The sequence below is a fragment of the Lissotriton helveticus genome, chromosome 7 (genome assembly GCF_964261635.1).
Source record: "Lissotriton helveticus chromosome 7, aLisHel1.1, whole genome shotgun sequence".
NCBI lineage: Eukaryota > Metazoa > Chordata > Amphibia > Caudata > Salamandridae > Lissotriton > Lissotriton helveticus.
Window position 1 is genome coordinate 1,138,147,818 of NC_136068.1, and position 72,089 is coordinate 1,138,219,906.

Consider the following 72,089-nt stretch of genomic DNA (forward strand, 5'->3'; position numbering starts at 1 on the left):
CATGCCAGACCTTAGAAGGCACCAGAAAAGCCCTGGTGTGTTAGCACCAGCAGGTGGGCCCTAGCAGTGGCAAGTGTGGGTTCACCTTGAAGGCTTGCCCACCACAATTCATTCTGAAGTTCACCTCCAGTCTTGCGGGCAGGCCTACTAAGTAGCAGACCGTAGCGCAACAGTGACTCTGTCACTGAGGTCACAGGACCCCTGAGAAGAGCTGGCTCTAGGGCGGTGCGACTGGTGTGACCGCAACGGGTGCTGACTTTGAGTGGGGGCATCGTATATTATGGTTTTAAAAGCACTTGCAGCCTCTTTCCTGGCCGCCAGCTATTTTCGGCAATAATAAAAATGTCATGATAACTCTGATGAATAAACTTCATTCTAGAGCGAGATCGGAGATTTGTCTAGTGTAAGTTTTGACCCATGGAAAGATAGCGCAGAGGGTTAATGTGCCTGCTGCAAAGAAAATGTACCAGGCCCATCACAAAGTGCACATATTGTAAATAGGTCAGTGGGTTACTGCTTTTGTCAGTGAGATCCTTTTGCTACTTGCAGTTTATACGTTAAAATCCTAACAAAGAACAGTGAGCTATTAACTTTCATCTAAGAGCTGCCTACAAACTGCAAGGTATAAACTAGAGTGTTATGTTTTTTTTCCCTAAGCCTTTGATTATCCTAATGTTGAAAAAAGTGTTCTTTTTGATACAAATCAATAATGATTTTTAAAGAGAACCCCCAATCATGGTATTAAGTTTTAAATTCTGAGTTTGTGTTTCTCCAGGCCAATCACTATTAAACTATACTGTCTACTAGTATGGTTATTGTTAGAAAGGGACCCCCGGCCGGCCAAGGCTCACGCCAAAGTCAGTCAGGGATCACCATTTCTAAGGTCAGGGCAAGGGAGTCACACACCAAGGCAACCCCTGCTCAACCTCTAGGTAACGTGGCACGAGCAGCAAGGCTAAACTTGGAGGCGGTATGAGTTAAGTATTCGCGCACGCACCCCAGCAACAACACCCAAGACCCACCACAAAGGAAACTCCACACAAGGTTATATCAAAAATAGCCTTTGTATTATAATAAAAACACATTAGATAAGACACACACTTTACAATGTGCCAACAGGCACGGGCAAGATTTACAAGGGATTATGTACAGGACAGGGCCACCTGGACCACTGTCAGGGGTATGCACTTTTTAGAAATAATACTTGTAGGTATAACACTTTAGCACATCAACATATAATGACTGTAACACAGAAATGGTAAATGTAGCATACAACCAGGACTTCCTGGTAAAGGGTAAATACCTCCTATGCCACCCTAAACACGGTAGGGAAATCACGCAGGGAACTAGGACCTTATCATCAGGACCTATGGAAGGAAAACCATCACCTAAGCAAGTCACATTTAGCAAAGGGAAGGAAACCTAAAATAATCACCTAAGCAGGTCACTTTTAGCAAAGGCAATAACACATCAACATTCCTCTAAGCAGGTCACTTTTAGCGAAGGGGAATAAAAGCATAAACAATCCTCTAAGCAGGTCACTTTTAGCAGAGGGGATAAAAACATAAACAATTACCTAAGCAGGTCACTTTTAGCAAAGGTGATAAAACAAACAATTGCACATGAAACATTAAAACACATTCAGAGGTGCAGGTAGAACATTTGCGCAGGAATCAAATTAGCAGTAAATCATAAATTGCGCAGGGTGCACATGGCACAACACTAGAATTGTCCCCCAGGCCAAATGGCCTCGAAAGGGCTGGAATGCCCTGAGTCTCAATGTCAGGGAAGCTGCGCAGGCAGCACAGCACACAAAGCCTAAATGTAGCAACTGTCCACTAAGTGCTGGACAGTTGTAAATCACAGGTAGGCAAACGTTGGAGCCACATGGGCTCAAGAACACTGGTGGGGAGGAGACACTGTGTGGGAGCCTCGGGGCTACTGACCACACTCGTGTCCCAAGAGCCTCTCTGGCTCGCAAAACAAATGTGGGCTGGGAGTAAGAGCTTCAGCGCTCTAAATAAACAAATTGCCCCCAGGAGCCTCGGGGCTCCTAAATCAATACTGTGGCCACGTTGGGGTCCCTCACGGGGGACTCGGGAATCATGCAATGCCCCACGCTCGTCGGAGCGGCCCGCTGCCAACCGGGGCCGCTCTAAATCAACAGACCCTCTCCCCGCACTCACCGGGTCCTCACTGGTGCTGCGGAGGGGGGGGGGCAGGAACACCGCTGGCTCTCCTCGCGCTGCTGGGCTCTCCTTCACTCGGGGAGCCTCAAGGATGGGGCCGGCTGCTCCTCTCGTGCTCCCGCCTGGACCCGTCTCTGCTGCACGCCGCCTGACTTCCGCTGGGGCCGCCCATGGCAGCGCGGCCCTGAGGGTCAGGAGGTGGGACTTCCGGGTCGCGATAGGCAGCGGCCCGGCAACGGTTTCCAATGCTCCGGGGCTGCGGCGGTGATCACGGGGCAATGCCGGGTGGGCTCCGGCTTTAAATAATAAAATAACAGCGGGGCAATGCCGGGTGGGCACCGGCGTCCAATATTAAATATAAAGCGAGGTGGGCACTCGCTCTGCGCAAAAATCGGCAAATAGGCTCTGATGCCGGGTGGGCACCGGCAATGTCGATAAAGCGCTCCCAAGGCACAGAGAAGCGCGCTCAGCGCTAAGGGGGAAAATAAAGCGCTTCCAGGCGCTCTGGCCACAAGCAAAGTCCTTTTAGGCAGGCAGGGGGGCAAGGCAGGGCCAGAGCCAGCACACTGGGTCTCCAGGCAGGGAGACAAGCCAAGTGGCGGTCCTCCTGGCCCCAGCAGCAGCAACAGCCCCCTCTGGCAGGATCCAAAACAATTTCTGTGGGGACACAGCCCCATTTTTATACAGAGAAATCCTTTGTTTCAGGGTGCAGGGTGGGGGGAAACCAGTTGCAGCTGGCTTGGGAGTACCCTTGATGGCCCAACCACCCCTTTCATTCACTGGGGAGGCTTGGGTCGTTAGACAAACCACAGGGGGGCGGAGCCAGCATTGTGTGGGGGAAAACCCAGCCCATCCAGGACCCAGGTGCACTCCTCCCACACATCACTCATGCTGATCTCACACTCACCACCGGGAAGACCCATCCAGACTTCCTGGAGCCTCGCATGCCAGCCAGCTCCAGCCAATCACGCTCCAGCACCCTCACTGCACACATACATCAATGTCCAGAAGTAGCACTTCCCTTCTAGACACATACAAGCAGCACATACCATTGCGCAGCATTCACTCTCACGAGTTCATACATACCAAACTCGAGCCTGCACTCCCCACACATCAGGAACTACTAGGGACACACACATTCCCCATGCATTCCTATGGGAGGGCAGGCCAGCCATACAACACGCACGCACGTTACTCTGGGACACAGGGAAAAAGTGCGCAGAGACCCAAAAATCACTACCACAGGGTCACAAATAAAAGCAAAAAGATTAGGGGTGAACCTGCCCTAAGGCCCAAGTCCAACAGTTATCATGTGACTCCTACACCTTGTAGTCCTTTGTCTTATGTAACATTTCCTATACAGTCATTTACACACGTAAAATTGATTGTCTCTGTGTATATTGCTGACAACAGAAACTCCATTGCTCAGAAACCAATGGCTCGTGCTTCCACTTTTAATCATTTTTGGGACATTCTGTGATTAAAATAAATTCACAAAGTGGAATATGTTTCTAATGTCAATAGCTCATATTAATCGTTAAATAATCATGTGTATCCATTGGTTGAATTACATAACATAATAAGCTGTAACTGGTCAGTGAAATGCCAAACAAATACTAAAGATTGGGATGTTTTGCGCATCCTGGCCACACCTCTAACTTCGCCCACTGATCCAATCTTCAGGTTATTCCCGCCCTCTGATTCTCCGCCCAAAGTTCCCCTACTTTTTTCCCCACTTCGACCACTGGATTAGATAGACACTTCTTGCTAGACATAGTCCTAAATTTACAATCGCACTCCGAAAGAGAGCCCAAAAACTTGTGAGATCACGTTTTAACAATGAACAAAATTTGAGGGAATATCATAATTTTTCCACGTCACAGAGTTCCACGGTTATGATTTTTTGCGAATTAGACCTTCAGTACCCTCAACTATTCCAATTGGCTGTTTCACTTATTTTCCTGACATACAGGGTTGCAAATGATCTATCTAATGTTTTTTCTGCTGTTGTGCGCACAACCTATTTTTCTGATATTTTCTTGCTCCCTTTTTTAAACTTTTTATTTTAAGATGTTACCACAGTGTGACTTTTTTACCCTTAAGTGATGATAGTGAGGTTGAATCGCGAACTTTTCTAGCAACTTTGTAATCCAGATAAAACAATACTTACAACACCAAGTGAGTGCTTTCATATCGGGGTTAGGAAAGCATAGATAATGTAAATCGGCTGATTTCATCCAAATTGAAATCAGGATCTAAACTAGAATTGTGTAAAAGTACAATTCCTCCAGTAACTTTTTGTAAAAGTGAAACACTTTACAAATGTGTTCTCCTTCACATAATTAGCCTGACAAACCTTTTTGCAGAGGTATCATGTCAAAAATATAGATACTATAAAAATGTTTAGGAACAGAATTCAAAGGGTAAATCTATTGATTTTCAGTGAGTGTGATATAATTTTCAAAAATATACTTTTTAAAAATATTCTTTACTTCACTACATTTGTATTAAACATTGTTTTAATATTAATTTAAAATTGTAGATGTTAATAATATTATAATAATAAATTAATGTAATTGTTTTACATTTTTTAAAGCATAGTTTGTAATCTTTCTTCTACTGTTGCTTAGGTTGAAGTGGGAGTAGTAAAGCTAACCCCTCCAAAGGTGAATATTGACCCTTCTATTGCTTATTTGGCAGTAGGAATAGTAAATCTAAACCTTCCAATGTTCAAAACTTTCAGTACTGTTTTTTAGATTGGAGACATGTTAGAAATGGGGTATCTGGCTGGCAAAGGTATGCACCTAAATCAGGCAGAACCCACCACTCTAGGCAGGGCAAGGGAGTTACACTCCCCTTGGTAGCTTGGCAGAGCAGTCGGGCTTATCCCAGAGGCAATGTGTAAAGCGTTTGTGCAACACACTCACACAGCAGAGAAACACTAGGCACACCTTAAAAGAAACTCCACACACGGTTATATAATAAATAGCCTTTGTATTATCCATAAAAACACATTACATCATAATCACATATATTACACTTTTACACCAGGCACTTGTTATCACTTCACAGGGATTACATAAATCACTTGGCCAATCTGGCTATTGTCATAATCATCACATTTAGGGTGACCAGTAACTACTGGTAGGAACTGTACTTAGGATAACACATTTCACATACACATTATCCACAGTGCACCATAGTAGCCACCTGTGGTGGGCACATATTAGAAATAACCAGCAACATCACTGTGCACTATAGGACACCACATACATGTACACCTCAGGGCCTAAACTGCACAGTATGACACCACATCAAGCAGTAGGTGTAAACATCATCACTGTGTATACTAGGCAGATCCGGCAAAAACACCCTTTAACCTGTCACCACAAGGCATACATGACATCAATCCTAACATCAGGGCATATTATAGGGCGCACTGGACCTTAAGGTTTGTCCTTACGACACAGGAGCCTCTGCGCTCCACCTGGTGGAATTATGGCAGTTCCTTGGCAGACGTTCCACTTATGGCCCCTTGAGACCTGGCAGGCGGCAAGAAATACGGCTGTATGTGCTCACCTGAGGAGGCCACCACTGTGGGAGGGGGGCGCATGCAATGCGGAAAGGGCGGAAGACCTCACTTGGTCTCCTGCATATGCAAGGCTAAACGAAGGGTAGCTGCCCGCGAATTGTGCGGTGCAGCTGCCGGTTCAGGAAATTCCAAAGGGGGGAGCTCTCCTATTGCCCCTCGAGTGTTGGGCCTCAGGAGGAAAGGCGCGCCTCTACTTGGCGTCAGGCCTTTCCTCAGGCCTAGTGGGCACTGCGTCTTCCGGTGGAGCGCTTGCGCTCCGGAGCAATGGGAGGGGCCACCTTCCCCTCCTGCCAGTCACTAGGCAATCGCTTCAAGCCTGGGCTGCCCTGGGAGACACTGTGGCGATTCCGGCTCTCCACATCTTGCGTCCCCACACGCCTCTTGTGGCGAGGAGCACTGTCAATTGCAGCGCTCACCGGGTTGCTTCCCCTTTTCTTCCTTCCTGGCTTCAGGCACCACACTGGGCTCTCCTCTTGCTCAAGCACACAGGGCACAGGGATCCTGCAGCTCTCCAAGCCCAGGTCAGGGCTAAGCGACCCAATCAACAAAGTACTTGAGCATGCCCAGACCCAAGGTACAGCAGCACTCTTGGAAGAGTGCTGGGGGACACGCCAGTAGGGCACAGCCAGGCAGGCTGGCACAAGGAGCCTTAGAACAGAGGGGCAGTCCTTCTCTCAGGCTCCCCCCTTCTGAATAGTCTAGTCCCGAAGACGGCTGTAATGCCAGAAACCGGTCCCCGGAAGCTTGTTTCCTTTCCAGTGAAGAATTGGCTTGGTAGTTTGGTCTGCCCTGTTCCCATGATGCACTGGGCCAGGGACAGACTAATTTGCATATAGCCAGGTTCTGAACTGGGATGGTGCAGTGAGCTAAAAAACGGTGATGGATCAAGCCCTGATCTGTTGACTGGGTAGGAGAGTTCTGATTAACTCAGATACTCTGTCCATCATCACCCCCTTTTTGAAATTATTTTGGCCACCATGAGTGTGGAAGGGTATGCTCAGACATGAGTCCCTTGCTCACTGCACCATCAGGATTCAAGCAAGCCGGGCCGAAGACGGCTGTAATGCCAGAAACCGGTCCCCGGAAGCTTGTTTCCTTTCCAGTGAAGAATTGGCTTGGTAGTTTGGTCTGCCCTGTTCCCATGATGCACTGGGCCAGGGACAGACTAATTTGCATATAGCCAGGTTCTGAACTGGGATGGTGCAGTGAGCTAAAAAACGGTGATGGATCAAGCCCTGATCTGTTGACTGGGTAGGAGAGTTCTGATTAACTCAGATACTCTGTCCATCACCACCCGCTTTTTGAAATTATTTTGGCCACCATGAGTGTGGAAGGGTATGCTCAGACATGAGTCCCTTGCTCACTGCACCATCAGGATTCAAGCAAGCCGGGCCGAAGACGGCTGTAATGCCAGAAACCGGTCCCCGGAAGCTTGTTTCCTTTCCAGTGAAGAATTGGCTTGGTAGTTTGGTCTGCCCTGTTCCCATGATGCACTGGGCCAGGGACAGACTAATTTGCATATAGCCAGGTTCTGAACTGGGATGGTGCAGTGAGCTAAAAAACGGTGATGGATCAAGCCCTGATCTGTTGACTGGGTAGGAGAGTTCTGATTAACTCAGATACTCTGTCCATCACCACCCCCTTTTTGAAATTAGTCTAGTCCCTAGGCAGTTCTTCCCGGCAGTCCAGCAGCCTGCCGGCCACAAGTCCTTAACAGTGTCTTCTTTAGTTCCAGTTCAGTTCAAGAAATTCAACAGACAAGGGATCACAGCCCCAATACTTATATCCCATATGTCTTTGTTCTTCCCCCGGTACAGGGCTCTGAGCCATTCCAAACCAGTTATGGGGGCACTTTACAAGTGCACCACCACCTCCATTGTTAGAGTAATCCTTGGCTCCAAAAACACCAGAGTGGGGCCGAGCCATCTATTAAGCCCAGACCTGAGTCCCCCAGGCAGGGCAGGGATCACCCCCCCCCCCCACCCCCCCCAGTGACTGGCTGGAGTGATTACACATCCCCTCTCCCCTGTCAGTCAGAACCATACGGTCAATACACATCAGGCAGGCACAAAGACACATAGCACACAGAAATGCCCATTTCTAAAAGTGGCATTTCTAAAATTGTAATAATAAATCCGGTAAGCAGGATTTAGCTCTACTATTCCAAACATTCCAAACTTGATCATGCTACCCTTCTCATGTCAGGAATTGCCACTGAAGCACATATCACGGAATCCCAATGCATCCGTATGAGAGGGCGGGCTCACAGCAGTGAGAAACCAAATAGACTGTTTGTCAATACCAGGACATTGCACACAATTAAGGTATTTGTCCTAACTCTTACCTACAATGCACCCTGCCCATAGGGCTAGCTAGGGCCTACCTTAGAGGTAACTGACATGTAGTAAAAGGGGAGTCGGAGATGTGGCAACAACTTTATGGGCCACGTCACAGCGGCAGTAAACTGCATGCGCAGGCCTTGCAGTGGCAGAGGCCTGAGACAAGTTTTGAACTTTGCCACTTTGTTGGGTGGAGCAAGCAGCACTGCAAGCCCACCAGTGTCATTTAATTTACTGGCCCTGGGTATATGGGATATCTCTGTACATTAAATATGCCAAACAGGTGTAGACCAATCTTACCAAGTTTACCATAGAGAGCACATGCACTTTAGCACTATTCAGCAGTGATAAAATGCCCTGAGTCATAAAACCACCAACAACAGGTCAGAAAAAATACAGGAGGAAGGCAAGAAGTTCTGGGATGTCCCTGCAAAAAGGGCCAAGTCCAACATGCCGGAAAAGTAGTTCTAACCATTTCAGTCCAACACGTTCCCTGAATTTGGTTAATTTGGAGTGGCAGTAGAAAATGAAATCCCTCCAAAGTTCAACGTTTTTTCTGCTTTTGCTTACATTGAAGTTGGAATATTCAATCTAACACATCAATAGCACAAGTATTTTTCGATTTTTGCTTGAATTGGAGTTAGATTGGTTAATCTGACTCTTTTCTTGTCTGCATTTTGTTAGTGTTGTTTATTTTTGGTTATTTTTTTCTTTTTAAATTGTACTTTCCTCTCATATTTATATTACATTTTATTACAAAATATTTTTTTCATTTGAATTTTATATTTAAAGGTTAATTTTTGTATTGTGATATATGTTGTTGTAAATATGTATTTGGTAATTTTAATTTTTTTAATTTGTTATTCTCAATGTGATTTTTTTAATAAGCAAGACTTTTTTTGTTCTATTTCCAGAACACTGACAACAGTAAGTACAGTGCACATGGTGAAGTACAGATCTTTAAGGAGTTGCAAACACAGCCACAGTTCAGAATTTAAAAAAATACCACAGAACTCCCATAATTTGCTCCAGATTCTTTGATGTTTATGGGTACAACACCTCATGGCATAGATTGGCTCTTCCATTTTGACACACCATCCCTTTGCCCTACACCAGAGCTTAATCTTCAGAGGAGTAAAACACTTCCAGGTTTGCACAATTTCTTTCTTAGTTAATAGAGTACTTAACCACACCAATACTCACTCTCCCCTGTTTCCCCCAAGTTCCTCGAGTAATCCCAGGAGAGCCACTCACACTGAAACCTCAATTCGGTGTTCCAGCATCTGCATTAAATCTCCAAAGAAGGATTTCCAATACCCTGCAAATACCTGGCAGGCCCATACCCTGTGAAAGAAGTTGGGGTCCCCCTTCCAGCATCACACACAAGCTGCTGTCAGGCGCTTTCGTGCCTCCCATAACTTCATTGTGCTAAAGTAAGTGATATGCAAATAATTCTGCTAAATCAGACAAAGCCTAGAGGAAACAATTAGTCCTCTTGGTGCCATCATCGGACTAAATCACAGGGACTTCCTGATGGAGTACCTGCAGCAAAATAATGCATAGGTCTTGGAATGTTTTCATATGAGAGGCCTGAATACGTCCCCTAGTTGGTAATTGACGATCAGGTTCCATTTAGTGAAAACTTATTGCTGTCAGCTTGGCCCAACCACCTCCCTTTCCATAAAGGGTCATTAGTGAGATCTTTCTATCCACCCTGTTCAATGCAGTACTGTCCTCCATGTTTGGACTATCACTCTCCATGGCTCCGGAAGCGAGACCTGGAGAGGAGCTTAATAGATCCAATTCATGACAATGTTTGCTCTCATGAGTGCCATTACTGTCTTGAAGTCTGGGTCTTCCTCTTTTTTTTTTTTTTTAATATTTTTATTTGAATTTCCGGTGCATTGTAAAAAAGACAAATACAGTTCATTGTTCCAAAACAGAGTAAACAAGGCCAAAGCCCGACAGTTAAAACAGACATATAGCTGCATATTCAGGTAATTACAGTATTAGACAAAGAATAAACACAGAGCTAATAATAAAAGCATAGCATTTTAAAACCATAACCCTAGATCCTTTGTCAAAGTCAGCCTGGCAGAAGGAAGACTTCATGCGAGTAATGCATATTTAGACATGGCATACTGTACCCTAAAATTACAATCTTGCCTCCCTCCATTTCATGAGTGGGGCCCATATGCGTCTTCCCAGCTCCCAAGTTTTATTACCCTTCTGTTCATATAGGCAGGACTCTATATTATGTATGCCCAGCAATCTGGAAAGCCACATTTGGAATGAGGGAGCGATAGTATCTTTCCACCCCAACGAAATTAAGATCCGAAGTACCGCTACTGAGATAAAGACCAAAGCTTCCTAATCTTTTCCCAGTTTCAGTTTATCGTCTATACCCAATAGCATCAGGCTAGTGGATAGATCGATCTTATGACCTAGCAGCCCCTCTCAAAATTTTCTATCTCATCCCTAATTGGAACTAGCAGACCACAATGGAAAAACATATGCAATAGATCTGCTTGTCCAGCATTACATCTAGGGCAGCTATCGTCCTCCCTAACCCCCCCAAAGCAAATAACTTTGCTGGCGTATGGTAAAGATTAAACAACTTTTTATAGTGATGGGCTCTCAGGTTTGAAGACCGAAATGTTTTTTTATTCAAGCTTAGGGCCCGATCCAAATCAAGATCGGGATTGCCCAATTTCGTGGCCAGAGCACATTCGGTCTTCTCCATATCATCTTGGATTCCCATAAAAAAAAATTAAAAACAACTTTTATCTTCTTACACCCTTTAGCTAATGAGTCCATCAAGGGGAAATCCACCGGAGGCGGCGGCTTAGGCCTTAGTGCCTTCAGTGTTCGTACAATTTGACTATACAAAAACCAATGATTTGATGGGATACCGAACTTACACTGCAGAGCATCGAATCCTAATATCCCATCTCCCTCCATAATATCCCCTAGAGTCTTAATTCCAAGCCCCTTCCAAGCCTGAAGGTTCCTATCTGCACCCATTTGGGGGAAAAGGCTAGAGTTACCTAAATGGAGATATGAATTTACCTTCGGAACATTAAAAAACTTTAGGGTAGACTTCCAAACCCTTCCTGCCCCTTCCAAGATCTTAAGTCGGGCCCTCTTATAATATCTGCGATCGACTTCACACATCAATAAACCAATTGCCTTTCTCCCCAGCAGAAGCTCGAAGATAGATGGGGGACTTTGAGTATCGGTATTTTCCACAACAAAATTCACCTCCGAATGAAAAAGGACAGACATTTGTGTCAAAAGGCAAGTCCAGTGGTATAATCTTAAGTTTGGGAGGGCCATCCCACCCCTTTCCCTAGGAAGTGACATGAAGTTAGTGGAGCGCCTGACCTTGCCATACTGCCAGATAAACCTTATAAAGATAGATTCCAGGCTTTTAATTATTTTCTCCTCAATAAATAAAGGTATAGCCCGAAACAAGTATAGCACTTTGGGAAACATTGTCATTTTTACCGCATTTACCCTCCCATTCAATGAGAGGTGTAACACATCTATTCTTTTCAAATCTGCATCTATAGATTTTATGAGTGGGAGATAATTTTCGTCCACAATTTTATCGATTGAGGCATTGATTCTCACCCCTAAATAAATTGCAGAGTCCACAAATCTAGGGTCGGATTTAACAATGTTTTAGTACAAATGATCTGTGTTTTCGATTCGTTCAATAGACCGACCATTCACTGATCCTTTTCACTATGGCTCAACCGGCCCTATTGAAACCAAATAGCTCGGGGACTATTAAATTTAATCGGTCATGGACCCGCCTGTTAAAGGAGACGAAGCGACCTATGTTACTGTCTGGAACTTTTAGGATGAAGGACAGTGTAGATGAGAGCTACACTGCCCTCTGTCAGCAAATCCTGACATCCCTGGACGAGGTAGTACCTTTACGGAAACTGAGGGACAGACCCAGAGGGACTAATGGCTGGTTCACCGAGGAACTCGGCCAGTTGAAGTTACGCTGTAAACAAGCGGAACGCACATGGAGGAGAAGCTATACAGAGCAGGACAGGGCTGCCTATAAAGGTATTTTATCGGAATACAAGCTCCAGTTAAGGAATGCCAAAGCCAGATTTCTGGAAGAGACGTTGGCAAAAGCACCTAACAAATCGCAGACCTTGTTCAAACTGGTAAAAAGCGTATCCAACCCCGCATGCGCTGTACCTTCTACCCCCGTGTCGCAGGAGCTTTGTGACTCTTTAGCCCTTGCTTTTGATGACAAAATTAGGAATATTCTGAAGGGTTTTGAAGTGTCTACACAGCATATGCCATCTGAATCCTATCCCTCTGGGTCCCCTGGCCATCCGGAATTTGAGGAGAGTAAGAACAAGGAGATGGCCTGTCAGTTGCCAAGCTTCCCTATTCCTTCATTGGAGGAGTTCTGTGCTTTGGCTAACGGCGTATCATCAGGCTCACCTTTAGATCCCATGCCGCATAAGATTTGGAAGGCCTTCCATGGCGAGCTGTTTCCCCCGCTACACTTAATCTGTTGCCAATCGTTGGCTACTGCATTTATTCCAGACTGTTGGAAGCTGGCAATTGTAACACCTCTGTTAAAAAAGGCCACCTTGGACCCCCTCTGTTCAGCCAATTATAGGCCTATTTCGCTTTTGCCATTCGCGATAAAAATCTTAGAGAAGTGGATTACGAGAGCCTTGGCCAACTTCCTGGAAACCAACTCCTGTCTGGACGCAGCCCAATTTGGCTTCAGACCAGGCCACGGTACTGAGACTGCTCTGGTCACCGTGTTGAACGATCTGCGAACGCGTGTCGACAGGGGCAAGTCAGCATTTTTAGTGCTGCTTGACATGTCGGCCGCGTTCGACACGGTGAACCATGAGGTCCTACTGGGCCGCCTTTGCAATGCGGGAATAACTGTCTCGGCGTTATCCTGGTTAACATCCTACCTGGCCAATAGACAACAGGCAGTAGCATTACCACCTTTTCGTTCTGACATACGTCCGGTGAATCAGGGTGTCCCCCAGGGGTCTGCGATAAGTCCGATTCATTTTAATCTGTACCTCCAGCCCTTGATACAACTAATAAAGTCTTTCGGCATACAAGTCATCAACTATGCCGATGATACTCAATTGATTTTTTCTTTTGAGGGTTCAGAGGCAGTGTCGAGGGACACTTTCCATCAGTGTATGTCGGCCACAGCTGAGTGGTTGCAAGCCAATTCACTCCAATTTAATGGTGCAAAGACAGAGATACTGCACTGCTCCTTAGACCGACTCCCTCGCCCATTGCCGGAAGATTTTTGGCCTATTTCTAAACCAGGCTCGGTGGAGGCGGCAGAATCGGCCCGCAACCTGGGAGTTATATTCGAATCAAATTTACAACTGGACGTCTCTGTGAACAGGACTGTAGGGACGGAGCAGACTGATGGGTCTGCTCCGTGCTCTTCGGAAGATATTGCCGCTTCTCCCTCGGGAAGCTAGAGCAGAAGTAGTGCGTAGTACCATTCTCAGTAGGCTAGACTACTGTAACGCACTACTTCTGGGAGCCCCAAAGACCCTGATCCTTAAGTTACACAGGATCCAAAATATGGCGGATAAATTAGCTCTGTCCCTTCCACGCTCGGCTTCCTCCTCCGGAGCTTTGGCAGACCTACATTGGCTACCGGTCCAGCAGAGGATCTCCTATAAGGCCTTATGCCTGACTTTTGGAGCTCTGCATGGTCAAGGACCAATACCACTGCAAAATCTTTTCTCGTGGTACCAGGCTGCCAGACCTTTGAGATCCGCCTCGGCGTTCCTAGTGAGAATCCCGAGGATAAATAGAGTGAGAATGGGCGGCCGGGCTTTTAGTTTCACAGCCGCCACAATGTGGAACACTCTACCTCTAACACTGAGGAGCAGACAAGATCTGACCTCGTTTAAAAGGGATCTTAAAACATATCTTTTCCCAAGAGCAGAATAAGCGTACACCAGATGGCTGAACTGATCTCAGCGCCAGGATACCCTCGGGGTGACAGTTGCGCTTAACAAGCATTAAAATACATACATACATACATACATACATACATACATACATACATACATACATACATACATACATACCCTGATCGACTGCCGAAAGCCTTTGCCATTTGAGCCAAAACTGGCATCGCCTGCTGGGGATCAGTGGTGATAACCGCCAGGTCATCAGCATATGCCAAAATTTTGTTTACGTGACCATTAAATACAACGGGGCTAATCCTAATATTTTCAGAATAAGAGGGTCAATGTAGAGTGAGAAGAGGATCGGGGAGCAGGGGCCCCCTTGACGCGTACCTCTCTTAATTGCTATCTTATCTGAGCTCTCACCCATGACCACCACTCGCGCTACTGGGTCTCTATACATAGCTTTGAGGTCTCTGATAATTTTATCCCCAAAGCCTCTCCCTGCCAGGATACCCCAAAGAAACTTCCACACCACCCGGTCAAAGGCCTTCTCTGCGTCGAGCAGGATCAAGGCCACCCCCCCCCTGTGGCACCCTGGGCGTCGAATAGAGCTATTTCTCTCCTTGTTTGATCCGTTGTACCATGCCCAGGGACAAACCCATGCTGCCAGGGGGAGACGAGACCGCCGATGATCCTCCCCAACCTTTTAGCCCAGATTTTAGAGTACAGTTTAGTATCCGCATTAATCAGCGAGATAGGGCGGTAGGACCCCAGATTCTCCCTGGGTTTCCCCTTCTTGTGAAAGATTACTATATTGATTTCCCTCCAAGAATGTGGGATCACTCCTGAGCACAATACACCATTAAATAGGTCCACAAACAGCGGGGTGATCTCGGATTCAATACATTTGTATACCTCCAGGGGAATCCCATCTGGGCCCGCCGCCCTACCCGAGGCCGACTCATGTAATGCGGCTGTGATCTCACTCCCGGTAATATCCCTATCCAGCTCTTCTCTCGCTAGGTCATCTAGTCGGGGACCATTGTCCCAGCACTCCTCCCCCTGTTCTTCATCACGATCTTCCTCCTCATAGAAACATTGATAGAAATTCTTAAAAACCTGTAGTATCTCCTTAGCCTCAGTGTATTCTTTACCATTTTCTTCTATACTGGAGATTAAATTCTTAGCTTTTTCCTGTCTTAGTCGTAACGCTAAAGCTCTACCTGCCTATCGCCCGTTTCGTATCTTCTAGGTTACCACCTTCTGCAGCTCCGCTTTGACAATCAACAGTTCCCTTTGGCTCTCGCTACCATCCCCCCCCATGGGCAATATCCGTAATATGCTGTTCTTCTGCAACAACTAATTTCCCCATTAGTCTCTCCACCTCACTCCTATCCTCTCTTCTCAGCCTGGCTGAGCAGCTTATAGATTCGCCCCTTAAAGCCGCTTTAAATGCCTCCCAAACCCCATTTCATGAAGTACTGTATCTATTAGCTGCAAAAAATTCACCATACCATTTGGTAAGGTGCTCTACAAATCTGTAGTCCACCAGTAACCTCCTTTCAAAGGCCCAACTGGTCCTTTTCCTTACCACATTATCCAATTCGTAGGTTAGTACCAGCGGATTATCATCCGAGATTGTTCTCTGAAGTTTTTTTAATCCTACCCTATTTATTTCAGGAGAAGAGATAAAGAAATAGTCCAGCTTGGTGTACCTCTGGAAGGGGTTTGAGAAGTAGGTGACGCCTGAGCTTTGTGGCTCTTTGACCCCCCAAACATCCTTCATCCCATGTGATCTGATGAGAGCCTTTACTGCACTAAAAACTCTCGGTTTCCGTCCTACATATGTTACTTTATTATCCCAGTCTGCTGAGATGTTTAGATCACCACAGAATATTGTGGGGGTTGACCAACCGGCTAGCTCTACTTTTAGAAGATCATAAATCTCTGGGTCATCTTTATTTGACCCATAGACTACACACTGTAGTGTAGTTCCTATATTCCAAATAGGCTCTGCGCATTGGAATAATATAAACAGCAGTGTAGACGTAGGACTGAGGTCATCTAGGTCTCTACTGACTATATTAGACTTAATTAGTTTTGCCAGCTAGCTCAGAGGTCACTAGAAACTTTCTCGAATGTTCAAGAAGGAGTTAACTTTCCTGATTTAGACAAGAAGGGATTAGTTTCTGACAACCGCATAAACATGACAACTTTGCTCCCTCAGAATAAAGAGTATATCTCTAGAGTTGTGTGAAAACAATAGACAGTTATTTCACTCAGTCAATCATGCATACTTAGTTTCACCAGAGTGCAGAGAAATAGAGAGACGGGCGTTTTCAATAAAAGGTGTTATTTATTGAGCAGTCTTCTTTCTCATGCCAGAGAAATGAGTTGCCACAATTGCAATACTTATCATGAAGTAAAGTGCGTACAGTAAAAGTAGTATTATGAAATAATACTGTAAAAGCATTGATATGGTTTCTTAGCCATATGATACCTTAAAATGGATAAAATATATACATACATAAAAACATTGACTAACGTACTCAACTGGTGCTTCTAAGATACGCCTACCCCGGTGTACCTGACCTAAGCCTAATACGTGGGAATGAGTAAGTAAGTTGCAGTTTAAGTTAAGTTGGTTTTTTGCCAAGAATCTGAGTCAAGAATTCTCTTAAGGATTTAGTCAGCTCCGTACCTTGGTTCTAGAATGTAGGAGGTCTTGTATCTCTCTCTCAGGACTCAATCTCCCAGCAACCTGCAAGGGTGACTGGAAACACCAGAGCTGGAATTTCTCGGCAGGAGAAAAGACAGCGTCTCTCTCAGTGCGACAAATGGGAGGGTCAGCTTCCTTCAGCACCGCATCAGCTGGGCGTCGGGCAAGTATATAGCTGCTCTGCTCCAAACCACCATGTGTTTGCTTAAGGCAACATTGGTATATTTATACCTGAAAGGTGCCGGATTTGACGTAAGGTTGGACATAAGACGTCACTAAGAACTAACAGTTCTTTCTGGACTCCAGGAGTTCTTGTGCAAATCAAAACAAAAGCAGGGGGAATTCCCGGGCTGCTGGAGGCTTGGTTTGTTTAAAGAACGCGTTGTACTTTCAAGGAGTCTATGGGAGTAGCCTTGCCGTACTTGGACTGCATGGGCTATGACTAGATATGGACAGATTCCTATGCCTTTATAAGTATATGTTTTGTTATAACCATATACGGGCATGAATCGGGGATATCTTGATTAGGGTCCTAGATAGATTCACAACACCCACTCCACGTATTAATGCCCATCATTACTAAATATTAAGCAATACTAAACATATAACGATGCATGTGTGTTTTCCAACCCACCCCAAAATACATAAATTGCATTTGAAATGGTGTATGGCATATACACGAAAATGAGTATTGGTACTGTACGTTTTTCAAGCAGTGATATAATTCAGAAAATGCATATAAATATCGGCTGGGTGAATTGCGAAAATTACATTCATGAAATGGCTCTGAATACAGAAAAGAAGGTCAAGACCATTTCATCACATATTTACAAAATACTGTACATGTGCTAGAGGCTGAGGTCAAATATTGTCTCTAGTGTCTCTAAAAATAGAAGCTGTGTTCTCTAAGGATAGTTCTACTTTAAGCAGAGTACCATGTGCCAACAAAAAGGTAAATATTTTGGAAGTGGAAAAAAAATAATTTCGCTTTCAGGGGAAAAAATAGTTCCAATTGTTTTCAGTGCTTTCGTCTATCAAAAAATGAAGGCCGAATTCAGAGTTCAGGGAACGCTGTGTGCTCATTGTTTTAAAAGTTATTCTCGTTGTTAGGAGAGAACATCATATCAGACAGGGTTGCGTAAAATTGGTCTACAACATCAGGTGAAAGTTCGACCAAGTTCGAAAAAGCTGAAATAGTGCATATGTGAGAATCATTGCCATCATCGATGTCAGGATCAGCAATGCTCACAGAAGGTTGTACCTGTGTGGTGCTGCTTTTATCTCGTACTTCACCGCCACCTACTCGTAATGGTGAAGTCTCAGCGAATGCCGTCATCAGAATAGGTAGCCGCTGGGGACAACACATTGCATGAGCCGTTACCGAACCAAGCAAAGTATCGATATCCATAGGTACTGCTGATGGTAGTGTAAGACAGACGTCAAACACGCATTCTTCTCCGCATAGCAGACATCGAACCACAGGTAAGATGCAATCTTGCCAGATTGGTCTGAATGAAAGAAACCAAGTTGTATTCAGATCTCTTAGCCGGGCTAATCCGAGGACTCTAGTGATTCGGTCTCAGTAGCGTATTGCTAGGATTGTCTCTTCCATCGTAGCTGGAGTTTTGTCTGTGGCTTGGCTTGCCATATCGGAGCAGAAGGATCAAAAATAAAATTCCTGCTACGAGTCCCAAAAGAAGAGGCAGGCCGCCGAATAACGAATGCACAAAATTCGGGAAAAAGCCCAGAACTGTTTCAAAGGGTGCTAACAGTCCCGAAAAAATTGTCTTAAATACATGTGCGATGCCACTGGTATCAGACATGTTTAAGATTTGACCTAACATTTCTACGAAATGCACGGGGCAATTTGTTGATAATAGGGAATGTATCTCTGCCGCTGTCCTTGCAACTTGCAGATCATACGTCTCTTTGGACGAGGTTAAAGGCACAGTTGTCTGTAAAATAATTGACTTCATTCTGCTTAAAGTATCAATTCGAATATAAGAGATATTCAAAGAATGCCATATTGCCGCCTCCATGTCTGGATTGCTGCATGGATACAATACTTGCATACAGCAAGTGACCATGGAAGTAACGCTCACGAGATAGGCTTTTCCTTGCACCATGCAACAACAGCTGTGGTTACTTATTAGTACATAACTGCCGTTGGAAAGCTGTCTAAAAAAAGGCTCCATTGTGGAATAAAATAGGGTTCAGGCAGGTCAGGTCGATTACCCCTTTCCCATATTTGCCCGGCATTAGCCGCTTCTCACCCAACTCACAATTACCAAATAAAGAGGCAGGCGCTGGAGACTGGAAGGCAGGAAACAGGAGTTTATTTCCGACGGAACAGAACACGTCAAATCAGACAACAGGGTATCTTCTCGAGGTGCTCTAACAAGTTTCTCTACGGCTCCGTCTTTTATACACAGGTTTATGATGCACAAACATTCCTTATTGCAATAAAGACACTTTGAAGTACGAAAAGGCATGTTTGGAATCCCAGCTTCAGGCCTATTCCCATACCGGTCGCTCTGAGGTTGTTTTCCCCTCCCAAATGTAACATGTGATTGTAATCTGCAGCCGGACATTCCAACAGGACACGAGGGCAAGAGGGGGTGGTCAGATCTAAGGTTGGGCAGGCGATAAGATCACGTTTCGCTATGCGGGGCCGGGGGGGGTACATCCACGAGACCTAGGTTTATGACATGGGACTGGGTCGAGAGGCCAGGTGTAGCCGGGGGGGGTCATCAGAAGAGAGGAAGGGTGTTCCTTGGAGGAATGCAGGGGTGTCGGTCAGATCTAGGGGTGTGAAGGCCTTGATTAATCACCGCTCCTCTGATGTGAGGCGAGGTCCTACTGTAGGGAGCAATAAACTGCATCTGTTGGACTAGGTGATGGCCTGGGATCAGGCCGGGCAATCGGGCAGGGGGGAAGAGTTTACCAAAAGGGCCTGTTCTATGGGTGGGATGAAAGAGCGAGGGGGCAGGGGTTCAGCACGGAGACAGGGTCGTGTTTAGAGGTGCGTTTATGGCCCGAGCAGGAGAGACCCGGGGCTGTTGGGGCACGGGGGAATACTCGCGAGGCTGGGGAGGGGGGAGAGAGAGAGAGACGCAGGTTATTGGCAGTGGGCAGAGAGGTCATGACACACAAAATGGCTACTATCTATGTTCGTGATGGGGCCTAAAAGGGGACAAGATGGCGGGGCCACTGTTTCGTGACTTTCGCTTTACCTTCAACAGTGGCGAGGGTGAACACAAATGAACGCCGCTTATGTACATATACATTGTCGTTTTCCACAGTCGCCGCTTTTTAACATAAGTTAGGTCATTTCCGTGTTTATCATAACTGACGGGGTGTACATATAGTCGTGTGTTGTCAATGAAATAGCGTTTGTCAATACTGGTGGATTTGCATATAACCGTGTGCAGTTGATGCGACATACGAGGTGGAATACATATAAATTTACATTTGTCGTATTTAAAAAGTGACCGATGAAACATTTTACAGGCAAAAAGTGGTTGAGGGAGGAATTTAGTCCAATACAAGCAATTAGTCAAGGGGGTGTAGAACGTTCCGAAAAAGGGGGAGGGTCTTCGTCACAGTGTCTTTTTTTTTCTTCTTTTTTTTGTAGCGAGCCATCACTGGTAGGCTCTGGTAGTTCGTTTTCTACCGTTGGCGCTGTTGAGCACCAGCGGTGGAGCTATAGGTCCAGCTCGGGTCCTTCTTTACACGTCGCAGGGTGTGATCTGTCCTATGCTGTTAGACCACAGTCCTGTTTCCTAACTAATCTTTTTAAGGGTGCCTCATGCTGGGCACCTGCATTTCTTTCTCCTTTCGCGGCAAACCCTATTCTACCTAAATGCTGTTCTTTTTCTCTGAGTCAAAATCCACGTGAAAAGGAAAAGAGGGGGATTTTGTCGGATAATCGAGGGAAGAGAGGGCGGAGTGGGACCAGATCTTTGGGACAAACCAAGGGAGCAAAGGGTGATGCGCAGGCAGGTCCATCAATCGGGCTCAAAGGGGCGGGGACTTCTGGCACGCGTGGGTCAACAAGTAGAGGGCTTCAAGGCAGCCCTCCATTCCTTCATTTTCTGCGTTTGAGAGTGGTGCATCGTCCCGCGTCCCGTTGCTCTGCGGCTCCATCTTAGGTCGAGGTCACAGGTGCCTCATGATCTGTGGCCAGGCTGTGCGTCACGTCCGGCCCCTCTCCTCCGGTGACTGTGTATCTTTGAATGGGTACAAAACAGGTTTTAGAGAACTGGCAAGAGAAGACATTTATACATTTCAATTCCGTCCCAGATCTAAGTAGTTGGGGGTACGTTCATCGGTCACGGTCAGAAGTTATCACTGTGGAGCATGTATACAGGCATGTCTACTGAGTATGTACTAAGCATATTTGGCGTTCATTCATGACGTACAGGGAGAGATCCGACTCCTATTGACTGTGTACTTCATCAATCTCGAAATCGGATCCTTCGGTAGAGACTCGTCTTTTTAACCCAAGCCCTGGCAGTCTTCTATCATCATGAGAGAGAGATAGAGGCAAAAACTTATTTTCTCGGGGAGCAACAGTTAATCGGGGTCATCAGTTATACTTCGGGTTATGGAGCTGGGGTCAATCGGGAGAAACGGGGATGTTTTGGACATCCGTACTTGGGTGCAGAGGGGTGGGGCAATCTGGGCATTGGAGATTGCGTTTCTAACGAGCTGAGAACAGAAAGCCACTGACATATAGTCCTCCTATAAGAAGGCCAGATTAGGGGACTTCAGTTGTCTTACCTGTCCTTTCCTTCATAGCCAATTCAAGTTCCATCATTTTACAGAAAGGAGAGGTAGTAATATGGCAAATTACAATTGGTTTAGTTTCTGTCAATTTGCCGAACACCTTTGTGTTCGAAAATCAATTAGGCTCGTGCCGGCGGGGCACAACGTTACCACACAAAGGAAGAGGGAACAGGGGGACCCTCGGAGGGAGAGTCGTCCGCATTTTAAATGAACTATTCGGTACACGTACAACATGAAGAGAGAGAAAAAGAGAGAGAGAGTGAGAGAGAAACGTGTACAATAATAGGCCATTTAATGCGCACACAACACAAAACAGTAGGGGTCATGTTATATAGAAACACAGACTGAGGGACAACGTAAATCCATATACTACGTACACATGAATTCAGGCGGGGGGTACATGTATTATATACAGAACTCAAGACAAAACATAGAACAGTACTTGGCCAAAGATATTTCCTCCTGCATGCTGAGCATCCTTAGTATCCTATTTAATTCGCCTGGCTGTCTTTTGCTGTTGGCCTCTGTTGTAAATACTTACACTTTCGTCAATTGCTCGGGAACTAACCTGGTCGGGCTAGTACTTACGGTGGGATCTTTGAATCATTTTTAGCGAATGGGTATCCAGGCTGAGGCAACGGAGGGTGTCAGTCAGGGGAACAATGGGCAGCTTCGAGTTTCATGTCTATGAGGGTGCAAGAAGGAGGTGGTAAATCTTAAACATTGACAATATTCTTAGTCTTCCAGGAGGAGGGTACTTGGGTAAACCTCACCCCGGAATAGTCCTGAACCTTCCCCTATTTAGTTATCGTATGAACCTACTCGTAGGTGCACGTCATTCTTGGTTGCATTATTCGGGGGCCGGTTGGAGTCATATTTTTGTCATACTGCAATAACCCGTCAAGTTTCTGCTTCGGGCCACCCTTCCAGTCGTTGGGTTCAGAGAGAGAGAGATGGTCGTTTCTAAGTAAGGGAGTGTTATATCTATGTTTGTTCGTCGTGTATAGGCACCATGTTCAGACCCCCTTTTTCCCCATTCCATCGGCCGTTCGATCATCACTCAAGTCGTACAAAAACATCTCTCTTATCAAGTCAACGCGTGCAACGTATATCCAGTCGAGTTATACACATCCGGTCATACACGCGTGCATTCATATCACCCAAATTCGTCATGTCCTCAGGGGCAGTCCCCATGGATAATGTATCATTTTTCCCCGCGGAACCATGGCGCGTTGCTTAGGTCTTCTCCATACTTTAGTCAATGTTCCGATGTGACCTGCAGAAAGAAGGGGAAAAAGAAGGGGTGGGGGCAGCGTTTTAAAACACATCCGCGCGCATAAACCCAAAAGGCTTTTACTTACCACGTATTCGACCTATCTCCGCGGGGTGCAGTCCCTTCCATCTCGGCGTTTTAAGCCCAGAGGGACTGGTAGTGCGGGAGGCATAATCATTGATGGACTGTATATTGCATAGATCGCCCACGTGTGGTGTTGCGGGTCTTGTGTAGGGGAGGGTCGAAACAAAAGGGCAGTCAGTGTAAAGTGGGGTGAACTCGTGCTCTCCTTCGAGGAGAAGGGGTGGTTTACAGTGGTACCGGGTCTGGCTTAGGGGCATCTGAAACAATTTCCCTGAGATATGTGGCATATAAAGTAAAGGCCAAACACCGGGACCTTTATCGATTGCTTTATGTTGCACAAAAGTAGAAAACATACGCAACGAACTTGGACCATTCACATTTGCAATATTTCTGGGTACTTTGCTTTTTAACCTTTAAGTAATCGAATTGCTTTATTTCGCCTGTATTTTACGTATATCGGAAACAATGGCCATGTATTCGAACTTACTAATACAAGAGCTACGACTATATTTGCTTTTCACAAAACCTTTATTAAAAAATTTTGACGTACAAATGCAGCTTACAACCACGTGGGCCGGCCACGGAGCAGACTGGGACTGTACATGAGGGCATATTTATTTGAGGGAAACGTAACTGAGTCGGTGGTCGTTTTATTTCATAAAGGTACGATAGGTGCAATAAAATCATATCGAAAATTCATTGTGGGCAAGTACCATAAGTGTTGAAAATTCGACCTTTCAATAATACTGTAATCAATGGCGCGTCAGAACTTAATATCAAATCATTGTCCGAATGTTCAATCAATACTCATCCCCTCCCGCCATGTGCTTAAAAAACTGCATACATATCTCATGATATCAAGTCTGAGCATCCGGAACACAACGGGGAGTTGCGAGTTTCGTTTGTACCGGCGCCATTTTGGGTGGGGTCAGGCGGGTCCAAGTATAGTCAAAATGTCTCCACCAACTCGGGGTTGGACCAGAACCTCTTTCGGCAGTCCAGAAGTTTCGTTAAGGGGCAACAGAAGGGACCGGTGACATTTACCATCAATCAAAGAAAAGGGAGGGGGCAACAATCTTTCCTACCGGGTCACACTGGTGTTCCACCGGAACTGATCAAATATGTAGTCTGCAGGATTTTTGGTCATTCAAACTGAGGCTGACGCTAGCATGAGGGCGCCAACGTCTCGTGGCTACGTCTTGGTCGTTCTGCGGGCAATCATGGCAGTCGTTCCCCATCGGGGGGCCTGGGGCCCCTGCAGTTCTCGTAGAATCTTCAAAGCTGAGGAGAACGCTTCTGGACGGGGGGGGGCTCGTTTTCTAGCTGGCCAGCGACCAGGCCATCCTTGCACGCCAGGCCCATTCCTGCAGAGTCGACCGCCATTTTTAGGAGATCTGCAGCTGCCGGCAGTCACTGGGTCGCAAGAGCAGACGGACTCCAGCCTGTCGGGCGAAGCGTCGTTGCACCGCCACAGTGGACGAGACCCTGCTGGGTGAGTGGAGCGTCGCTGCACCGCAAGAGTGGACGAGCCCTTTGCCGGGTGCGTGGAGCGTTGGGGTGCAGCTGAGGGGCCTCCACCTGGGGAGGCGGGAGAGGCTCGTCCGCGCCGCCTCTCCCTCCCAGTGCACCCCACGGCGCCTCGTAGACATTCGTTATGGCCGGACCAGGTGATGAAAAGGGGGGGGTGGTCGGAGGCATATGCAAGACACCCCCCCCCCCGTGGCCTGCAAGGCGTTGAAAGAAGAAGAGAATGGGAAGACAAGTACTTCCCGGGCCGGGTCATTCAACCCACGGCTTCTCCGGCTGATGGCAAGCTGTGTGTTGGAGGCGACCCCCTACCCGGAGGGGGAAGGGGGGGGGTCGTCCGCGCCACCTCCGGACATCCTGGGGACAGGCCTTGGCGCGTGGTGTTGCCTCCGGGCTGTTCGCGCAATGGCCCTCTACCCCAGCCCGCCACCGACGCTACCTCGCCAGCTGATGGCTTTTGTAGACTTTCTAACGCCCAAAAACCTACTAAAAAGTAGCCCAAAGTAGCCCAACATTGCTACTTTTCGCAAGGAGGGACAGGAACGGCGTCAGGCAGGCGGCGAATTGCATTGTGGGTTTGGTGTTGTAGCCGTTTGCCATGTAAATAGTTGTTTAATATATAGTTGTAAAATAAAACGTTTTAACATGTTCCCTTGCTGGAGTGTTGTATATTTCTAATATTTGCCTAGGGTTTGTCGTTATTTGGGCGGGGTGGGCGGTGGAGCCGAGCTGTTTTGAAGTCATAGCGTCGAGTTCGGCTTTTCTCACTAGTTTCATATTTCCTGAGGGGTTGTTCCTAATGTTTCCATTTCAGCGAGGTCGAAAAGAGATCTCATCAGTGGCCTACTGATTTTGCTCGATTCCTTTTGTTATTCCTAACGATTTTTATGTTCTTTTATTTGCTAGCACGATACAGCGGCTAATCCGCATTTTTCTTTATATATGTCCTTTTTATTAGGGGTGTCCTCAGGTGGAGCCAGATGGTCTACCTCTAATAAATGGTCCGGGCTGAACCAACTACTGAACAATGTGGAGAAGATAGGCATGACGGGTTACAACGGGGACAAAAGTCTGCACTACCTATCCTTCACTACTTTGCTGAGACTAGATAGAATATTTCTATTCTACAGTATTCGCAAATAGGGAATACCCAAAGAGAGAACCAATTCCAAACAATCAGTGTTCGGACAAACAATCAATCAATCAAATGAGGAATAAAATAGGCGCGACGGGTTACAACGGGGGCAAAAGCCTGCGCTACCTACCCTTCACTATCTGCAAAGAGAGAGATCTTCCTGTTCCTCCCTGTTTGTAGGCAGAGAAGATCCTTTCAGAGAACCAATTCCGATCGATTAATGTCCGGTCAAACAATCAATCAGTGGGGGATAAAAATAGGCACGACGGATTACAACGGGGGCAAAAGCCTGCGTTACCTAACCTTCACTATCTGCAAAGACTAAACAGAGTATGGCGACTCTGTGCTTGTTTGCAAATAGAGAATGATCCAAAGAGAACCAATTCCAAAACAATAAATGCTTGGATAACAATCAATCAAATGGAGAGGGAAGTAGGCGCGACGGGTTACAACGGGGGCAAAAGCCTGCGCTACCCACCCTTCACTATCTGCAAAGGGAGAATACTCCTATCCTTCCCCGTTTGCAGACAGAGAATTTCTCAGAACAAAACAATCAAATGCGTAATACTAGTATTTTCCAATGACAATCAAACAATCAATTCGCAATTTGTCGTGTTACACGACCTTACCCGGACCGTATGGACAGTTTCTCGTCTTCCGTTTCCAGCGCCCGATCATCCTTTATTCTCCGTAATTGCTGTGGCACTCCTGATGGTTCCCAGTCAGGACCGTAGATCACTCGAGAGAGGTCTGCTCGGAACCAGTGAAGTTCGGATGATCGGCTGCCAGACAAGGGTCTATCTGGCAGGAGCTCTTCCCAATCGTTGCAGTCATTCACTCTGTCGTTGGGACCTCTCTCACTGGATCCACGTGTCGCTGATGGGCCCCACGTTTGGGACGCCAATTGTGGAATCAAGGGTTCAGGCAGGTCAGGTCAATTACCCATTTCCCATATTTGCCCGGCGTTAGCCGCTTCTCACCCAACTCACGATTACCAAATAAAGAGGCAGGCGCTGGAGACTGGAAGGCAGGAAACAGGAGTTTTTTTCCGACGGAACAGAACACGTCAAATCAGACAACAGGGTATCTTCTCGAGGTGCTCTAACAAGTTTCTCTACGGCTCCGTCTTTTATACACAGGTTTATGATGCACAAACATTCCTTATTGCAATAAAGACACTATGAAGTACGAAAAGGCATGTTAGGAATCCCAGATTCAGGCCTATTCCCATACCGGTCGCTCTGAGGTTGTTTTCCCCTCCCAAATGTAACATGTGATTGTAATCTGCAGCCGGACATTCCAACAGGACACGAGGGCAAGAGGGGGTGGTCAGATCTAAGGTTGGGCAGGCGATAAGATCACGTTTCGCTATGCGGGGCCGGGGGGGGTACATCCACGAGACCTAGGTTTATGACATGGGACTGGGTCGAGAGGCCAGGTGTAACCGGGGGGGGTCATCAGAAGAGAGGAAGGGTGTTCCTGGGAGGAATGCAGGGGTGTCGGTCAGATCTAGGGGTGTGAAGGCCTTGATTAATCACCGCTCCTCTGATGTGAGGCGAGGTCCTACTGTAGGGAGCAATAAACTGCATCTGTTGGACTAGGTGATGGCCTGGGATCAGGCCGGGCAATCGGGCAGGGGGGAAGAGTTTACCAAAAGGGCCTGTTCTATGGGTGGGATGAAAGAGCGAGGGGGCAGGGGTTCAGCATGGAGACAGGGTCGTGTTTAGAGGTGCGTTTATGGCCCGAGCAGGAGAGACCGGGGGCTGTCGGGGCACGGGTGAATACTCGCGAGGCTGGGGGGGTGGAGAGAGAGAGAGACGCAGGTTATTGGCAGTGGGCAGAGAGGTCATGACACACAAAATGGCTACTATCTATGTTCGAGATGGGGCCTAAAAGGGGACAAGATGGCGGGGCCACTGTTTCGTTACTTTCGCTTTACCTTCAACAGTGGCGAGGGTGAACACAAATGAACGCCGCTTATGTACATATACATTGTCGTTTTCCACACTATCTGTGTTGCAGGAGTGCCGTGCAGGTGACATGAAAGGTTATTTGAAGAACCTTCGCAGGCTCCATGCAAGTTAATACCTTGACACAGAAGTGTACCGCTTAGTGATTTTTTACAATTGTTACCACTAAGAAATACTTCTTTTTTCCTTTCACTATAACATTTGTGTGCATAAGGTAAATTCCATGTTGACTTTATGTATCCTTTACCCAACCTTTTATACAGGCCTGCTGGTATATATTTTTGGCAATACTTAAACTGGAAAGTTGTTATTGGAATTGTAATCGTTCCGTGTATTATCCATTCAATGACAGGTCTCTCTGACATTGTCAATGGTAATCTCTCAAGTTTTTCAATGCTCAGAATCGTATAGTCTGCTCCTTTTTGTGCCAAACTGAATTGTTTATCAGTAAGGTTAAAGATAGAGAATAATGACGTTGTGTTGATTAAACTCCATGGCACGTAGCCTGAACGCAGATTTTGCAACGTCCAGCCTAGCTAAACAATAGAACGTAATTGGGACTGACCATGTTGTAACATTAGCAAGTCCTGCTCTATTATATCAATAGCAGATGATACAATGCTGTCCAGTGAATATATTCTTGAGGACAGAGTCGTTAACCTATTGTCCACTACAGAAAGGGATTTTTCCAAATTTATACAATCAATTTCTCGTATTTTTTCTGCAGTTTCAATTTGCGTCACTTTCCAAGCTTCATTGTAAGCAGCGTATATACCGGCGTATATGAAATGTTTTTGACGCTGTTTGCGTGTTCCCAGTATGAAATCACGCAAGTCAGCACCTTCTTTAAGTAAAGTCAAGTGTTGCTTAATTTCAGCCAGTGTGGATTTCTGTAGCCATTCGAGGCATAGTTTCCCTACACTGTATGTTGTAACTATCCCTGGATGTTGTCTCTGGGAATATCTTGGGTCTGGCCTGTTCTGTTTTAACCCCTGTGTTTTGTTCAGGAATCTATCATGACAGTTATTTGTGTCTGTGGTCCAGATCAACCATTTTTTCCAATCAGGATGTGTTCTGTTTTGGTGTAAAATATGGGATACGTCTATCTCCAAATCTGTAGTGCTATTACTATCAGGTATGGGCTTCGGAATAGACGATTTGTTTAAGTCTTTTATCTTGCTAAACCAAGACAGGTTGTTTATTGAATGGTGTCATTCAGGAATATTATCTGTTGTGGGATCATGCAGGCTCTAAATAATGCTTCTAGACCTTGTACCTGCCAGTCTTTAGTACCCCAGATGGTTTTTGTTTCAATGTTGTTTTTCCAAAATTCAAAACCAAATGTAGACATTTTTTCATAACATTTTCCAGAATAAATGAATTTAGTATTTGTCAATATTGTTTTCATTCCTGTCTTATTAAACATTTTAAAATAAAACATTTCTGGATCACTGTTATTAAACCCTGAGAAATATGGGAATTTCTCATAAAATGTTTTCGAGCTGCCTTTAGGCGGTGTTGCACAATGTTCCCATTGGTTATAATTAAAAACATTTCTAGGTTGAGCAGATTTATACAAATAGTGATGACCAAAATGATTATAACAGTACATTTCTTCATAGGTTGATGAACCCTGCAAATAATCATGTTCTGTGAATTTAGCTGACATTACTAAATCTGATATCATATTATTAATAATTTCAAAGTCCCAATCATCAGAGAAAGTACTTGGTTTTACAAAGTCACTTAAGGAAACCTTGAACTGGTGTGGATATTTCAAGAGCTCAATCGGGCCATAAATTCATAATCCGTTTTGTCCCATGCTACCCCACTGGGTATTGGATTGGCTGTGATGTTCACTGATGACAGTTCTCTCTTTTTGATGTGTGAGGATCTGTGAGGCTTTAGGACCAAGTTGATGTTCTGACTTGCTGTGTCCATTGTACTATATTTTCCATCAATAAATCTACCCAAACATAAAACCATGATGAGCCAAAGCAGGAGGAAAAGTACACCTAACACAATCCAAAATTCAATCCATGGAGAAATTAGATATGTTTCTTTGAGTAGATGAAAGAGATTATTTACTTTGTCTTTGAAAGTTTTTTGTTCTGGCCTTTCTTCTTGTTCACTTGGATCATCAGAAAAGTCATTGAAATTGATGAAGTAGCCAGATGCAGTTCTGTCAATTGTTGGAATTGCTTCCGGATTTTCTTCAGTCTTTGCATTTTTCTTTGGTACATTAGTATAATCCGATGCTACATCATTGTAGACAGGTGTTTCTTGACGAACTGTTGCAATTTGGGTTTCAAGAGGCAAAAGTTCCATGGCTTTGTTGCATAGTCCTTTTTTGTTCACTGCAGGTTTATCAAAAGTGATTAGTCTCTCAGTTTGAACCTCTTGGATTGTAGCAAGGTTTGGTCTTCTGCTACTTCTTGGGAGTCCACTGGGCCTACTACTTATCATTGGCCACATGATTGTGGTTTTACCAGGTCAATGGATACAACTCTGGTCTCCTTTTTACCAGCAAGGGGCGGTAGTACTACTGATCTTGTTCCGCTGACAGCTAAGACAGGTACTGCTTTCTGTAAGAAGGCCCAAATTCCTTCTTCACCGCGATCTCTTCTCTGACTAGATCCCCAATCTTTGGAATCCAGACAGGTCTTGCTGGGACAGGTGGTTTCTCTTCAGTGGCTGTTGGCTTTCACTTTATCTTACTCAGACTTCTTCTTGTTTCATTTAAGTCATGTAAAACAGCCAAACGATCTTTGATATCAAAGGCTTTTTCTTCTACCACTGAAGTCTAACAATCTAAGTCCTGGTTGTGCATTCTAGTGCCGAACAATAGTTCGTATGGAGTGAAACCTTTTAGAGAATTTCTTGGCAGATTGTTAAGACTACGTTGGACACTTGTTAAATGTTTGACCCACCCATCACCCGAACCTAATACCCTCGCCGTTATAGATTGCTTTATGTCCCGGATTGTTCTTTCCAATACCGCATTACCCTCAGGATGGAAGGGGAAAGAGTACCGCAATGCAATGCCCATGCTGGTCATGGCCTCTTTGTAAGCTTGAGAGCTAAACGCAGGACCCTGGTCAGAATGTAGCATGCCAATTGCGTATGTGCTGCAAATCTTTTATAACAGTTCTGGCATCAGCCGAGCGCTGGGGCCACATTTTAAGTGAATCTAGTCTTAATATTTATGGGAACGCTTTTCTCCGGCTTGATTTCTGCGTATAGATAGCCCGATGCTTTCTAATAATGGAGTCCTGGCAGTAGTCTGGTCCAGTTCACAACTGCGATCTCTGTTGCAGTCAGGACAATCCTTTGCAAATTTGTAATTTTGCAGGCTCATCCCCGACCACCAGTATTCTGATTGTAATTCTTTTAGAGATTTCACGATCTCTTGGTACCTTAGACCATGTCCCATGTGTGCTTCTTGAATCAAGTAAGCCCTCCGGTTTGTGTTTGGAATTACTCTATCCCCCACTCCAGGGACTTGAGCAAAAGGAACGGAGTTTGCATCAATTATGTATGTATTATTGAGTGGATAGTCGAGAGGTAATGCTGCATAGTCGCCTTTTAATGAGGCTTTTACCGCCAGCATGGTTTCTCCGTCTATGTGTTTTTTAGAATGCTTTTTTGTGGCTACAGAAGCCGGTTGAACCGCTTCCGCTGTGGCACTGTTAGCTCTGTTAGCCAATGAATTCCCTGCAACATGAACGCCATCACGTTGATGACTCAGTGTATGTATCACGTGAGTCTTTCGTAGTTCTTTCTGTAAAAGAACTACTTGTTCCCAAAGTTTTTTATGCTTTATTGTGGCACCTGTGTCATCTTTGTAACCGTTTTTGATCCATGTCTGCATGTCATAATTGTAAGACCTGACGCAGTAATGTGAATCGCACACTATTAGTGTGGGGAATTCGCGATCGGCATTTTCAAGCGCCATCTTTAAAGATCTTATTTCAGCTCACTGAGCTGTACAGTTTCTGAGTGATTCAGTTGTGGTGATTATCGGTCTGAATTTTGCCAAAGCGGCAGCGACCTTTAACAATCGCGCACGCTGCATTGTAGGATTTTTTATCCACATCGTATTGTTGTGCAAATCTGTCCATGTAGATTACACAGGTGTATTGTTCGAGAGGCAGAATTTCGATTGACAAAGGATATTCATATTCGTATTCTAGATCTTCTAGTTTTTTCATTTTCGGGTCAAAAGCGTGTTTCACGTCTTCTGCAGCAAGAGAATTTTCCCATTGTATCCATTTTGAATCTAATGCCAGTGCATTTGGAATGCGTGGTCATGTCACTGCCTCAAGGGCTGATACTGCAGTTAAAACAGATATGCTCTTGCCTTGGGCTAGGGCTCTTTCTTTTGCTACAGCAGTTTGAACCGCAGTTAGACTTTTTTCAGTAGAACTGAATTTCATTTCAGCTTGTGTGTACAAGTGTGATTTGTAAGCTATTGGTACCGTTTCTCCCTCATTAGAGGTCAGGTACGTGAATCAGCATCTTCCTGGGATGACTCAGATTACAAGGTTCCGTTCATTTGCGCGTGTTTGCAGTTTTGTTTTAGTTAACATGTCTGTTTGTAATAATCTTAACATTTCTGTGTGTTTCTGAGTCCAATTGATTGGTTTGAAATCAGGTTTTATTAATTCATAGAGAGGCTTAACCCTCTTTGCATAATTTAGAATGTATGTTCTTCCGAAATTCAGGAAACCTAGTATTGATTGTAAGTTCTTCCGCGTTTTTGGAGCTTGGAGTACAGCACACTTCTCTAAGAAGTTGTCTGCTAGGCTTTTGCCTTCACTTGATAATTCATATCCTAAAAACAGGAGAGATAGGTGAGCCATTCGTGACTTTTTAAAGTTGAATTTATACCCTTCTGCTGCGAACCCAAGTATTATGGTGTTCACTCTTTTCAAGTGTGTCTCCAGGTCATCATCTGTGAGATAGATGTCATCGACATAAGATAATGCCTCATCATCATATATTTGTAGTAACTCTGTTACCCTTGCTGAGAATAATCCTGGGCTATTCTTGAATCCCTGTGGGAGTCGACAGAATTGTTTTTGCGACCCCATTATTGAGAAAGCGGTCAAATACCTGCTTTCAGGTGCAATGTTTTGACAAAAGAAGCCATTAGAGATATCTAATGTCGTTTTATATTTTTTGCGCACGATGTTATTCATTAGTGCTGCACTGTGTGAGTTTTGTACTGCAAATGTTTTGCAGCAGGAGTTTAGGTGTCTGTAGTCCAAAACTAGACGATATGAATCGTCTGGCTTGGAGACAGGAAACAAAGGATTGTTCATTTCTGAGGTACATGTTTAAACCACCCCCTGATTTTCAAGTGGATCTAATCTCCCTGACTTGCTTTTTAGCTTCTTGCTTAACAGGATACTGCCTTTGTGCAGTCGGTTGACTTTTTAACTGGATTTTGTGGGGAGGAGAATCCTCATCCCATCCTACATGATTTTTATATAATGCAGGAGCTTGGGCCACTGCCCATTTTCTTGCAAATGTGTATGTTTTATGAATTGGAATCTGATTTGAGAAGGCAGGCATAATCATTTCTTCACAATGAGGGCACTCCCTGACAAACTCTGGTGGCCAGTCTTTCTCAGCTTACAGGATATCATAGCCTTTCGAAAGGTTATCCCAAAAGAGACCCTTTATTTTCCTAGTTTTATCCCCCTCTATACTCAATGTTATTTCGTATAATTAATGGGGTTTGCTAACTCTGGTGTCTGCAGTTTCCACTTGAATGTATTCATTCGTGTCCACTGTCTCCAGAAGATTCATCAGGATCTTGCGAGCTATGGTTACTTCTGCTGCGCTGTCTAGCATTGTCTGGGCCCACTCTCCGTTTTTCAGTTGTGTCCTCAGTATCCTCGGCATGTTTTATTTTAATACTGGCTACCTTCTTTCTTGGAAATTGTAATTTTTTACTTTCATGAGCAGGTTCCTTGTCTTTGGACTTGACGTGCTCTTCTTTGTGTTCTGACCGTCCTCTTCTTTCCGATTTCTGTGAGAAAGTTTGGAAAGATCGAGAAGGACGTGTATCAATATCTTGATATCTGTCAGGTTTTCTCAATTTATCCCTATCTAAGGTTGTATCTTTTCTCAGAGGGCTCCCTCTGGGGAGACTTGCCTCCTCGTTCTGGAGATCTATCTCTTCGTTGAGGAGACCTTCCTCTGGACTGAAAACGTTTTTCTCTGGGAGTGGATTGTTTATTACCCTCCCAACTCTTTTTTGGAGTGTTTAGATTATTAGTAATAAATGTTTTTTCTGGATTTTCAGTTAGTTGGGGTTTTACCGGTTTCCCACCCAAACTATCTCTACCTAGTTCTTCATAGGATTTTTCCATGATTCTGGCAAGTTCAAATGGTTGTTCTGCTATATCTGTTTCTTTCAATTTCTGGCGGATCGCCACAGATACTGCTTCTCCTTTAATGTTGGCTAGTAATATAGCCGAGACTTGCTTAAAGTCTTTCAGTAATTTCATACCTAGAGTTAAAGCAGGTTCTGGACTGTATTCATTTTGAATCTGTCTTAGTACATCTGGTATAACCGCCATGGACGGAACACCATGTGTTTTTGTGTAAATAGAAGCAAAAACTGTGCCCCAAGTGTCACAGTCCTCCACATGTGGTGCGATCCCCATTGGAAGGCGGATAGTCAGAATTTTGTGTTTCTCATGAGGTGTAGTATCAGGAAATAGTGCCTCTATCTGAGTGATTTTTTGTGCTAACCAGAATGTAATTTGTTCCCATTTTGCGGGTATTTTGCTAATGGCTGATTGTATATTCTGTTGTGTGATTTTATTTGTGTTCCCCTGGCGAGGGGTTTGTTGTGAAATCTTTATTGCTGGTTGCACTGTTGAAGTCCGCATGACATATTGGACCAATTGTCTATGTATTTTTATTAGTTGTTTTAGCTCGGCTAAAAGTTCCCGGTCTGACATTTTTTCAATGTCGGGATGTGGTGTGTAGCTGGCTAGAACCGGCCATGTGGCTCTTGGTCTACCTAGTGGACCAAGCCTGGTGATGTGATTTTGATGTTTTAGGGCGCCATTAAACCAGAGCAGGTGCTCTTGGTAAGTTATTGGGATTTCAACATCCTCAAAAGGAGCGTATTCATCCGGAGGTTCCTCTCTTTTGTAATAGTGGAAATCTTGTGTTATAGCGTTTGCTGCTGAAAAATGTATCCATGAATAGAATACCTCTGTCTGCCGATATTCATGGGCCTCTACCACGAATATGACTGTACCACCTCTCTGTGATAGTCCATTTTCTATAAGTTTAAGAGTTATAGTTTTTCTTACATTTACCGGAATGATTATAGCATTCGGGTCTTCATCTTGGAGACTTGTGTCTTCCGCTAGGAGTTGAGCTGCTGTTCTAGCTCTATCCCTTTCTTTGTCACTTTTCGTCATTTTTACTAACAGAAAGATTTTTTGTTGCAGAGCAAGTTTCAAGGAAACAAAGATTAGCTGCACAATCCCTTACTTGCAGGGGCCTACGCATGACAAGGGGCATACTCTGGACCAGGTCTTCTCGTCATCCCCTCTTGAGGTGATAGAGATCATCCCGGTACTATGGTCAGACCATCTGCTGGCAAAATTCTCAATCAAAGGCACAGTTAAAGCGGCTGTCGCTTTATCACAGCAGCAAGGTTGAGTCCATAGGGCTTACCATCGAGTGACCCCTGCGATGCTGGCCCAGGCTGCCTTGGATCACCCCTGCCCCCTCTCTGGCGACTTAGAGAAGGATCTGGAGTCCTTGCAGGCGTGGCTGGTAGACAGGCTAAATGATCTTGCCCCGGAATTGACCCCCCGCTTGACACCAAAACGGGTCTCTGCTCCTTGGTTCACCGCAGCACTGTCCGCTACGCGGCAGCAGTGTAAGGTGGCCGAAAGAGCCTGGCGGGCACAATACGACACAGGGGCTAAGCTGACTTATAAGACGGCGGTTAAGGCCTACCACCAGGACATCCGCCTGGGGAAAAAAGCCTATTTGGCAGGGAGGATAGAGGCCGCCTCCAACTCCTGTAAGGAGATTTTCTCCATTGTGAGAGAATTTACATCCCCACGGTCTAATACCTCGGATGAGAGACCAGCTGATTCCTGGGCTTTGGATCTGGCGAATTTTTTCACTAGCAAGATCCAACTTATACAGGACTCCTTTCCTTCGGTTGTACCCGTGGGGCTGATTAACCATGAGGCTAACTTGTCCCCTCTGGCCTCGCCAGTTTCGACGATGGGCGTGTTTCCACCTATCTCGGCCCCTGCCTCTCTAGTACTCATGGGCAATCTTAAATCGGGCTCGCCGCTGGACCCGTGCCCCGCTAAACTTCTGGCAAAAATTGCGGAAGTGATTAATCCGCTGGCGAACCCGCTATTGAATCTCTCGCTGAGCCAGGGAGTGGTTCCGCAGGCCTGGAAGCAGGCAATGGTCATCCCGCTGCTAAAGAAGCCTGGTCTGGACCCAAAGGCCCCAGTCAACTACAGGCCTATCTCTCTGTTGCCGGCTCTCACGAAAATTGTGGAAAAGCACGTTCAAACGGTGCTTTCCAATTTTCTAGAGACAAATGAGATTCTGCATGCCACCCAGTCAGGCTTCCGTCCAAATCTCAGCACAGAGACCGCGCTCCTCGAGGTATCAGAAACCATTAAAGGGGTTCTGGACACCGGGGGTAAAGCCATGCTGGTGCTGTTGGATTTGTCGGCGGCTTTCGACACCGTCCCCCATGATGGCCTTCTCGCAAGACTCTATGAGATAGGACTGTGGGGGACGGTGCTCAGCTGGTTTTCCTCCTTTCTAGCTGGCCGCCGGCAAACGGTCTGGGCCTCGTCAGATTCCGCCGTTATGCCGCCTCTGGGAGTCGGGGTCCCACAGGGCTCTATTTTGAGCCCGACCCTTTTCAACATCTTTATGACCCCTTTGGCGGCGCTGGTGGAGTTGTTTGGGGCCCAGATCGTATCCTACGCAGAGGACACCCAGCTCCTCTTCTCATGTAAGAGAGGAGGAGACTTTGACGGGGAGAGTATCCGGGATTGCCTTGGGGCTGTTTTTCAATGGTTCCAACTGAACAGCCTCAAGTGCAATTCCGATAAGTCAGAGGTACTCTTCTTTGGGTGTGACACGGAGCCAGACTGGCAGGCCTGGTGGCCCATTAATATGTTCCCGCCGTCTTGTTCATCCCAAATGGCGAAGAACTTGGGGGTCAAGATGGATAAGGGGCTAACGTTGAAATCCCAGATCCTCGGGGTGTCGGGCATGTGCTTCGGCCTCCTTAGGATGCTGCGGAGGTTTCTTCCTCTTTTATCTGAGGAGCACAGGAAGCTGACTGTGCAGGCCCTGATTGGCTCGAGGCTAGATTATGCTAACATTCTTTACTTGGGCCTGCCAGAGTATCTGCTGCAGCGGCTCCAAGTGGTGCAGAACGCTGCTGCCAGAGCTGTCTTTGGCTTGAACAGACGCGCCAGTGCAGCTGGCTTGCTGCAGACTTTGCACTGGCTTCCAATCCGAAAACGGATCGCCTTCAAGGCTCTGACCTTGGCCTACAAGGCCCTCCATGCGGTTGGAGCAAAGTACCTCCAAAAGAGACTCGCATTCTACCACCCGGCCCGTTCTCTGAGATCGGAATCCCTGTTCTTGGCGGTGGTCCCGCGAGTGAAGAGAGCTCGCCTGGGAGGTCGCTCCTTTGCACTATTGGCGCCACAGTTGTGGAACTCTCTGCCACTCACTCTTCGGGGAGCCATCAGCCTACTTGCTTTTAGAAAAGGTCTTAAAACCTGGTTGTTCACCCAGTAGGCTGTATTAATTTCGATCTGCCCTTTTATTTTTTGCTTCCTCTCTTTTAACTGTGTTATGTTATTGTGTTGTAGTCCTCCTTACTTAAAGCGCCGGGACACTCTTTTTGAGTAGCCGTGCGCTATGCAAAAATAAATATAACATAACATAACATAACAATATTTTGGAACACTGTATCCTTCAACGTTGACTAAACCAAAAACTAATACATAGGAATCTCTTCCTACTAAGTTCCGGCGGATATTAACCTTTTACCCACTCCAGACGTCTTTTGGAGTTTTTATGGGGAAATGGGGTCTGTGTGAAAAAGCACGACTGAGTTAATCTAATGTCTTGCGTTAGATTATCACCTTACCAAACGTTGGGCGCCATGTAGTGTAGTTCCTATATTCCAAATAGGCTCTGTGCATTGGAATAATATAAACAGCAGTGTAGACGTAGGACTGAGGTCATCTAGGTCTCTACTGACTATACTAGAATTAATTAGTTTTGCCAGATAGCTCAGAGGTCACTGGAAACTTTCTTGAATGTTCAAGAAGGAGTTTACTTTCCTGATTTAGACAAGAAGGGATTAGTTTCTGACAACCGCATAAACATGACAACTTTGCTCCCTCAGAATAAAGAGTATATCTCTAGAGTCGTGTGACAATAGACAGTTATTTCACTCAGTCAATCGTGCCTACTTAGTTTCACCAGAGTGCAGAGAAATAGAGAGACGGGCGTTTTCAATAAAAGGTGTTATTTATTGAGCAGTCTTCTTTCTCATGCAAGAGAAATGAACTGCCACAGATGCAATACTTATCATGAAGTAAAGTGCGTACAGTAAAAGTAGTATCATGAAATAATACTCTAAAAGCATTGATATGGTTTCTTAGCCATCTGATACTTTAAAATGGATAAAATATATACATACATAAAAATATTCACTAACATACTCAACTGGTGCTTCTAAGAAACGCCTACCCCGGTGTACCTGACCTAAGCCTAATACGTGGGAAGGAGTAAGTAAGTTGCAGTTTAAGTTAAGTTGGTTTTTTGCCAAGAATCTGAATCAAGAATTCTCTTAAGGATTTTGTCAGCTCCGTACCTTGGTTCTAGAATGTAGGAGGTCTTGTATCTCTCTCTCAGGACTCGATCTCCCAGCAACCCGCAAGGGTGACTGGAAACACCGGAGCTGGAATTTCTCGGCAGGAGAAAAGACAGCGTCTCTCTCCGTGCGTCAAATGGGAGGGTCGGCTTCCTTCGGCACTCGCATCAGCTGGGCGTCGGGCAAGTAGATAGCCGCTCTGCTCCAAACCACAGTGTGTTTGCTTAAGGCAACATTGGTATATTTATACCTGAAAGGTGTCGGGTTTGACGTAAGGTTGGACATAAGATGTCAGTAAGAACTAACAGTTCTTTCTGGACTCCAGGAGTTCTTGTGCAAATCAAAACAAAAGCAGGGGGAATTCCCGAGCTGCTGGAGGCTTGGTTTGTTTAAAGAACGCGTTGTACTTTCTAGGAGTCTATGGGAGTAGCCTTGCCGTATTTGGACTGCATGGGCTATGACTAGATATGGACATGATTCCTATGCCTTTATAAGGATATGTTTTGTTATAACCGTATAAGGGCATGAATCGGGGATATCTTGATTAGGGCCCTAGATAGATTCACAACAACACAATGTATAGCCCATTTCCAGCTCGGCTATTACCCATCTTCCATAGCTATCTGCTTTAACCCGTTTAACCCCTCCCAGGGATGTTCTTGCTAAAATTGCGACCCCCCTGATTGTCGAAGATTGTGTTGAACATGCAACCAGCTCAAAACCACTAAGGAACCAAAGATTCCTCTTAGCCCAAGGGAGATGGGTCTCTTGGAGACAGAGAACGTCAACTCTATTATATTTCACAAAATGGGCCAATCTTTGACGTTTCCTCCAGTCATTCATCCCCCCTATATTAATTGAGCATATTCTAATGTTCACCATCCTGACGGTCTAATTGACCAACTACATTGACCTGAGCCTTATACAACCTGTCCTTCGCTGGGTCTATAAATTGTCCAGAAAGAGAGGCGGAATATTCCAAAATGCACCATTTTTCCCACTTTTCTTGTTTTCTCCCCAGCCCCCCATCCCCCTCTCCCACCCCTCTGACCCCGCCAACCCACCCACCTCGACCCCAAACCCCCCTGAAATCCCCCCCAAACTCCACTCCGTGAAGCGCTCAGACCTAGTCTGTGCACATGATGGTCTTACAGTGTTAGCAGTGAGGACTAATACTAAGAATAAAACCTAAAATTCCAATAAAGCCCTTTAGACCAATAAACATAACACCAAAATTCACAACCAAACATTACCCCCACCGATTTTTATACAACACATCAAACCTTTCAGTTCTTGGAGGAAACCTACAGCCTATAATTAAATATTGAGACCTATTTGCCAAAAAGAGTCCAGGTACTCCTTTGCTTTGATTTCTGATGAGAAATATAATGTGCTCCCTTCATTAATTATTTTTAGCTGAGCCGGATTTATCAGGAAGGCTTGAATCTTTTTATCTAGAAAAGGCTTAATCATTTCCCTCAATCGCCAACGTCGCTCTACGGTCGAATGGCAGTAGTCCGGGCGAACAAAAAATGAGACACCATCACTGCTTCTCCTAGCGTCTGGTCTAGCCTTTTCTGCGATAGATTGCCTCAGGATAAAATTGCAGAGAAATATTAGAGCTGCCGTGGGTTTGTCCCCTTCCTTAGCGTTCCTTCGTATTTTTAAGGGAGTGCGATGCACCCGCTGTAGTTTAATGGACCAGTTCCAGCTGGAAAGCTCTGGAAATGCTTGCTTGAAGAGCTTGATGATATATGCCCTGATGTCGGAGCACTCGACCCCCTCCGGAATTCCCAGGACCCTTAGGTTGTTCCAACGGAGCCTGTTCTCCATCTCCTCAAGCTTCCACTGTAGATCTACCATCTGAGAACAATGAGCATTGACCTTACTAGTGGCCGTGGCCACCTTGGCGTCAGTTGATACCACTCTCTCTTCCAGATTTGAGACTCTGTCCCTGGTATTGGTACAGGCTTTAGATAACTTCCTGACCACGCCCTGCATTTTCCTGATTGCAGCCTGGGATTTACGATTGTCTTGGTGTGTTTCCTCCCTATGCGCGATTATCTCTTGATGGATTGTCTCCAAAAGCGACATATGGGTAAGTTCCACACAGGGGCTTCCCTGCAAGGGCATGGCAGAGGAATGATCCCAGCTCAGTTCTCGTTGGGGGTGAACCTGACCCTTCGTAACCGCCTGAGGCCTTAGCGCAGTTGCTGGCGTTTCGAGCTCGGGGTCACTCTCCGAATCCAGATAGGAACTGCGTTCCTCGTCCTCCTCAGACCACCCGACCCCATCTGAAACCGAGAAGAAGGCTTCACTTGGAGCTTTCTCCCCTTCGTTGCAGGTTCCGCACACCGCCAGACCAGTCTCTATACTCGGGGTATCAAAATTAGCCGTGGCCCCCAACTTCGACAGCTCCGCCGTATTAACAATAATGGAAACCTGCGAGGACGTCTGGCCACCGCCCGCCATTAATTCCGTTTCCAAAAGTGCTGATGAGATTTCATCCTCTTTTCCCATACTTGGGGCTGCTTTTTCTAAGATCCCCCCATCGGCTAAAACCTGATGTCTCCCTCCCAGTCTGGGTCTTCCCTCCTTCTTAATATCCAATCATTCAGGCTCTGTAGTAGAGCCATACATCAGCTGCTGCCATGCCCTGTCAAATGTGGATTGGGTGCATTTTCCAAATGAAATGGGTGGGACTTGGTTAGTCCATAGGAACACCTTTATTTTGGCTTGGGTCTTTTTAAACCATTTTTGAGGAATCACACATGGGTAATTTTGCAGTGCATATAAGAATTAAGGCAATGCCCTCATCTTGAACACCACCCCCAGCCCAAAAAATTTAGGGCAATGCGATCCTCTATTTCTTCCTTCCACAAAAATCCCTCAATTTGTACATCACAACTAACCACGTTGCTAGAGGCTCCATATCCAGATCAAATAATAGACAGGGGGTACCAGGAATGCCTAGTACAGCACTCTCTAGGGTGAACATGTACGACAAAGCATTGTTTGCACTTGCTTGGGTCCTAGGGTTCATGTAAATGACCTTAACATATTAGATACATTAAGGCCCGAAGCCAATATGAAGCAGTACATACCACAGAAAGTCCCAATTTAAAGTATAAAACCATTTTTCAAAATCAAATAAGAGGATCACATTGCCCCCTCATAAGTGTTCCCTATATGCTATCGCTGTTTAGACTCTACTGATAGAGTGTCTGGTGCTGCACTGGGGCATAGCACCACATTGATCCACATGCACCAGGTGAGGGATCATCCAAAGTAAATGGTTGTCCAACACTTTTGCATAGATTTTGAGTTTGCAGTTTATAAGTGATATTGGGCATTAATTAATCTTGAATTGTCCCCTCTATATATAGTACCACTATAGAGGCCAGGTCTAGTCCTTTGGGCGTTTGGCCCTTGGCAATGAATGTATTGTACATATCCAATAAGAGCGGCATGAGAGCTGTACTAAATCTTAGATAATAGTAAGGGTGGGCGGAGTTGGCGGAGTGCCACTATGCGGAGTTCCATGGAGTTGGAAAAAAACTCAGACTCCACACCGCTCCAATCCACCATAATAAAAAAAAAAAACAATGGGAAATAATAAATCACTTACCTGCTCTAGCGTGTCCAGGCTGCCCTCCTCCTCACTTTTCTAGCATCCTTGCTGGTCACAAACCCCAACGTTGTACGTCCTGTGAGGACTGCGATTATTTCCTGTCTGACTTTGGACATGGGCCAGGGGTTAACTCCGCTACACGCGGAGTCGGAGTTTTTGCATGAACTCCGCATTCCCAACGGAGCGCAGAGTTGGCAAACTCCTCTAGCGGAACGGAGTTCACCAGCCGGGGTTAGATAATACTCCATCTGGAAACTGTCACGTTCCGACATTTCACCAGCCTGCATGTCTGATAGTGACACGTTCTTTTCCACTATTGTGAAGGGTTGTTCATGTCCCTTTTGCCAGGAGTCAACAGGCACCCACGTGGTAGGTCTGTGATACGGGGACTTAGGGACTCCCTACTTGGCTACTGTATTCATCTATACAGGTTTTTATAGTAGTTGTCAAATGCAATGGCTATGTCCCATGCTTCTATCTCCAATCCCCAGGTCAGGTTGGGTGGGCCGCCTATGGATTACTCTCTACACTGTCTCATGTGTAGCCAACAAGGTTAAGTAGTTTACTGGACTTATCTCCCCACTTGGTTTACCTCCTGCCCTGCTGACCGCTCCTTTCAGGCGGTGTCCCTGCCTTTTAGTTCCAACTGGCACACTCTACACCATTGTGTCCCCCGGGGCTCCTCCCTGAGCCCCAAACTATTTAACATTTACATCCAGCCATTGGCTCAGGTTGTGAAAGCTCTGGGGTTCACGTTGGTGTCCTACGCTGAAGACACCCAGCTTGTGTTTCCTTTTTCCGGCACCGCTTTTTTAAATTTGGTGAATTGCCCAAAAAGTTATGATTGCTGTTGCAGAATGAATGGTGGCTAACTGTTTGCAGCTGAATACCAGCAAGTCAGAAATCCTGCTTTTAGGCAGGGACGTCCATGTCAGGGGTGACTGCTGGTGACCCACTTCCCTTGGTACTCCCCTCTGTCGCAAATCGGTGGTTAAGAATCTAGTGATCTGGGTTGAGAGTGCCCTTTCCGTTGAAGTACAGCCTATAGTGGTAACAGGCACCTGTTTTGGGCTGCTACGTGGGCTCAAACTCATCCTGTTTTTTTTTTATCCCCACATTCGTCAAGGCATCTTTCAGGCTGTTATCCTCTCCTGGCTGGACTATTGTAACATCCTCTACGTGGGAGTATACAAGCCTGTGATGAGAAGGCTACAGATGGCTCAAATTGCAGCGACAAGGTTGCTGTTTAACCTTCCTTAGTACTGCTCCGCTGCGGATGCTATTTGTAAATTACACTGGCTCCAGATGGATAAGCTTATTCAGTTTAAGTCACTGTGCATTGCCCATTAGATCTTCTTTTCTCAGGGGGGTCCCATTTTATCTAATTTGCTGATGCTGTACCACCCCTCATGGATCTTGGCCTCTGCTGATCATAATGTGGCCTGTGTGCCAATTGTTAGAGGAGTGAGGGTGGGTGGCAGGTCTTTCAGCGCTGAAGCTCATGCCCTCTGGAGCGCCATTCCTCTTACTTTGAGGTGCACTCAGATCCACTTGTTCTTTAGGAAATATCCAAAGACCTGGTTGTTTTCCATTTAAGTATTCTTTTGGGCCTTTTCTCTTTTCCCCAGGCCTCTCTTCACTGTTATGGGCTCTTCTGTCAAAACTAGAGCTGGGACATCCCATTGCTGAGGCAGTCACGCCCTTTACAAATTGTATAACATAACATAATTCATATACCCTACTTTGCTTGCAATCCAACATTGTCGCACTTCCCTGAGGCAGAGCTGCTGCAAACAAGCCATGTCAATCATAAATTGACGCCCTCCTGTTTTTCCCTATTCTCCTTATTCCAAGTGCCTTATGAGTGTTTCTAACTTTACCACCTGTTGCAGTGACTGGCGATCTAATGGCAACTAATGGGAACTTCACTACCCTTCGCATGTAAGCCTTAGAGCCCTCACAGACAGTGTACTCTATGGTCCTTTGTTCAATTCTGTAAAGCTATGCAGCTGCTGCGACAGGTAGTGTGCCACTTCCTTGTTTGTTTGGTGCCATGCTCCCAGTCACCATGGGCGAATGATCTGACATCTCTCTAGGTAGCAATAAGGCTCCTGTTATGTGAGTTATGGCTGCAGCTGACATAAAATGGGACACTGAGGTATGTGTGAATTCTCTCTTCCACAGATGTCAAATGCACCAAGCATCACAGAGCCCCAGACTCAAAACACCAGGTCCTGAGACAAGTTTCCTTACCCAGGATGGATTGTGGTGGCTTGGGGCAATCCACATTTGTGGCCATGTAGAGATGAACAGAATATCTGTTCCACCCGCGGAATTGGTGGAATTTTGACAACTATGCATTACTCTTGCAATGCGGAGTTCTGGACAAATCGGCCATTTGCTGCGGGGTGGAATGTTTTCTCACGTGCTGCTCTAGAACTGTAAGTTGCAGAACACAGGCGATGTCTGGCATCACCTGGCGCAATTTCCATTCGCAAGGAGAGCATCCATGACATTTTTCTAACACAGGTAGTTGCAACCATTTGCACCTTTTGAGTAGAAAATCTACTCGAGTGGAAGCAAGTCAACTTGAGTAGCTGAACACTCTGGCACTCAACATGAAGCTTTGTGTGATGATTTTTTAGAGTGGAATGCGCTATTGGTGTTAAATCACAGCACGAGCAGCCTGACATGCATTCTTCCTCTCCTTGGTGGAACTCCACAGAATCTTGGATACTCTTTATGTAATTCTGTGGAATTCTGCACAATCAACTTCTGCAAGTTCCACCCACCCCAAGGTCCATGACCATATTGAAATGTTCCCCTAAATTGTAGGTACATGCTGAAGTCCTATCAGAAGGGTCTAAACTAAAGTGCATCCAGTGTCCCCCCATTAATGTCAGTAGGACATATATACTCAGCAGAATATAGGCTCTTTCATCAATCATCCTATCTACTATTACATACCTGCCGCTGGGTCTGGTTCAGTTTGGGATACTAGCAGCAGTACCCATTTATGCAGAAGGATAGCCACTCCATGGGTGCCCGTACAGACTCAATATACAGAAGAGGGTACCTGAATACTAGAATGCAGGGAGAGGAGGCAGGAAAACAAGTACATGAACACAATACCTCTCCCTAGCAATAATTTAACACATGGGTGTACCTCACTCATTAAGTGAACATCAATATTGTCCGAAACCAGAATTATATAAACATATTTTCCTTTTATTGAATCATAGGTTTAATCACGTTATTTATAACATTTACAACTTTGCTATCTATACATCCTAAGTATTTACATAAGGCCCCAAACAAGAATATATACATAGAGGTCATTCAAGTGCTACTAGTTCCACACATACCCACACGCATCAATCAAACCATACATACATAACACAAATACATCAAACTAGAATACATAAAACATCACAATATTCACAAAGAATACAATTTCTACAAACACTGAGGACAATAACAGAAGAAAAAGCGCCGACGAGCGTTTCAGAGTAGGACAAGGGTCCAAATTTCCTTCGTCAGGGCGCAGTGGATGCAATACTTTATACAGATACAGTATTCCTCAGTAGAAATTTGGATATAATATGCGTTACCACCAAACGGGGCTCAAACTCAATATCTGTATGGGACAATAGAACAATGGTATACACAATTATTTACAATAAAATCTATTGTTACTTAACTAGGCGGCTGTGGAACAGAACCAACACCAAAAAGACTGGTGATTCCAGAAGGGAGAGGTATGTGTTCATGTACTCGCCCGTACATACTCCACATGAAACACCCTGTTGGAGCATGTCTGGTCAGGAGAAGGCTGTTAGTGCCCATGAGGTGGATCTCTTGCAGCATAAGTACGACTGGCCCCTGTCTGTAGACAAATCGGGGAACTGATCCCTGCTTTATCCCTATCTAGCACTCTGTTAACATTCAATGTCATTACCTTCAATCCCTACATTTGATTGTTTTTCTATGAATTCTCCTTGTCTGTGAGTTATCCCCTTCCATGATTACTGATGGGGTGTTTTTAATCTTTACTATAGGACCTGCGCAAGTTATTGTTAGGAGGGCCAAATCCACTCTCTGAAACTTCCCTCAAGCCCTTCCAACCCATACTTCAACCACCCCAGAAGCATCTGTTGCCCAAAACAAAAACATCCCTTATATGAGTGTTACAACGGGGGATTCCAAGCGTCCTGTGACTTCTCCGCTCAATCATCATCATGGTAGGATCTAAAGTTGCTGGCAAAATAAGTACATGATTCTCTGAAAGAAGTGCAGTGTTTCCCCATATCAATATTGCGTGTCTCGAGCAACTGCGTTTCTAATTCAGCAGTGCCCCTCATCTCGTCCATACCCTCCTTCCCATTATTGTCATTATTGTCACATCCATGCCTCGTTCCTCCACATCCTCCTTCCACACATGATGAGCCTAGAGCCATAGTAGGTGGTCACTCTTCCTGCGGTTGTTTCGGGCTCTTGTGCGGTCGTGTGGGCAGATCCCATTTGGCTCTCCCTGGTCTTGGCAGTAAACCCTCTCTGGCAGACGGCGAGTTGAACTGCAGCTACTGTTGTTCCATGGCCCACTTCCACGCCATTTCAAAAGTGTCAAAGATATACAATTAGGCATCATAAATAATCCTGAGCCTGGCCGGAAATAGAAGCAGGGACTTAAGCTTCAGGGATCTACATTTCTGTTGGATTGCATCAAATGTTTTACATTGCTGCTGGACTTGGAGGGTGTAATCTGAGATTATTAACATATTGGAGGATCGGAAACGCACATCAGCAGTCTCTGGCCGTCCTGAGGATATGTTAGATTTGGGGTTCTCTGGTTGGCACAGGTAGGTACTTGTGACAAATAGGGACCCTCTCCTCTAGTCAGGGAAAGCAGATTACACACCTAATATAACCCCTGCTCACCCTCTAGGTTGCGTGGCGCGAGCAGTCAAGGCTTATTTCAGAGGCGTTGTAAGTTAAGCAATTGTGACCACATACAGTAACCCAGTGACAACACTATAAATGGACACCACACTCGTTTTATATAAAAAATAAGTAGACTTTTTATAGAGTTAGCACAAGACCATAAACGACAAAAATAGACACTATGATTACTTTTAGATGGTAGTTCAGTTCAGTTCTTAGATGCGACACTCTGCGTCAATGTACCTTAAGTTGCGTTGCGCTTCCACGACAAGCAATGTCCCAGAGATGGGAAATAAGGCAAAGGCAGGTGCAAAGAAATAAAGACGTGAAGATCTTCCAGATGCGGCACGCTTCTCGGGGATGCGAGAAGGTCTTGGTTTGATGCGTGGACTACAGCTGCGACATCCAAGATGCGACTGCAGCAGCTCCAGCGCCGACGCTCATCTCCCAAGATTCGTGAAGCTTCCGCACGATGCGACAACTACAGCGGCGACATCCAAGATGCGACGGCAGCAGCTCCGACGGCGGCGCGCTTCTCAGGGTCATGCGAGGTGCTCTTGGTCGATGCGGTGCAATGCAACAGTTCCAGCGGCGACACCCTCCTTTGGAGTTGCGATGGCAGGCACAGCGGCGGCGACATGCCCCGACCTTGCTGCGAGATTCTTCTCCTGATGCAGTGCAGTGCGACAGCTCCACCGGTTACACCATCCTTCTTTAGAGTTGCGACAGCAGCAGCAGCAACGGCGACACGCTTCCTCTTCGTTGCGGCATGCTTCTCTCCCATGCGGTGAAGTGCGACAGTTCTAGCGGCGACACCCTCCTTTCTCCAGAGTTGCGACGGCAGGCACAGCGACGGCGACACGCTTCTCGTTGAGTCGCGCTTCCAGCTCCTTGCGACACACAGGTCCTCAGAAGGCGCAAAACAGCAGCAGGCACTTCCAAAAGAACTCTGGGGAGCTGGAGGGTGAAGTCTGTTGTCCCTGAGACTTCAGCAGGAGGCATGCTCGTTTCCAAGCCCTTGGAGATCCTTCACAAGTTGAAAGCAAAGTTACAAAGTTCCTTTCTCCTTCCTTTGGCAGTAAGGAAACCACTGCCAGCCAATCCCCCAAGCAGCACTTCAGCTTGGGAATAGTCTCTCCTCAGTTTCTTCAGGTTACTCTCCTCAGTAAACGTTTCTTCTTGTAGTCGAAAAGTGATCTAATTTCATGGGATCAGGGTCCCAATATTTATACCCAGAAATCCTTTGTTCTCTGAGGGGAGAGGGGCCTTTGCCCAGTCCAAATCAGTTCTGAAGCACTCCGTTTACCAGACTTCTCCTTTCCTTTCACAGTGTAGGGCATGCACATTAGACGCCCCATAGTAGGTGGAGCCAGCATTGTGGAAGGCAAGTACAGTCCTGGAGTACACTGTTGACAGGACTCCTTCTTCTTTCAGTGTGCAGGGCAGAGATATCAGCCGCTCCCCAGGGGGTGGAGCCAGCATCGTGGAAGGCAGGCACAGCCCTATTCAGAGTTCAGGTGCACTCCTCCCTCCCATCAAGATGCAGATCTCTCTATTCACCACTGGGTGACTCAGCCTGTCTCCTGGAATTCCCCAGCCCTGTCACTCACAGAAGCCACGCTAAACTAATAGGAGCCACAGGGGGAGGAAGGGGTTTAAACAGGCCGCCCCCACTCAATACACTTTCAACACTACAAGACCTGCCCCTATTCTTTGTGAAGACACACGTCTTCCAAGAAATTTTACCAGATACCTATTTTAGGATATCCGCCACGGTGGACAACTTTGTACAGCCGCTTATGTATACTACCAAGTCATAATTTTCAATATGTAAACTCTATATATGTGTGGAACTGTGGTAACCTGTGGTACACGTGATAAAGACCCACCAATTCAAAAAGTAAAGAAAAAAGGTGAGGGAAAGTTGGCAGTGCCTCACGGGAGCAACACCCGGGGAGGAACATACAGACTTGTGCTCGCCTGTGTCCTCACATTCTCATCATCAGCTACTGCCAACTGTAAACCCAATAGGGGATGGGTAGAAAACGGTGCAAAATAAAGCAAAAATTACATCCGTGATTATGTGTTAGAGACCCATAGGTGTGCCAAATTCTGTACATGGGATTTGGAGCACCTATCAGTTAAAAAGAGCTAGGCTACACTGGCTGTACTACTTTTATTCCTTGCTGTGAGCCCGCTATGTTAAAACCAACATGTTTCATTGCCTGTTTAAATTTACCGGCACCTTCATCAGGGTTTGGGTCTGTGTCTTGTCTGCACCTGCTTTCTCCTTTTATTGTACCGGTGGTTACACACAGATGACACATATACCATATGATTACATTACTCATCTAAAGTGACTCAACTAAAACACATTCACTGGACAAAACTATAAGGGGTAGAAATCGAAAAAAATCGGTGTTGATGAGACAAATATCTATCAAATATAACTTCTTCATTATTTACCAGGTAGCTGCTGTTCACGTGTATACCAGCGCCCCCGTAGAAGAAATTGAAAACTCTGGTGTTGGTAGCTATCTTTGTTGCTACCGGAAACTGCCTTAGGTCAGTCTACAACATAAAACAACATACATGAGGTGATTATTCAATATATTGAATCACGGAAAATACTGAACAATCCATATCTGTTTGCTACAAAAGAGACACAAAAGTGGCATAGTGTGCCACTTATGCAGTGTGTCCCTATTTTTTGAAAAAAGTTTCAATGCTTACATCATTCTTACTGATATGGGAGCTAATGTGGACCCACTATAATCCCATGCCCCGATCGAATTACCATTTCTCAAACATGCTCACTCACGAAACAGCCTGCGTAGTTCTTAAATGCTGTTTTGAGGTGTCCAGGGCTCGTAAGCCTGTCGTCTGACCTTCGTATCTCTCATGGGCAACGGGACACCACTTACACATCTAGAGTGGAATCCTCTCCCTCCTCAGACTCAATTCGAGTCTTACGCTACAAGAAAAGCTCCACTCTTACCGTTCTATGCAGGTATGTGGCCTCCGCTCATCCCCCTGTGTTCTTTGTGCGTGCCGCTACTCCTATTAAAGTTGTACGACGCCCACGCTGCAATTGGCGTGTATTACCCCGCCCATCCCGGCGTGTGCAATGTTTTGGGAGGCGTGGCTGCTCATACAATGGGGGCCATCTTACAAGGGAGCTTTGTGGCTATAAAACTGATGGTAATTGTTGATTATAATGGTGCTTTTTCCTAAAGAAACCCGAAACCTACCATCTAGTCACCAAATCCATCAATGTACTCAGAAGGTTAATGACATACAAACATTCAGATGTAATGATGTATAATCCACTTGTTCTTTAACTCTTAATAAATAATTATAAGGACGAAAATGGAGCGGGACGCCCCTCATTATCATCATCCGCTAGGGAATTGTCCCGAGGGGTACCTACGTACAAACAATAAATCCTGTGATTACCTCCTCCTACAATCCTGCTCTTATATGTATATCTGAAAAGGGTGAGTGACCCAATAAACCCTTGCGGGCTTGGGCAAGAAGTATATTCGAAGAAATGTGCCAGCAAGGGATTTTGTTTGAAAAATTGAATTAAGGCCACAGTGAGAGGTGAATGAATTAATTACCCACACAGATATCAATTAGTGGCTGAGTTTTTGATTTACAATTAAAGCAAAAAACAAATAGTGTTACCACACTAACAATATGAATAAACACAAAAACCAGGGTTTTAGTCAAAAAGTTATTATTTTCTTTACAATGAATAAAAAGGGTACTAGAAAATGCATTTGGGATAAAGGAGGAGCATCGTATATACGCCTACCATAAATCTCCCAAAAAGTCAAGACTGCTAAGTATTATTAAAACAATGATTTCAAATCAAGATAAATGAAAATCAATGATGATAAATGAAAATCAAGCAGAATTAGACTTTGTAGTCGACGTTTCGGTCTTTGGGGATGATTTCATAATATGTATATGTCTATGAATATCATACAGTGTATGGGCATATTCAATTGTGATCTGTCATGTGATGTAGGACCACTTACACTCAACACACACCACACATAGTCTAATTTGTCAACGCTCCCACGTAGTCGCAGGTTGTAGCGTGCCGCATCCCTTTAGCGGGGTGCGAAGACCCCGATGATGAAGCATGACACCAAGGGGCCTGTTGGTGTGTGAGGGGTATTTTACACAATACTGAGTGTTCCCCCTTCTTCCCCTTTTTAAACACTGGTAGTAGGATTCTTCTTGTAGACTGACCTAAGGCAGTTTCCGGTAGCAACAAAGATAGCTACAAACACCGCAGTTTTCAATTTCTTCTACGGGGGCACTGGTATACACGTGAACAGCAGCTACCTGGTAAATAATGAAGAAGTTATATTTGATAGATATTTGTCTCAGCAACACCGATTTTTTTTCGATGTCTACCCCTTATAGTTTTGTCCAGTGAATGTGTTTTAGTTGAGTCACTTTAGATGAGTAATGTAATCATGTGGTATATGTGTCGTCTGTGTGTAACCACAGGTACAATAAAAGGAGAAAGCAGGTGCAGACAAGACGCAGACCCAAACCCTGATGAAGTTGCTGGTAAATTCAAAAAGGCAATGAAACTTGTTGGTTTTAACATAGCGGGCTCACTGCAAGGAATAAAAGTAGCACAGCCAGTGTAGCCTAGCTCTTTTTAAATTGATAGGTGCTCCAAATCGCATGTACAGAATTTGGCACACCTATTGGTCTCTAGCACATAATCACAGATGTAATTTTTGCTTGATTTTGCACCGTTTTCTACCCATCCCCTATTTGGTTTACAGTTGGAAGTAGCTGATGATGAGAACGTGAGGACACAGGCGAGCACAAGTCTCTATGTTCCTCCCCGGGTGTTGCTCCCGTGAGGCACTGTCAACTTTCCCTCACCTTTTTTCTTTACTTTTTGAATTGGTAGGTTGTTATCACGTGTACCACAGGTTACCACAGTTCCACACGTATATAGATTTTACATATTGAAAATTATGACTTGGTAGTATACATAAGTGGCTGTACAAAGTTGTCCACCGTGGCGAATATCCTAAAATAGGTATCAGGTAAAATTTCTTGGAAGACGTGTGTCTTCACAAAGAATAGGGGCAGGTCTAGTAGTGTTGAAACTCACAGAAGCCAGACATAGGAATACACAAACTAGCAGAGGCAGGTTTGAATGGTTAGACAAGCAAATACCTACTTTCTAAAAGTGGTATTTGCAAACACAGAATATTAAAATAAACTTTACTAAAAGATGTATTTTATTATTCTGAGTTCAGGCATACTAAACTCGAATTTCTACCATGTTCTCTGAGCCTGTTAGGATTATAAAATGTTACAATTCTAACAGCCCATTCTGGCCTATGGAGAACAGGTAGCCTTGCAATAGTGAAAAGCAGAAATGGCTGTAATTTATATTAGGGCATGCCACACACACCATGGCTTGTCCTACCTTATTCTTAGAATTCACCCTGCCCTTGGGGCTACTATAGGGGTGACTGATATGAAGAAAAGGGAAGGTTTAGGGACTGGCAAGTGGGTGCACTTGCCCAGTCAGCATGACAGTACCAGATTGCACGCAGGCACTGCAATGGCAGTCCTTAGACACATTTTACAAGGCTGCTTCTGTGGGTGGCACAACCAGTGCTGCAAGACCACCAGCAGCATTTGGATTACACGCCCTGGCACACTCAGTGCACTAGACTAGGGTCTGACAAGTAAACCAAAATAGCCAAACATGGAATCACTAATCCATACATCAATTTACAAAAGGAAGCACTTGCACTGTGGCACTGAATAGCAGTGGCACAGTGCCCAAAGCATCTAACACCAGCAAAAATATATGAGGCAACAGCAAAAAAATGGAAGGGAGACCACGCCAATGGTGCCAGGTCTAACAGGATAGTATCTCTATGGCTGTAATTTACACATCAGTCCCCACTTCACCTATTTTGGTCTCCAATGCCGGGTAAAACATCTGATGGTGACAAATCTGGTTACTGTATCCCACCGTGTTCCTTTGCAGTCGGACTTAAATCACACCTAGGACCTGGCCAAGCTCAATCAGATAACTGTGGTTAGCCCTTAAAGCCTTTTGGCTCTATTTTTATTTCACATTTAAAACATCTTACATCCAGTTCCCCTTATTGGATTTTTGCGATTGTGGTGTCATTTTCTTAATTCAATAATTCTCTATTTTTTTTTATTGGAGTGGGATTTCTATTGTGTTGTGTTTTTGACTTTTTATCTGCTTTCCTATTGCTAAATGCTTTACACATTTTGTTAGGTTCAACCTGCCTGCTCTGTGCCATACCTACCAGGGATTGAGCTCAGGTTTAAATTGCTGAAAACGTAACTAGCCGTAACAAGAAAAATGACTTTATTAGTTGTGGGGAACCATCATCCACCCCAATTAATCTATTTTCTCATATAAAACAGTTAATTGTATGTTCTGGAAGGAATATGTTTGCACTGACATATAGAAAATAATAGAATTCACCTGAACTCGCCGGGTGCAATAGCTTGAACTCGACCTGAAAGTATGGATGCAAACCTGGTTCCCCAGTTCCAAAGTTGGCAGCTATGGTCTTTACGCCATATCCTTTCCCCAATGAGGTGAGCATTTTCTGACAGTGTAGCCAGTAAATAATATCTTAGCGGTATCTGTTTCTCAATGTGCTTCCCACTCGTACACGCAGGAACCAAAAGGTTCAAATGAACACAAATAATAATTAATATTAATATATTAGCGGTCACCGTTTGTCAATGTGCTTCCCACGGGTACACCCTGGAACCAAAAAGATGCAAATGAACACAAACAATAATTAATACTTAACTACCACAATGGAAACGGTGCGTGCTGTAGTGCCCACTGCTTCACAGAGATTGTGCACAGATGAATGAGAGTATCACAATATAATATTAACAATCATACAATTTAAAGTAACATTTATAATCCAGTCTCTACGTATATAGGTAAGGCGAGGTGGGAATACAGGAGGGGAACTTCGAATTCAGATGTTAAGGGCATTGGATGTTGTTCATGGGGTGGCATTTAAAGCTGCCTCATAGCTCAAGGTCTTTTGGCATAGGGCTTCAATTATTTTCTTTTTTTAGACAACGGAAAGTCCCTTTGTTCTGTACTTTATATACTTCTAACACGAAGCCACTGTCATGCACATATCATTTGTAGGAAAGATTAGCAGACATCATCAAAGGATGTACTTATTAATTGGCACTTAACTAATTGTGAATTCGATTTTTCCTTTAATTTCATGACACTGCATTTTGAATACACAACAGCATGCAGTTAAAATGGAAACGTCTTTATATTTGGCTGAGCTATATTATTCATGCTGTAAACCCTAGTCAACAACAAAACAATACCCATGCCAGTACTGAGTGCCAATTATTAAATTACTTCATATATAGACCCATGAAACTAAACCAACAGGTCCACACTGATCAAAGTACCATTTTTCATTTTATTTTGCAAAAACCCTAGTCAGCCTCGATGATGGCGACAACTGGCGAGCTGCATTAGATGTTGAAAAACCTGAATCTTGTCAGGTGTCGAACCACATTCCAATAAACGCCTCTTTGTCATTGGAATGTTCTCTTGAAGGTTTTGCTTGAGGCTTGCCCGTTGCACCTTTGCGACCGGTTGAATCTGGTAGTAGAAAGCTTGTGTTGAAGGCTTTTTTGTTTGAATAGTGTATGGAAACTAGATGACATGAGACAAGCAACGCGTCACATCTAGAATTCTCACTGGCTCGCTCTTTCTGCCTCAATCGCTGGTTAGGTAAACGCTGCTGCTCTGAGTGTTGCTTGAGACGTGTAGAGCTGTCCGTGTGTGGTCCCTTGCGGCATCTGGCCTCTGACCCCTCTACTCCGTCGTATGCAGACATACCTTTGCTGCAGTCTTCAGTTACCTTTGTAAGTGCCAAGGGCGCTAAATGCGTTTTGTCACACGCTTGCTCTGGGACTAAATGGTGTGGCTTTACTCTTCTTAAAGAAGACAGTTTGAGACAGGAGAGGACGATGTACACCAGAATATCTGGGGATCGGTTGGAATTAGAGATGCGAACCATTAAGAAATCCATACCTAATCACATTTCAGATGGAGGGAGTAATTGTCATAATTAAAAATCTATTTTACTTGTGCGCTAAATTACGCTTAACTCAGGCTTGTCGTCATTTGGAATCAGGGCCATATTTATCAAGGGATTGCATCGCTTTTTTGCTACTCTACATGGTGCAAAAGCGACGCAAACCCTACCATGCAATTTATCAAGCCAAGCAAGGCCCCTTCCGTGGCCCTGCGTGGCTTGATAAATCCAGAGTAACGCAGTGCAAATCACTGCATTTCAATATTCTGGGTGTTATCCCAGACAACACCCATGGATGTTGAATGTTGATGCATTCCCAGACTTACAATGACTGGGAGACATGGGAATGCACCAAAATGCTACTCCTTCCCAGGTGAGGCATAACAAGCAGAAATATCTTTATTTCTCCTTGTTTTTCCTCTTTCTGTGTGTGTTACGAAATGCAGCACAAATAGAAAGAAAAAATGGCTCTCAGGATTGTTTTTGTGGAGAAAGGTGTCCTGTCGTACATGAATAATCCTGCTTACAGCACAGGTACTCTTGCACTATGGTACAAGAGTGCTTGCGTTGGAGCTAGACAGCACATTGTGTGCTGGCACTGTGAAAAGACAGAAATGCTCTGTATTGTGTTAAATACAGCACAGTTCTGCCCTTTCCCTGCCCGCAACACAACACAGCAAGCTGTCTTGCTGCATTGTGTCACTTCTACATAAATATGGCCCGTAATTTTTATGGCTTTTAATGACACTTCTTGCCTCTTTCTGCCCATCACCTGAATATGTGGCCTATGAAGGGAGAAAAGCAGGGAGAAATGCATTGCTAAAAAAAATTGCCTCCCAAGGTGTGAGAAGCGCCCCTATTCCCACAAAAAAAGGTGAGAAACGCAAGTATTTCCAGTAAAGGTGCACAAGCATTTAAAGACAGTCACGATAAATGATCTTCGTGTACCCCGTACACACTGTGTATCTAATCCTTAAAAGGCAACCATTGCATCTGCCCACTAGCATTATGGGGCTGTGCTCGTTGTAGAAGGTACCTCTTTAGACCATCGGTAGGAGCAAAATTAATCTGGGAACTTAAATTGATGATGACCTCACATGTAGATAGGCCTGTGGGTGATAATTCACAAAAAACTGGCCGAGGAGTTAGCCCTTCTCACAACAAGTAGACAACGTCCTGCTTTCCCATCCCATGAGGGCCTATTGGAATTCATTATCCCACCCAGGCACTTTATGCCACGTAAAAGTGTCGGTGCAGAGCTGGAAAAACATTGGCCTACTTCAGCATAATCAGTTTATTAAGTGATGAATCAAGAAAGGTTCAACCAGATGAAAAATGTATGACTTGAGATGGTGCAGACATCATAATCCTACTCTTTCTTTAGATTACTGTGCATTATCTGGGGTAAAAGCATCTAAGCTTGTGTGAGTTAAGGCGGCATCAAGCCTATTCTACCAGAGAGTCTTATCCAGCATCTCAATCGCCACTAAATCTCTCAGACTCTGTATTTGCAACCTACAGAGCTACATAGCCATATGTATGGCAGACCGAGTACTACACCAGTCCAAGTTACACTATATAACATATAAAAATAGTTTTACCGCAACAAAGCAGTTTACACTGGTTGGAATTTCAGAATATATCTTCACTGAAAAAAAAACCTGCCTGTTTGACTGGGCTGGCAGTGAATTAAAAACAACACCAACTCTTAAGATCCTTCATTGCATGAATGTAGAATTTCTGTATGTGTGCAGTCATGCAAACAAGAACGTTGCGGCCTTGTTGCCTCAGCTTTCTCCAGCTACAGAAGTTCTTTAGGTCAAGGGAACATTTGCATGAATGTTGGGAGGTAGGGGATGGAATATTAGAGAGATCGCAATGCGGTGAACAGAGAATTAGTAAATTTTAAGTATCAAGAGAATTAAAGTCATGGAAGTGTATAGTAATGAGGTGATTGATGTGAGTGTGTCGCCAGGTTATGCAAGTGTTGGCGTTCACACATAAAATTAACAGAATCTGAAGCTCCTGTGGATTATGAGTGCCACTAGGACACTAATCTCAGCACATTACTCTCGGTGCAAACAAGTTGACAAGTGGGTCCCGTTTCTTTTAGTGACCATGTGTTGCATGTGTGTATGTGTGTTTCCTTTGTTTTATGTTAATGTGTTGTTCTGCTCCTTCTGTCTTGGTGGAGAAAATATGTGATACACTGGCCTGTGAATCTGTGACTACCCTTTGGCTGGTGTGAGTGTCATGTACATTCTTTTGTTAAGGAAGAGGCTCCAGGATTGATAGCAGTTTGAAAGGAAAAACTGGGAGGATCTGATAAATAGATCTTATATTAATTCCTGTGCATTTTCTCATCTATGTGCTTGAGTCTTCCTACTGTGACACCTGAAGACCATGCCTCATAATAAATAATGGTGGAGTGGTAGTTGATCACTGTTAACTTATACTTTATCAAATGTGCTGCAGCTGAGTGGAGTAACTTACAATCTACTATGTTTTAGGTCCAAATAGTGCAGTCCTGAGAGTTAATAGTAGGGAACAAAGTAAAACTTGTTGTTTAATGTCAGGTGTCCTGATTGAATTAACTCTAGAAACTATAAGCCCAGGGGACCGTTGGGCTTACCTATTGGTCTCTATTAGTGATCAGTGAATTGTAGAACAAGTAATTTCCAAATTTTTGATAAGTGTCTGGAGTTTAAACCAAATTTCATTAAAACAAATCAAAACCTAATTTGATGGAAAGAAAACTGATTTATTGACAACATTCTCATGGATATAAAGCATACAAAATTAGTTTTTTCTGGTGAATATGTATTACACAGGAATTAATAAGGTAAGTGAATGGATACTATGCGTATAATGATCCAGTAGATATTAAAACGGATCTATCCCTTATACAGGGTTGTAATATCAACATGTAATTACAAAAATTATTGTCCAGGTATGTCCAATACAGCAAACACATGTTTCATCTTGAGTACAACTTCCTCAGGGCAATTGAAAAAGGTATAGAAAACGTACAACATATTCAGAAATGAATAATAAATCAGTTATGAACAATGAACATTTTTTCTTTCCTATGCAATTTTAAAAAACATGAAAGATATTCAAACTTATTGTGCACCAAATCACACCCAATCATGTGCTCAAGAGACTGAACCACCAAATTGAAACAGATTGAACAAAGAAACTATAAGTGTTTTGGAAATAACTATAAGAGTGAAGGTTGAGTGAAGGTTGAATATCAGTGATCATAAGGATGTATAATGTGAGTGAAAAAGCATAATCCCTAGAAAAACGGGAAAAGTACAGGCAGGCCACCCTAGAAAGAGGGAAATGTAATATCCAAATTTAGGGGACTATTAGGATGGCGGACGGACCTGCGTCCTTCCGCCACCCCAGAGGTGGAGGGACCGTCCGCAGGGGCAGCGGCGGTCCCTCCGTGCGAATTAGGATGTGACCGCCATCCTGGTGGTCACATCCTGTATTTTTAACATTGCGGCGGGTGCTGCTTTAAGCAGCACCCACCGCAATGTTAAAACTGCAAGCAGTGCATTTGCAGGCACAAAGCGGCAGGTACCCCCCATGTGCACCTCCACCCCCTCTTCACCCTGGAGGCCCGCAACGGGCACCCAATGAAAAGACCGTATGCCTTTTCTTGGCGGCATTACCGTCGCGGAAAGGCATGTCCCAGGGCAAATCCTAATATGGCTGGCAGTGTCTGATAGACACCGCCACCATATTATAGCTTTTCTGCAGCGGTCTCGCGGTGGAAAAGCGGGGGACGGTCTCCCCGTCCGCCGATGACCCCCCAGCCATTCTAATCTGGCGGGGGGGTCTGCACACACACCGCAGCGGTGAATCCGCATCCTCCGGGCCGGCGGTGGCTTCCGCCGGCCCGGAGGATGCGGATTCACCGCAATCATAATCGGCCCCTAAGTGTCACCACAGGGATGCAAAAATGAAAAAAAAAATGCCTGGTTACTCACTGGTAATATTCATTACTCCGAGCCCTGGTCTTCCCATCCCATTCATTAACAGTGAGCAGCAAGTCTGCTCCACGGAAACCTACTACATAGCCGAGCTTTTCGCACTTCCCCCAACATGGCGCCAATAAAGGGGGAAGTGCGTCATAGAACATCCTGAGAATACCAAAGAAAGCCCAGAAATGAAAACAATCACCCAAAACCCAAAACCAGGGAGGGAAGGAAGGGCTCAGGAATGGGACGGGAAGACCAGGACTCGGAGTAATGAATATTACCGGTGAGTAACCGGGCATTACCTCCTCGGCCGGTGTCGTCCTCACAACCGAAGAGGGGAGAGGACAGTGGGCAGAATCGTAGGCTGAAACCACAGACCCCCTTGACTCAACGGGTCAAGGTGGACAAGGAAGGACGCAGACCCTGCCTGTAGAGGTCGTAAGTGACTAATAAGGAATCAACCTTCCGGAAACGAGAGGTCCGATCCAAATAGATGCGGAGAGCCCTCAGCACATCCAAAGAATGGAGGACCAACTCCTCCGGTAAGGCAGGATCAGGAAAAAAAACAGGGAGAACAATATCCTCCTGACAGTGGAAAGAGGTCAACACCTTGGGCAGAGAAAACTGACTGGGACGGAGAATGACCTTGTCAGCGCAAAAGCGCAAAAAAGGGGGCAAAGCCATCAAAGCACCAATCTCACCAACCCTCTGTCTAGAAGTAATGGCCACCAGGAAAAGAATCTTAGCAGAAAGGAACTTAAGGTCCACAAGACCAAAGGCTCAATAGGGGACCAGTAAAGGCCTGGAGAACCAGGGGAAGATCCCAGGTCGGCACAGGAGAGTGAGAAACAGGTCGCTGAATCAAAAAACTCTGCAAAAGGTGAGCCACCAACGGCGGGACAGAGGACAAAGAGGAACCACAAAAAGCAAGAAAGGCAGCCCACTGCGCACAGAGGGAAGAGACAGCGAGCCCCAAGATGAACCCATCCCGCAAGAAGCCCAACACCCCCACAGCCTCGCAGGAGGAAGAAGAGAGACCCTTCCCAAGACACCAGGAGGAGAAGTTCTTCCAATGACGGTCATAGGACTTCAAGGTGGAAGGGCGCCGAGACAACTGGATGCACTGGGAAACTTAACCGAGCAACCACGGGACCTCTCAAGTGCCAAACCCTCAGCCGGAGTCGGCACAGGGAGGAAACCTTGAGAAGATGAGCCCGCAGAGGGGAGGGACACAGGGGAAACATCCAATGGGGGCGCACAGACAAGGTCAGAAGCAGAGGAAACCAAGACCGATGAGACCACTCTGGAACAACCAGAAGAACTTCCGTCCGGATAACTGAATCTTCCGGAGGACCCGCGGAACCAAAGCAAATGGAGGGAAGGCAAACAGAAGCCCCAGCGACCATGGAACGGAGAAAGCGTCAATCGCCCACGCCCAAAGCCTGACCACCCTGGAAAGGAGAAACAGAGACCGGCACATGCCCCCTTGATGATTGACATAAGCCCGAACAACCTGGTTGTCGGTCTGAACCGAGACAGCACGGCCCAAAAGGAGAGGAGCAAACCACCGAAGAGCCAACCAAACTGCCTTCAACTCCTTCCAGTTCGAGGACTGGAGAGACTCGAAACGGGACCACCGACCCTGAGCCTTGGAGGCACCCATCACAGCACCCCAACCCACGGCACTGTCATCCGTGGATAACACAACCACATTCTGAGGAGGAAGATCCAACCTCTGGGAAAGAGACTGAGGGGACAACCACCACTGGAAATCCACCCGAATCCCAGGAGAGACGGGAATCAGGGCCTCGTAGTCCAGGGAGGCAGGATCCCAGTGTGACAGGACATGATGCAAGAGGGGATAAAAATGCAGCCGTGCCAAAGGGAGGAGATGCAAAGTGGACGCCATCTCCCGCTGACTCCACAACCAGAGACAGGCGGACACCTGGGACTGGGATAGAACCCTAGAAAGGTGACAAAACAAAGTCAACTGGCGGTCCTGGGAGAGGAACACCATCCTGAGATCCATGCGTTAGAGAGCCCCCAGGAACTTCAGGGTCTGGGAGGGCATCAGGGAGGATGTCCAGTAATTGATGAGGAACCAATAGGACCCCAGCAGCCGACACACCTGGTCCACATCCGACAGAGCCTGAGAAAAAGAAGGAGAAACAATCAACCAATCATCGAGACAGGGAAAAAGCTGCAGACCTCTAGAATGGAGAATACCCACCAGAGGGCCCAAGAGCTTTGTGAAAACTCTTGGCACCGATGAAAGCCCGAATGGAAGCAAACGGAATTGGAAGTGCCAGGTACCCACAGCAAACCGGAGAAACTTCTGATCTGCAGGATGGATCAGGACGTGCAGATAAGCATTCATCAGATCCAGGAATGACAGGAAGCTCCCAGGAAGCACCAGATTCAGGATGGACAACAAAGTCACCATCATGAACGTACGATGGGGATGAAGCGATTGACCCTTTTCAGATCCAAAACAGGGCGCAGATCTGAAATACCTTTCTTGGAGACCAGAAAGAGGAGCGGATAACAATCCTCGCCCCTTTCCAGAGGAGGAACCTCCATGATAGCGGCCTTCTCCAACAGAAGACGCACACCTTCCAGCAGGGCCTCCCGCCACAGAGGAAGACAGGGCAGGGGGGTCACAAGGAAGACCGGAGGGCAGGAGAGGAGAATTCAATTCGATAACCATCCGACACGGTCTGAACTGCCCAGGCATCCTGAACGGACAACCACTGGTGCAGGAAAGAATGAAGGCGACCCCCAACCGGCAAAGGCAGACAGTCATTGTGAAGAGGAAGAAGCGGAGGCATCACCAACAGCTGGGGACCGGGGCTTGGCACCTCCAGGGCCCCCCGGCCATGACCCCTGCCACGAAAGGGCTGCGAAGCACCCCGAGCAGAAGGCCCAAAGGCACGTCGGTAGCCAAACCCACGCCCCGACTAGGAGGGCAGACCGGAGCCACAAGTTTGCAGTTCTCTGCCGACTGTTTAACCATCTCTTCAAGTTGAGGCCTGACCACCTTGGAACACACAAAGGGCAACTTAAGCAGGACCGCCTTCTGAGAAGACTCAGCTTTCCAGGAACGCATCCAGATATGACGCCTCGCAGCAATCGAAGCACCAGAAGCAGCCGCAGCGGCACTCAAATTGTCAAAAGAAAGTCCGACAAGTATCACACCTGCAACTCCATGAGTCCAAGAGAGAGGAGGCATCCTCCCCATCCTGCAAAAATATGGACAGGGCCTGGAAATCCTTGAGGAGGGACTGGACCATGTAATTAGAATAGGCAATCACCCTGACAGAAAAGTTGAAAGCTGCCTAGGAACGCTTCACCGTCCTTTCAACACGCTTATCTACTGTGTAAGAAGGAATGGCGCCATCCGACAGGATCAAACCTTGTGAGGAAAGACCAGCCATCAAATTGTCAACCTTGACGGCCTGTGGAAATTCAGCAGCAAAACCTTCCAAAGGATAACGCTTAGACAAAAAGCGAGGGAAGGCGGACTTATCCACCTCCTTCCACTCATGATCCAGCACCTTGCGCACAGCACTATGCAAGAAGAAGGACTCAGGAGTCAGCTGGTGATATTGCGTAAAGAAGTCATCCTCCATGACATCTGACACAGGAGGAGTGAATCCCAAATTATCCCGTACATGGGTGAACAAGTCAGAGAGGTCCGCACCCTGAACAAAGCGCCCCCGGACACATTCCTCCTCATCAGGACCCATCTCGCCATCAGGAGCGTCATGCGGATCTACAGACCCATGAGGCACCTTGGCAGGAGGTCCCGCAGCCTCCCAAGCCTGGTAGACATCAGCCACCACCTCATTAATAATCAGGCGCAGGGCATCTAGAGGAGCGGATGAAGAGGCACCCGAGTCCATGATAGCAAACAGTATACTCTGTCGGGATCATATACAGCAAACTGCTACCAGAACAGGCACTCATAGAGGACTGGTGCATGAGAAAAGGGACCCCTTTTAAATAAACAAAGCACCATGGTCCAGACCTCATGCAGGACCAGGAAAAGGGGGCGGGCACTGATAAAGCAGCCAGCCGCCCAAATTTTGCCCCATGAAAATCGGGAACAACGCGGACCACTCACGCCGCAGGGAAACACCGCCGCTACTCCCGCCCACTAAAGCAGGGCTCAGTGGGACCGGCATGAAGAAAAACAGCTGCTAAAGTAGGCCGTGCAAACATTCCCCATCAGGTGAGCGTACAACCGGTAAAAACGGCCGCTAGAGCGGACCGCGACAAAGGCAGGCACTGCAGGCAGAGTCCAGGGCATACATTTCAAGCAAGAAGGTGGCCACTAAAGCAGGCCGACCAAAACACAAAATAAATTTTAAAAAAAACTCACCCCATAGCTCAGCTAGGCACACAAAGGAAGAAAAAGAACAGGATGTTTTATGACGCACTTCCCCCTTTATTGTCACCTGATGGTGGCGCCATGTTGGGGGAAGTGCGAAAAGCTCGGCTAGGTAGTAGGTTTCTGTGGAGCAGACTAGCTGCTCACTGTTAAGGAATGGGATGGGAAGACAAGACAAGGAGTTAATCAAATTTTACCAAAGAAACGTGTAGCATGATACTCTTTGAAAAAAGCATTTTGCTGCCTCGGTTAGTTCTACAGTAAAAGCTTATAAAAAGAATTAGGTTTATTTCCAAATGGCCGCATTCAGAAATGTAGGGAAAACTCCAATGTGGATAGACAAGACAATTGTGAAGTCTTACTGAGTGAAAATAGGTAAGTCTCTGCAACTTCACAGTCAAGAAATATGGAATTGATCAAAATTCTGTGGCCATCAATATGTACAAAGCAATCTGTTAACAATAAATGTGCCCTCTTGACTCCCTTGATAAGGAGTTATGCCTCTGAATAAAACAATCATCAAAGTGGTTGGAACTAATCCCAAAAATAGTATAATTGAAATAAGTCTTGCAGCAAAGTTGCAACCTAGTTTTCAATCAAATGCGTATTTGGATACCACAGTACTAAACATTCCAGCGGGCCAACATACTAAAGGGCCAAACACCCTTACTAAGTATCTGTATGATGCAGCTTCTCAGCGAGTGGCGTACCAATGACCTCCATAAAAAAAGATGATATCAGTGGGTTAGACAGGATGTTGGTCTAAAGATCCAATGGATTGCATGGAATCCCGCACCCCTATAGGGTGCTGTCAAATACATCACATGGGCGTACCTAGCCACCTGTGGTGGCCGTTATGTAAATAGCTCTTTTTAAATTTAATGTAAGTTTCGTGCCATGAACAAACAATCACCCTGAGAATTTAATTGGAACATATTTGATGTGTAATACCGATAAGTACAGGCGACGTAAAATCAATGCCACTGTTAGAAATTGGGGTCTCTAATTGGCAGAGGTAGGTACCTTTGTTCAAGTAGGGACTCTTGCTTCTAGTCAGGCTAAGGGGGCTACACACTTTACATCAACTGTGCTCACCCCCTTGGTAGCTTGGCACAAGCAGACATGCTTATCCCAAAGGCGTTTTGAGTACAAACTTTACACATTACCTATGTTAGAAATGGGGTTTCTGGTTGGCTAGGGTGTACACCTAAGCCAGGCAGAACCCACCACTCTAACAGCCACTAATATACTGTTGAGTGATTGAATGTATAAGCCCATGTTTTGATGGCAATGAATATTGAATTCTAAGAAACGTGAATAATAACTAGCAGTATAGTCATAGCGTTTACTAATGCCATTAAGCCAAATTTGTATTTGTAACCACTCAAAACATTTATGAATAAACAAAATGGAAAGAACAAAAAAATATTGCCAAAGGCACGATTAGAGGTGTATGCCCATGTATTTGTATCAGTTAATATTCTAAAGAACAGAAATGAATTCCATCGGTATAGCTATTGCATTAGTTACACACCATTAAGGCAAATTTGTATTAAAAACCACACAATCAGTTGAAAAGCAGACAAAATCAATTAATCAATCAGGATTTATAAAGCGTGGCTAGTCACCTGATAGGGTATCTAGGCTCTTGCAGGCCACAGGTACTTATTCAAATAGGCAGGACTTGAGGGCCATTCGAAATTCCAGAAGTGAGGTGATGGTCCGGAGGTGCATGGGGAAGCTGTTCCAGGTCTATGCTGTGATGTGGGAGAAGGAGCGTCCTCCACTTCTGCTTCAGAAGATGTAGAGAATATGGGCAAGTGAAAGGGAGGCAGAACATAGTCTTCTTGAGGGTTGGTGTAAGTTCAGGCAGTGGTTACTGTAGGCTGGTCCTTGCTTGTGTAGAGCCTTCTGTGTTTGGGTCAGAAGCTTGAATTGTCATCTCCTCTGTACGGGGAGCCAGTGGAGTTTCTAGAGGTGGAGTGTGATGTGGTTTCGTCGGGAATGAGCCTGGCGGCGGCATTCCTTATGTTCTAAAGGTTCTGTAGAAGGTGTGCTTCAATTCCTATGTAGAGGACATTGCTGTAGTCCAATCGGCTGTGGATGAGGGCCTGTGTCATGGTGTGTCTCATGTGTAGAGGTAGCCACTTGAAGATATTATGTAGCATACGCAGAGTGAGGAAGCAGGAGGAAGAGATGGAGTTTATCTGTGATTTCATGGTGAGCTATTTGTCAATGATGATTCCAAGATTTCTGGTGTGGTTGGAGGGAGTGGGTGCGGGTACTAGGTCTGATGACCATGAGCAGTTATTCCATGTCTTGCTGCTGTTGCCAAAGATCAGTACTTCTGTCTTGTATGTGTTCAACTGCCAGCAGTTGTTTTTCATCCAGTTGGCGACGTTTGGTGTGCATCTGTGGAAGTTGATTCTGGTGGTGGTGGGGTTGTCAATGAGTGAGAGGATTAGTTGAGTATCAGCTGCATAGGAAAATATGTTGGGACCATGTTATGTTATGTTTTTATGCTTTTAAAGCGCACTGTTACCCTAAGGTGTCCTGGCTCTGAGCACTGCCTGCTTGGTTGCTAGAATGAGTTGACTTATCAGGGAAAAAGCCAGGTTTTCAACCCCCTCCTAAAGGGAGGGAGCTCCATTGTGTTTCTGAGATAGAGAGGTAGGCCGTTCCAGGAATTTGCGGCACCATGGGATCTGATGATGTTCAGCAACTGGGTCATATATGCGTTGAGGAGCATGGGGCTGAGGAATGAGCCCTGGGGGACAGAGGTGAAAGATGTGAGGTGGGTCATGTGTGTTCTTCCGGTGAGGAAGGAGGTGATCCATCTCAGCGCATCTCTTTGGATGCTGATGTGGTGGAGACTTTTGATCAGTGTATGGTGGGATTTGATGTTGAAGGCTGTCAAGAGGTAGAGGAGGACAAAATCTGCTGTTTCTCTTCGGTCGAGGAGGGTTCAGTTGTCATTGGTGGCTGTTATCAGGGTGCTGTTTGTGCTATGATTGCTGCAGAAGCTGGATTGGGAGGTGTCAAGTAGCTGGCTCTGCTCCAGGTGTGTCATGAGTTGATTGTTGATGACCTTTTCCAGTTCCTTTGCTGGGAATAGGAGCAGGGAGATTGGCTGGTAGTTTTTGAGTTTGCTGGGGTCGGCAGAGGGTTTTCTCAGTAGTAGTCTAACTTTGGCTTGTTTCCAGGTGTCTGGAAATGTTGTGGTGGTTATAGAGGTGTTGAGTAGGGTGGTAAGTTCCTGGCCGGGGGTGTGATTTTCGAGGTTAAGATGTGGTGTGAGCATGAGTCTGTGGTAACTCTTGAGTGAATGGATTTCATGGTTGAGGTGGTCCTGGGTGGAGAGAATGTTTCAGGGTATCAGTGTTTAGTTTGTGTTGTTGAGGAAGCCTGTAGGTGAGGGTTGGGGTTCAAAGTTTTGGTATATTGTTGTGATCTTGTCATGGAAGAAGTGTGCGAGGCTGTTGCAAAGCTCCTGTGAGAGTGTGGTGTTGTTTTTGCTGGCTGCCGGATTGGAGAATTCCTTTACAATGTTGAAAAGTTCCTTGGTGTTGTTGGAGCTGGTTTTGATGCATACAGCAAGGGCTGTCTTCTTTGTTGCCCTAAGAATGCAGTGGTAGAGGTTGAGGGAGGTCGGTGGTGGTGCACCATCTCCTCTCCAACTGTTTGCTTTCTCATTTCACTGTGCTGACTTCTTGAGTGTACCAGCCGGCCTTTTTTGGAGGATTTTCTCTGGATGTTGCTTTTTATGGGGACAATGCTGTCTACACGATTGGTGATCCAGGCATTGATGTTTTTCACTCCCTTTCCAAGGTTGGTGGCGGTAGCAGGGATGAAGGTGTTGCGAGCGTTCACCCAGCTTGTCTCAGGGATTTTGTTCCACCTCTGGTAGGGGCATTCTCCATGTGAGTCCTGTGACATGGCTGTACTTGACGTGGTTGCTGGAGGTGAAAATTGGGTCCAATGTGTGTCCTGCGGTGTGTGTAGGGTCGTGAATAATCTAGGTCAATCTGAGAATGGTCATACTGTCAAGGAGGTATGCATTGTTTTTTGGGTCGTGGATGTAGAAATTTAGGTCACCAAGGAAGATGTAGTCCTTGTAGTCTAACGCTAGGGGTGAAACAAAGTCTGCAATGTTGTTGTAGTAGCTGGAGCGTGGGCGTCAGTATGTGAGTGTGTCTTTGATTGTTGTCTTGCCATCTGTTTGGAGCTTAAAGTTGAGATGTTCTATGGGCGTGGTGGCATTGTCTGTTGTGGTGGTACACTGTATGGTCTTTTTGTGGATGATGGCTGTTCCTCCTCCTGGTTTGTTGCTGTGGTCCGGGTGAGTGATTTTATATTCATCAGGGATCGCTGTGGCAATGTCTGGGGTGGATGTGGGTTTGAGCCGAGGCTCAGTGAGGAAGATGATGTCTGGTGCTGTAGTGTAGTTCCTATATTCCCAATAGCCTCTGCGCATTAGAATAATGTAAACAGCAGTGTAGACGTAGGACTGAGGTCGACTAGGTCTCTACTGACTATATTAGACTTAATTAGTTTTGCCAGCTAGCTCAGAGGTCACTAGAAACTTTCTCGAATAAACAAGGAGGAGTTTAACTTCCCTGGATAGACAAGAAGGGATTAGCTTCTGACAACCATAAACATGACAACTTTGCTCCCTCAGAATAAGAGTGTATCTCTAGAGTCGTGTGAAAACAATAGACAGTTATTTCACTCGGTCAATCGTGCCTACTTAGTTTCACCAGAGTGCAGAGAAATAGAGAGACGGGCGTTTTCAATAAAAGGTGTTATTTATTGAGCAGTCTTCTTTCTCATGCAAGAGAAATGAATTGCCACAATTGCAACACTTATAGTAAAGTAAAGTGCGTACAGTAAAAGGAGTATTATAAAATAATACTGTAAAAGCATTGATACGGTTTCTTAGCCATATGATACTTTAAAATGGATAAAATATATACATACATATATACATTGACTAACAAACTCAACTGGTGCTTCTAAATACGCCTACCCCGGTGTACCTTACCTAAGCCTAATACGTGGGAAGGAGTAAGTAAGTAGCAATTTAAGATAAGTTGGTTTTGCCCAGAATCTGAGTCAAGAATTCTCTTTAAGGGTTTAGTCAGCTCCGTACCTGGGTAATAGAAAGCAGGAGGTCTGGTATCTCTCTCTCAGGACTCGATATCCCAGCAACCCGCAAGGGCGGCTGAAAACACCGGAGCTGGATTTTCTCGGCTGGAGCAAAAAACAGCATCTTTCTCAGTGCGTCAAAAGGGAGGGACGGCGTCCGTGGGCTCTTGCATCAGCTGGGCTCTCGGGCAAGTAGATAGCAGCTCTGCTCCAAACCACCGTGTGTTTGCTTAAGGCAACGTTGGTATATTTATACCTGAAAGGTGCCGGGTTTGACGTAAGGTTGGACATAAGACGTCAATAAAGATGTCACTAAGAACTGGCCGCTCTTTCAGTGTTCGCAGGAGTTCAAGGACAAATCAAAACAGAAGCATGGGGATTTCCCAGGTTGCTGGAGGTTTGTTTTGTTTAAAGAACTCGTTGTACTCTCTAGGAGCCTGGGGAAGTAGCCTTTCTTAATTTGGACTGCATGGGCTACGACTAAATATGGATATGATTCTTATGCCTTTATAAGGATATTATTTGTTATAACCACATAAGGGCATAAATCAGGAATATCGAATTAGGGTCCTAGATAGAAATACAATACCCACTCCACGATCTAATGTCCCTCATTACTTAAAACTATGCAAGAGTAAACATATAATGGTGCATGTGTTTTCCAACCCACCCCAAAATACATAATTCGCATTTTGAAATGGTATATGGTAAATACACGAAAATGAGTATTGGTACTGTACGCTTTTCAAGCAGTGGTATCATTCAGTTAAAAATTGCATATATATATCAGCTGAATGAGTTGCGAAAATTACACATGAAATGGCTCTGAATATAGAAGAGAAGGTCGAGACCATTCCATCACATAATAATACAAGCTGTACATGTGCTAGAGGCTGAGGTAAAATATTGTCTCTAGAGTTCCTAAAATAGAAGCTCTGTTCTCTAAGAATAGTTCTACTTTAAGCAGAGTACTCTGTGCCAGAAAAAGGTAAATATTTTGGAACTGGAAAAAAATAATTTTCGTTTCAGGGGAAAAAATCATTCCAAATGTTTTTCAGTAGCTTTTGTTTATCAAAGCTGAAGGCCGAATTCAGAGTTCAGGGAACGCTGTGTGCTTGTTAAAAGTTATTCTTTCCGTTCAGGGGAGAACATCATTTCAGACAGACTCGCAAAAAATTGGTCTACAGCATCAGGTGAATGTTCAACCAAGTTTGAAAATGCCGCAACAGTGCAGTCGTGAGCATGATTGCTATCATCGATATTAGGATCAGCAATGCTCACTGAAGGTTGTACCTGTGTGATGCTGTTCTCATCACGTACTCCACTGCCACATACTCGTAGTGGTGAAGTCTCAACGAATGCTGTCATCAGAATAGGTAGCCGCTGGGGACAACACGATGCATGAGTCGTTACCGGACCTAGCAAGGTATCTGTATCCATTGGTACTGCTGATGGTAGTGTAAGACAGATGTCCAACACGCATTCTTCTCCGCATAGCATACATCGAAGCACAGGTAAGATGCAATTTTTCCAGATAGGTCTGAATGAAAGAAACCGGTCATATTCAGATCTCTTAGCCGGGCTAATCCGAGGACTTTAGTTATGCGGTCCCGGTAGCGTATTGCTAGGATCATTTCTTCCATCGTTGCTGGAGTCTTGTCTGCGGTTTGGCTTGCCATATCAGAGCAGAAGAATCAAAAATAAAATTCTGCTACGAGTCCCAAATGTAGAGCTAGGCCGCCAAAGACAGAATGGACCAAATTGGGGAAGATGCCCAGAACTGTTTCAAATGGTGTTAACAGTCCTGAAGAAATTGTCTTAAATACATGTGCGATGCCACTGGTATCTGACATGTTTAGGATTTGGCTCAACATTTCTACAAAACGCACGGGGCAATTTGTTGATAAAAGGGTATGTATCTCTGCCGTTGTCCTTGCAACTTGCAGATCATACGTTTCTCTGGACGAGGTCAAAGGCACGGTTGTCTGTAAAAGAATAGACTTCATTCTGCTTAAAGTATCAATTCGAATAGAAGAGATATTCAAACGAGGCCATATTGCCGCCTCCATATCTGGGTTGCTGTTTGGATACAATACTTGCATACAGCAAGTGACCATGAAACTAACGCTGATGAGATAGGCTTTCCCTGGCACCATGCCACAACAGCTGTGGTCATTTATTAGAATATAGCTCCCGTTAGAAAGCTCCCTAAAGAATGACTCTATCTGTGTTGTAGGAGTGCCGTGCAGGTGACATGAAAGGTTATTCGAAGACCCTTCACAGGCTCCATGCAAGTTAATACCTTGATTTTTACCACTAAGAAATACATTCTTTTTCTTTTTACTGTAACATGTGTGTGTATAAGGTAAATTCCATGTTGACTTTATGTACCCTTTACCCAACCTTTCATACTGGCCCGCTGGTATATATTCTTGGCAGTATTTAAATTGGAAAGTTGTTATCGGAATTGTGATTATTCTGTGTATTATCCATTCAATGACGGGTCTTTCTGACATTGTCAATGGTAATCTCTCAAGTTTTTCAATGCTCAGAATCGTATAGTCTGCTCCTTTTTGTACCAAACTGATTTGTTTATCGGTAAGGTTAAATATAGAAAATAATGACGTTACGTTGATTAAACGCCATGGCACGTAGCCTGACCCGCAGATTTTGCAACGTCCAGCCAAGCTGTACAATAGAACGTAATTGGGACTGACCATGTTGTAATATTAGTAAGTCTTGCTCTATTATATCAATAGCAGATGATACAATACTGTCCAGTGAATATATTCTGGAGGACAGAGTCGTTAACCCATTGTCCACAACAGAAAGTGATTTTTCCAAATTAATACGATCAATTTCTGGTATTATTTCTGCTGTTTCAATTTGCATTACTTTCCAAGCTTCGTTGTACGCAGCGTATATACCGGCCGCTATGAAACGTTTTTGACGCTGTTTGCGTGGTCCCAATATGAAATCACGCAAGTCAGCACCGTCTTAAAGTAAAGTCAAGTGTTGATTAATTTCAGCCAGTGTGAATTTCTGTAGCCATTCGAGGCATAGTTTCCCTACACTGTATGTTGTAACTATCCCTGGATGTTGTCTCTGGGAGTATCTTGGGTCTGGCCTGTTCAGTTTTAACCCCTGTATTTTGTTCAGGAATCTATCTTGACAGTTATTTGTGTCTGTGGGCCAGATCAACCATTTTTTCCAATCAGGATGTATTCTGTTTTGGTATAAAATATGGGATACGTCTATCTCCATATCAGTAGTGCTATTACTATCAGGTATGGGCTTTGGAATAGACGGTTTGTTTAAGTCCTTGATTTTGGCTAGGCCAAGACAGGTAGTCTGTTGAATGGTGTCATTCAAGAATATTAATTGTTCTGGGATCATG